The following is a 72,089-nucleotide window of genomic DNA, read 5'->3' as shown; positions in this document are numbered from 1 at the left end:
GAATATCTTGCAGGGTTGAGAGCTGTTGCATTGGTGACAGGGACCAATCGAGAGATCTCGTTGCGTCATACAAGTTATCATCCACTTCATCGTCGTGTTTCTCCGCTGCCATCATCCCGTGATCATCATCACCACCGTGCTTACTGAGAAGATCGGGCCACCCCATATCATCTTGGTATCAGATTTCCAGTTTTCCTCGGTAAGCCATCCACAATCCACCCCATAGTTGAGTTGTGAGTGTTTCCTATCCAGAAAAAACCATAAAAAAAATTAGGGTTAGGGTTTGCCATAGCCTTAGATTGCACTAATTTCGAGTTTTAGTTGCTTTTCGTAGTTGTTTTTGCGTATCTTTTTCTTTCCATCTAGTATTGTTAGGGTTTGTGTTTTCTCTATCATCTAGTTTATCATATTGTGTCAGTTTTTGTTACTCCGAGTCCACATAGCGTACAGTGTGCTTGTTCCCAACCATAGACACAGCCTTTCGATATAAAATGACTAGGAACTTCCCGTAAGAGACTAGTTTTACCGCTCGACATGCTGCTCGTTAGGTTATCGGTGCTTTGCATATTTCTGTTGGCCGTGTTATCAAGGAGTTGAGTCAAAAAATAAAAACAAAAAAAGAGAAAATTGAAAAGAAGCAAAAAGAGCTACATAGCTGCGTGTGTTATACAAAAAGAAAAATCCAAAAAGAAAGGTACCGTGCTAGTTGAATCAAGTGAAGGCCTAAGTTTACTTTACTGCACCCGTAGTTGAGCAATCTTGTGCCTGTCTCGTTGAGCTTTGCTAGCGTCTCTCTTGTGCATTGCAACCTTTCCCACATATAGTTGCATTGCCCCATTATATCGCCTTGTGTGAGTATCATTGGTTGTCTACGGTCAGCGCTAGAGCTTGTTATTGGTGCACATAGGTAGCCTACCTACAGCCCCACATATACCCTGCTTTGTCGTGTAATCTGTTCTTATACCCTTGATATTCGCTTCGCTACATTGTGCACTAGTTGTTCCTACAAGTGGTAAGCAACACTAATTTACTTTGGAACGGTAAGATCTCCTTTTCTTATCAGTTTTGAGTGAGTTGTGAGAGTACCACCATATTTTTTTGATTTAAGTGCACTAATCTACTAACGATGTCTGCTAGTGATCATAAAATTGTTAACCAGGAAAACAAGAGTGCTGCAGATATCATCATATGGAGGGAGTATGAGGCTCTTCGTAATGAGATGCGACGTGAATTCCGCGCTCAGGACGAGGTGCTTAATGGGAAGATTGATGAGATTTCCCAAAAGCTGGATGCTACTCATGTGACCGTCACTACAATGCAAGATCAAATGACGGATGTACAACGCAGTCTTGCTGATTTGCGTTTGGCGATTGAGAATTTGACCGCGCAACAAAAACAAGAAGATGACGAAGATCCTGAGCTTCAAGATGACGCACACAATGCTCGTGATGCGCCACGTGGTCATCGTCCTCGTGGTTGGGTTCCACTTGGCCGCAATGGTCGTGGACAAGATGAGGAAGACGGTTTGGGAAAGCCCAAGTTTTCTATCCCCAAGTTTGAAGGAGCAGCTGATGTTGAAGAATACCTCACTTGGGAGCTCAAGATTGAGAAGTTGTGGAGCTTACATCCACATTATACTGAAGACCGGAAGATCAAGCTTGCTTCTTCCGAGTTTGATGGCTACGCTTTGCGTTGGTGGGATGCTTTTGTTCGTAATCGAGACGAGGATGGTGAGCAGCCTATACGTACATGGCGTGCCATGAAGGAGGCAATGAATTCTCGCTTTGTGCCTACAAATTACTTGCGGAATATATATGATAAGCTGACTCTGTTGAGACAAGGTGTGAAGACTGTGGATGAATACTACATGGAGATGGAGATGCTTATGCAGCGTGGCCGTGTCCGTGAGTCTCTTGAGATGACAATGCAGCGTTTCCTCAACGGTTTGAAGTATGATATCAAAGGCATTGTTCGTCACTACAGCTACACCAATATGAATCAATTGTTACATCATGCAAGAGAAGTTGAATCACAGTTGGCTGACGAAGCAAAGATTAAAGGTCGAGCTACAGAAGGTGGGCGTTTCACACCCCGCGCGGCACCATCTTCGGCGCCGGCGCCTTCGACGCGCTCCGCACCTTACTCTACTCCGCCTAGTAAGCCGGTCTCCTATGTGTCTAACACAAAGAAGTCCGAATCTGCTGCAAGTACGAGTGGCTCTAATGTGTCTACCGCGCGTAACCGTGATATGGTTTGTCATACATGTGGTGGCAAGGGTCACTTCAAGAGAGATTGTCCTAACCGCAAAGTCATGATTATCAATGAGGACAATGAATACGAGACTGGAGATGATGTTGATCCCAATGCTCCAGAAGATGATGACTATGACACTGATGGTGAAGATGCATATCCATCTGAGGCTCGCACCATTGTTGTGTCGCAGCGTGCTCTTAATGTGTTGCCTAGTGCATCTACTCAGCGCTGCAATTTGTTCCAAACAAAGGCTTTAGTTGGTCCTGACAAGGCTTGCAAGGTCATTATTGATGGCGGGAGTTGCCGCAATTTAGCAAGCAAGGAGTTGTGTACCAAGCTGAAGTTGAAGTATATACCGCACCCGCATCCATACTATATTCAGTGGTTGAGCGACAATGGTGAGATGAAAGTAAACCACATGGTGCGTGTTGAATTTGCTATTGGACCGTATAAGGATTGCATTGATTTTGATGTTGTTCCTATGACGGTGTGTCACCTACTGCTGGGACGGCCTTGGCTCTATGATCGTTCTGTGCAACACAATGGCCGTGCTAATACATATCACTTGGAGTTCAAGGGCAAGAAAATCAATTTACAGCCTATGACACCACAGCAAATTGTCAATGAGTCTCGTCAGAAAGTTGAAGTTAACTTGGAGGATGCTTCATTAGATAGGCGAGAGAATTGTAATGTTGTGAGTGATATAACGAAAAGTGAGAGAGTGACTTCCTTAGTCTCATTAGCCACCAAAGAAGATATGAGAGAATTTAGTGAGGATCCTACAGCCATGCCTCTTGTGCTCTTGTACAGGGGTACGGTTTTGGTTTCTAACGACATGACCCCTCTTCCTATTGGTGTTTCTAATGTTTTGCAGGAATTTGGCGACGTGTTTCCGGACGAGGTACCCACAGGACTTCCACCATTGCGAGGTATTGAGCATCAAATCGACTTGATTCCCGGAGCTTCGCTACCCAATCGGGCGCCATATAGAACGAACCCCGAAGAGACGAAGGAGATACAGAAGCAAGTACAAGCGCTACTCGACAAAGGTTATATCCGCATAAGTCTTAGTCCTTGTGCTGTTCCTGTTATTCTTGTTCCTAAGAAAGATGGTACATGGCGTATGTGCGTACACTGTAGAGCGATAAACAACATTACTATTCGATATCGTCATCCTATTCCCCGCTTAGAGGATATGCTAGATGAATTGAGTGGTGCTGCTGTTTTCACTAAAATTGATTTGTGTAGTGGTTATCATCAAATTAGGATGAAAGAAGGGGATGAGTGGAAAACCGCCTTTAAAACAAAATTTGGTTTATATGAGTGGTTAGTAATGCCTTTTGGTTTAACTAATGCACCTAGCACATTCATGAGACTGATGAACCATGTTTTGCGTGATTTTATTGGCAAGTTTGTGGTTGTGTATTTTGATGACATATTAATCTACAGCCGCAATGAATCTGATCATATTATACATATTCGACATGTTTTGCAAGTGTTGCGTGATAGTAAACTCTATGGTAATCTTGAGAAGTGCACATTTTGCAAAGATAAGGTCATATTTTTGGGTTATGTTGTCTCTAAGCATGGAGTAGAAGTAGATGTGTCTAAAATTGAAGCTATTCAAAATTGGCCTACTCCCATGAATGTGAGTCAAGTAAGAAGTTTTCATGGTCTAGCTGGGTTTTATCGCCGTTTTGTGCCCAATTTTTCTACTATTGCTGCACCTTTGAATGAATTGACTAAAAAGGGTGTTGCATTTGAGTGGCGCATTGCCCAAGATTGTCAACACCCGGATTTTTAGGTCCAGATGCCTATTATGGCATTCATCGCAATCCCAGGATAATGTTGTTGCGAGGCATAATAGTCGAATATCACAGTCATTATTTATTACAAGCCATAATGTCTTACAATCTTGAATCACATGATTCATATTACACAAATAGTTGATCTCACAATCAACAACATACATAAGTTCAGACATAGCGGAAGCGTAATAGTAACGGGACTCTCTAGTCCACAGGCCAACATTTGACGTCGAAACCCCTAGTTGTCGTAGGCGTCCCGCTCGGTCATCCTCGTAATAGTTCCGTTCCTCCTCGTACTCTGGCCATTTGAATAGCCAGGGACAAAGCCGTAAGTACTTCAAGTACTTGCAAACTAATACTATTGTAAAATGCCCATTAAAGAAGCTAAGCTCTAATTTAACTTGCATAAGCCATATTTTAGTTCACAAGCTTGGATCATGTACTAACTAACTTAAGTGGGAGCATTAGTGTCATTCCCACCTCATTGGTTCAATACCCAAAGAGTCACCAAGTCACCATTCATTTTTACTAAAGCTTTCAAAAATCTGACACCGGAAACTGTATGGCCCTTCCAACCGTCCGTAACCGTGGACACGGCTATTCGAATAGATTTACACTCTGCAGAGGTTGCACACTTGTGCCACAACATTTGATTTCATCCGTCGGAATAACTCCGAGTCACCGTAACACAAGCACGCGGATCATCAACCATAACCTTTCACTTACACATCCTAGTATGAGCACCTCTCCCCATGAGCTTGGCCTCCCAAGTGAAAACCAACCGTTAACCCGGGAACCGCACAGGCTTGGCCGTACAATTTCACCTCAATTCACATCCTTTCTCAACAACGGAGGCAGCCTCGGCATAACCCCTATGATGTGTGTTCGGAGGGAACTCATACTAAAATCTATAAACTTCCAAGTTAAGCCCTACCCATAATCGTGTATTGTGGGGGTACTCAAAAATTGGAAAGGTATCGCATTCAAACCAATATCAGGTTTTTATCAAAAATCACCATCTTCTCTTGTTCACATTCAACTTCAAACTCTTCAATGGAATGCTTCATCATTCCAAGGTTTCAAAATCAACCATTCACATGCTCCCAGCTAATGTAGTCAAATTTTAGTACTTTAGCACTAGCACTAATCATGAGGGGTGCTACTTTGCTTTGCTATCTCTACTCATCTAGTAATCTTGTTCTCTATCCCAATTTTAATTCCTCTTTGGAAAACACAACAAGTAGAACTTGTATGGTGTACACATAAGATAGGCTTGTATAAAGAAAAGTAAGTATCATGGTGCCTTGCTCAAGGTGAGCTTTGCACTTTGCAAGAGTATTATCTTGCCTTGGTAGTTCTCTAGGTTTTCTCCTTCTTCTTCAGGGTAGAATTCTCCTTCCTCTTGATAATCTCCGGTGCTAGCGTCTAAATTTGAATACGAAGTATAATCACCAAACAAGCTCAAAGGCTATTCTACACACATTATTACTTCACACAAACTATACTAAGCACACACATAAAATAAGTAAGTGTATTGGTGGGTGACTTGAGGAAAATGATTTCCTCTTATTCATATGTGATAAGTAATGTTCATATAGTGTTTGAGGAATAATTTCCTCTCATTGAACTCTTCTTAAGATTTAATTTCTCAATAGCAATACATGAATCCTATGTTGACCCAAGTCAACCATTCATCATCATTATTGAAGAAAATGATTTAAATGAGGTGGATCACCTCATACTATTTAAATAACACTACCTTTGATTTAAATCTCAAGTAATTCATATAAGAGAGTTTGAGACCAGGGGTCCAAACATCCCATGAATTCATGTGAGACAAGTTTAAATGAAGTGTACAACTTCACAAGATTTACTTAAATAGTTTTGGACAATATCAACTAGTTAAACTAGTCAAATGATCCATTAATTATACTATGGTATGATCATACAAAATGACCACCCCATTTTATTGCATAAACAATTAGTGTAAGTCAAATGTGAGCTACTAGAGTTGGAATTAATTTAATATCTATTTTGGTTGATTTTTAATAATTACTTGAATATGTAAAAGTCCCTGTCTTGTTATTTTTATCACATTTATTCTAACAAGAATCTGACCAAGGGACCAGTGGCATTAGTTAGATCTTTTTCTTAGCTTTCCAACAACATAAAGTTCATCAAATTTGGTTTAGCCAACTTCAATCTATTGAATTTCAAAGTTGGAACCAGTATTGAAATTAAATGGATTTGGATAAATCGAATTTGAATTACTGGGCTACGCGGGAAAGCTAACTGGGCCGAAACGTTTGAAAACGGCCCAAGGCCAGCCCACCACGCATCTGTGCACGCGCGGGCCGCCTGACAGTGGGCTCCACCCGTCAGCGACTCATAATAGCCGAAACGGTATGTTTTAAAGTGGATCGTTGGATTAGAATGAGATCGGACGGCACTGGGCCATCGTCGTCTCCGGCGAGATGGGTTCACTGGCACGGCGGCGGTAGGGGGTCGGAGGCTCACCGTGGCTCCAGCTAGGGTTGGGCAGTGTGCTTGGGGACGTTGTCGACGACGGCGAAGCAGCCGGTAGCAGCGGCGTCGTCAGGGGCGGCCTCCTTCTCCGGCGATTGCTGCAGGGCTTCCGCGGCAGTGAGGCGTCGATTGGGCGGCGGCGGTGGCTAATCGATCATGGCGAGGTGCTGGGGAGGTCGAGGAAGAAGAGGGGAAGGTGGTGGTGTGCTTGGATCATCAAGGGGAGGTCTCCTTTTATAGGGCGTGAGGGGTGCCGTGGGTGCTGCGGCAAGTCGACAAGGGCGCGGCGTCTCCGGTGAGCTAGAGGGCTAAGCAACGACGGGGTCGTGTTCACCACGTCAAGGCGGTACCGCGAGCGGCCAACGGCGCGGCAAATGGGGGCGTACGACGGTCGGGCGCGTCCGTGTACTCGCCGCGGCCGTGGCGGAAGGAAGCTTCCTCTCCGGCGGCGGTAGACGCTAGGGGGTGACGCGAGCGTGTCCGGCGAGCTCCGCGTGGCGAGAGAAGTACTACGGCGCGCGGATATGGTCGGGTACGGCGAGATCTGGCGAGCGCCGCGTGGACGTGTCCGTGCACTGGGTGACGGCGCCATGCCGTTGGCGGCGTACCCGGGGCGTCCTGGGCGCGCGTCGTCCGGGGCTTGTCGGCGTCTCCTCGACCAACGGCGGGTACAGGCGATCTCCTGGGATCATGGGCGACGCGTTGGACATGGTGGCCGTGGCGATGGTGAAGAGAAATAGATGGAGGCGTGTCGTGGGCGACGTGGCCGGCATGGCCATGGCTAGGCCATGTTTGGTCGTGTCCAGGGGGTGCCAAGGCATGGGTTTGGTGTAGGAGGGTCTTGTGGTCAATGCTAGGTCAAGTGGTGAGCAAGTGGTGGCCTGGTTTGATCACATTTCAAAAATGGAGATTGTTACATATGTTTCAAAGTCTCATCTTGGCATGCTTCTATCTCTTGATCCATGATGAATTTGATATGGTGATCTTTACAGAAGTTGTTCACCTTGTTGAGTACTTGGATGACATGCCAAGAGTTGGATTTGTTTGGTTTGGAAAAATTGAAATAGAGAGGCTCAAAGTAGGTACCAGACTATAAAAGTCAGAAATGACCATGATCATATGTGATCATGTTTTAAATTTTGAAAATGGTTTGAAAAGTAAATCCTTGATCCTCAAAGTTGTATTCACTCTTTAATATCATAACACAATTATTGGTGAAGATCAAATGGGTCTAAGATCAAATTTACCAAAAATGACATAGACCTCATATTAGGGTTTTTAGGGTTTTTGTGATATTTGATTTCTTTCTCTTTTTGAGATATTTAATTTATGATGATCACTTGATCACTCTAGGGTTTTAGAGTTCATCACAAACACAAGTAACAAACATCATGGCATAGCACTCAAAATGCACAGGTCCTATACAGGGTACTATATGCAAGTAGAAGTTTTTGTTGGTTCTAAATTTTGGATAATTGAAATTGTTCTTCTTCCTTTATTTGAAAATTTGGGATGTTACAAACCCTTCCCCCTTACAAAAGATCTCGTCCCGAGATCTTAAAGAAATTAGGTACTAAAGAGATCTGGGTACTCCTTCTTCATATCTTCCTCTCGCTCCCAAGTGGCTTCATCTTCGGTATGGTTGCTCCACCGTATCTTCGAAACTTGATGCTTCGGGTGCGGGTGGTTCGGTATGCTTCTTCCAAGATGCGAATCGGCACTTCGCGGTATGTCGGGTCTTGGTTGATATCCACCGAACGGTGATCGATGTTCTTGAACACTTCCGTCTTCTCGGGACTTCCGAGCACTTCCGAAGGAGTGAGATGTGAAACACATCGTGCACGTACCGACATTTCTTCGGGTAACTCCAATTGATAGGACACTTCGCCTCGGCGACTCAGAACTTTGAAAGGTCCGACATATCGGGGTGCAAGCTTTCCTTTCAGCTGAAATCTCTACATTCCTTTCAGGGGGGATACCTTGAGATAGACAAAATCTCCGATTTCGAAGGTCATCTCTCGGCGTCTCTTGTCAGCATAACTCTTCTGTCTTGACTGCGCCGTCTTGAGGTACTCTCGTATCTTATGCACCTTCTCTTCGGCTTCACGAAGAACATCAGGTCCAAAGACTTGGCTTTCTCCGACTTCCGACCAGTTCAGGGGGGTTCGGCACTTCCTTCCATACAAAGCTTCAAAGGGGGCCATCTGCAGGCTGGCTTGGTAACTGTTGTTGTACGAGAATTCTGCGTAAGGCAGACAATCTTCCCACTTGGATCCGTACTCCAGTACGCATGCTCTCAACATGTCCTCCAAAATCTGATTGACTCTCTCGGTCTGTCCATCGGTCTGCGGGTGATAGGCGGTGCTAAAATTCAGAAGGGTCCCTAATCCTTCGTGCACCTTCTGCCAGAATCGTGAGGTGAACTGTGATCCTCTATCTGACACTATCGACTTCGGGGTTCCGTGCAGGGCGACTATTCTAGAGATGTACAGCTCAGCTAACTTTGGTCCTTGGTAGGTGGTCTTGACGGCGATGAAATGGGCTACTTTGGTCAATCTATCCACCACTACCCATATAGAATCGTTGCCTTTGCCGGATTTGGGCAAACCCGTGATAAAGTCCATTCCTACCGAGTCCCACTTCCATTCCGGAATCCGTAAGGGTTGCAGCAGTCCCGCGGGTCGCCGATGTTCCGCCTTGACTCGCCGACGGATATCACACTTGGCGATGTAGCTTCCGATCTCCCTCTTCATTCCATGCCACCAAAATTGTTCCTTCAAATCTTGGTACATCTTGGTACCTCCGGGGTGAATAGAGTATAGGGTGTCATGGGCTTCCTTCAGAATGACTTGCTTCAAGTCTGAGTCCGATGGTACGCAGACGTCCTTTGTACCAAAGAACTCCGGCTTCATCTACAGTGAATCCAGGGGCTTTTCCTGCGACTATCTGGGTCTTGATTCCGTCAATGCTGGCATTTCCCTTCTGAGCTTCCTTGATCTGACCAATCAAGGTGGGTTGTAGCTCTATGCTGGCTAGGAATCCTTCACTGACTAACTCCATTCTAAACTGTTCAAACTCCTGATACAAACTGGGTTGTTCTTCTGCTATCATTGAGTTTAACTGACACGGCAGTCTACTCAACGCATCCGCTACCACATTGGCCTTGCCGGGGTGGTAGTGGATCTCCATATCATAATCCTTAATCAGTTCTAACCATCTTCTTTGCCTCATGTTCAGTTCCTTCTGGGTAAAGATATACTTCAGGCTTTTGTGATCCGAATAGATCTCACAGCGATTACCCATGAGGTAATGACGCCACACCTTCAGTGCTAAAACTACGGCTGCGAGTTCGAGGTCATGGGTGGGGTAGTTCTCGCTCATGTCGCTTCGATTGTCGGGACAAATAAGAGATCACTTTGCCTTCTTGCATAAGCACACATCCGAGACCAATCTTGGATGCATCGCAGTAAACATCAAAGGGTTTGGTGATGTCCGGCATGATCAGAATTGGGGCTGAGGTCAGTCTAAGCTTGAGTTGTTGGAAACTGTCCTCACATTTATCCGTCCATTCGAACTTCTTATCCTTCTTCAGCAATTGGGTCATTGGTCGAGCAATACTCGAAAAGCCTTCTACAAATCTGCGGTAATATCCGGCTAATCCAAGAAAAGCGCGGACCTCGGTCTGGGTGGTTGGGGCTTTCCACTCGGCAACAGTCTTGATTTTGGCGGGATCTACAGCAATTCCTCCTGCAGACAGGATATGTCCCAGGAATCCAACTTCCTTTAACCAAAACTCACATTTGCTGAATTTAGCATACAGCTTATGCTCTCTCAGGGTCTCTAGGACAGCTTCTAGGTGTTGTTCATGCTCTTCCTCAGACTTGGAATAGATTAGAATGTCGTCGATGAAAACAACAACAAACTTATCCAAAAAGTTCATGAAGATTTTATTCATGAGATTCATGAAATAAGCGGGGGCATTGGTCAATCCAAACGACATGACATTGTACTCATACAATCCATATCTGGTGGTAAAGGCAGTTTTGGGAATGTCCGATGCTCGAATCTTCAGCTGGTGGTATCCAGTCCTGAGGTCAATCTTTGAGAACACTATGGCTCCGGTCAGCTGATCAAACAGATCTTCTATCTTGGGCAACGGATATTTGTTCTTGATGGTGACATCGTTAAGCTTACGATAGTCCGTACATAAACGATCGGCACCATCCTTCTTATCCACAAACAAAACAGGTGATCTCCAAGGTGACGCACTTGGTCTAATCGGACCTTTGGCTAACAGTTCATCCAAGCTTGTTTCTTCGAGTCCACAAGCTCTGCTGGGTTCATACTCGTAGGCTCTCCGGGCTATAGGTCCGGTTCCGGGAATTAACTCGATGATAAACTCGATATCCCGGTCCGGGGGCATACCGGGTAAACCATCCGGGAACACATCGGGATATCGACAAACGACCTCGATTTGATCCGGAGTTGGCTTGGCTACGCTCCGGTTGCGGGTAAACTTTCTAGGTAGCAGTTCGGAGACATGTTCCACTAAGATACCGGTGCTACTCGGTCATGGTGATGGCTTTCTTGGCACAGTCAATCATTCCATGGTGTTTTGCCATCCAATCCATTCCCAGTACTACTTCCAAACCTTTGGTTCCCAAAATTATCAAATTGGCATAGAACTCTATTTCATGTATTCTGATGGATACATTTTTACAAAAATTTCCGGCTTTAGTGGTTGATCCGGGGATTTGAACTATCATGACATGTTTCAAACTGAGAGGTTGAATTTTACTTGTTGATGCAAAGTCTTCAGTGACAAAAGAATGAGATGCTCCGGAATCAAACAACACTCGGCAGTACCGAGTTGACAGAAACATACCCAGTACAACATCCGGTGCTTCCCGGGCTTCTTCGGCGTTCATGTCGAAGAGACGGCCGTTGCGGTTATTGGGGTTGTTGGGGGCGAACTTCTTTCCGGTGGAAACGCGGCGTTGCTCGCTGAGCGAGTGCAGCGGTGTTGCCGGCGAGCTTGGCGAGTCTCTTGGGACACTCGTTGGAGTAGTGCCCCACCACTCCGCACTCATAGCAAGTGATAGTGGACTTGTCCTTGGTGGCGACCGGAATGGCGTTGCTTCCAGTCCTTGGAGCGGTGTTGGTGTTGTTGTTGTTGTTATTGGGAGCTCTGGGCGGAGCGCGGTTGAAGTTGTTGTTGTTGTTGTTGTTGTAGTTGTTGGTGTGGCCTCCTGGCCTGGAATTTCCTCCACTCCGGTTCTGATAACCGGGGCGCGAGTTCTGCATAGGGGGCTTGTTGTTGTTCCTCGGAGTGAAACCTCCGCTTGAGCTGGGGCGATACTTCGGGGCATTGCTAGGCCCACTCTGGTGCATCATGCGACGCTTACGGTTCTCGTTGGCCTGATTCAGCTTGCCCTCCATCTGGATGGCGGAGTCAACAAGGGCTTCGAGGTCGGTGAAGGGGATGTTGACGAGAACAGTCTGCATCTCATCATGCAGTCCGTTCAGGAATCTCTCCTGCCTCTTCTCGGTGGTGTCGGTCTCATCGGGGGCGTACCTTGACAGGGTAAGGAACCTGTCGCGGTATTCTACCACCGTCATGCGACCTTGCTTCAGTTCACGGAACTCATCCCTCATCTTCTTGATAAGACCCGGGGTACATGGTACTTGCTGAACTTGAGCTTGAAGTCCGCCCAAGTCATGAACCGACCTCCATTCATGGCACGTGTGCTAATCCACCGAGCTCGGGCCGGTCCTGCGAGGTAATGAGTGGCAAACAGGACCATCTCGTTGGGTTCCACTCCCGCTACCTCCAGATTGTTTTCCATGGTTTGAAGCCAGTCATCGGCATCGAGGGGTTCCTCCGTCTTGCTGAACACCGGAGGGTTGGTATTCTGAAAGTTCTTGAGCTTGGATCCGGGATGATCATGATTCCCATGGCCTTGGTTTGCGAGGTTTTGCAGTGCGGTGATGTTGGCTTGACGTTCAGCCCTTTCAGTCTCCCTGTCTGCCAGCAGGGTTTGCAGCAGTTGCATCATAGCATCGTTGTTGTTGCGATTGGGAGGGGCCATCTGAATATTCATAAGATTTATAAGGTAAGAGGGAAATTCTATGGTTTATTTTGAATAAGTTCAAAAACTTGTAAAAACTTGAATGCTTTGGATGACACACACAAACATTCATTCATTCATACCACATAACACATTACAAACTAACATTTCAACACTCCAATGGTTTTAAGAACCATTTCACATGCTACGATACAAAGGTCGGGATACAACTCATGCCTACATCAGTGCTCAAGTGCAGCTACCCTCGTCCTCCACATCGATAGGAACGACGTCCTCAGGACCCGGCTCCAGAAAAGCGTAGTCCTCCTCCTCGGTGAACTCGTCCTCCTCGAAGTCATCATCGTCACTTAGGAAGGCTCCTCCTCCCTGAATATCGATACCCGCTTCGTCCTCCTCCATCTCCTGGATCTGCTCCTCCTGAGCCTTCACCGTGGCCTCAAGTGACGCTATCTGAGCGCGAAGGCGTGTGATGGTGGTATCCTTCTTCGCGCACCTTAGGCGAAGCTTGTTGCGGTCTCTGGATAGCATCTTGATAGCATCTCCATGGGTGGCCAGGGCGATGTGCGTCTGATTCGCGTACACCCGAGCGTTGTCTAGATCCTGTTGTGTATGATACAGCATAAAGTCTAGGTGCTCGGCGTGGTGTCGCAGCTCTGGGTGGGACTGCAGAGTCATGGGTGCTTCTGAGGCATCACGCCTCACTAGGTGAGCGAAGCGGGACGCAAGCAGGCGTACCACATTCTGTCCGCAGAGGCGTGCCAATGCCTCCTGAAGAGCTCTTGCTAGTCCGTCGAGCCAGTTGCTCTCACGGAATGAGAACAGAATCCTCTCCTGGTTAGGAGACTCCATCGTGCCTCGCACGTCTGCAGTGATAATCCACTGGAGTTCTCCACCGGGCTGATCGTTCACCTGAATTCTGTGGAACTCAGGAGGAAGTCGACCAAGGAAAGCAGCGACAGCGGTGAGGTCATGCTCAAACACGAGGCTCCCACCGTTCCCGAGCTGATAGAACTTCGCGTTGATGGGTTCATTGGGCTCCATCTGAAAGCGAAAAGGTTGAGTAAGTTAGAGAGTGAACAAGTGTGGCAAAATTTTAAGTAGATTCAATTTAGAAGAGCACATTATTCATCAAATTTCGAAATAGTCTCAAAGGCAAGAATGCGAGTAAATTTTCATAAATATTTACTTCATTTGATTTCAAAGTTAAGTTTTCATGAACGTCCATTCTAACTAGGGTCTTCTAAGGTCAAATAATGGCTCTGATACCAACTTGTCAACACCCGGATTTTTAGGTCCAGATGCCTATTATGGCATTCATCGCAATCCCAGGATAATGTTGTTGCGAGGCATAATAGTCGAATATCACAGTCATTATTTATTACAAGCCATAATGTCTTACAATCTTGAATCACATGATTCATATTACACAAATAGTTGATCTCACAATCAACAACATACATAAGTTCACACATAGCGGAAGCGTAATAGTAACGGGACTCTCTAGTCCACAGGCCAACATTTGACGTCAGAAACCCCTAGTTGTCGTAGGCGTCCTGCTGGTCATCCTCGTAATAGTTCTGTTCCTCCTCGTACTCTGGCCATTTGAATAGCCAGGGACAAAGCCGTAAGTACTTCAAGTACTTGCAAACTAATACTATTGTAAAATGCCCATTAAAGAAGCTAAGCTCTAATTTAACTTGCATAAGCCATATTTTAGTTCACAAGCTTGGATCATGTACTAACTAACTTAAGTGGGAGCATTAGTGTCATTCCCACCTCATTGGTTCAATACCCAAAGAGTCACCAAGTCACCATTCATTTTTACTAAAGCTTTCAAAAATCCGACACCGGAAACCGTATGGCCCTTCCAACCGTCCGTAACCGTGGACACGGCTATTCGAATAGATTTACACTCTGCGGAGGTTGCACACTTGTGCCACAACATTTGATTTCATCCGTCGGAATAACTCCGAGTCACCGTAACACGAGTACGCGGATCATCAACCATAACCTTTCACTTACACATCCTAGTATGAGCACCTCTCCCCATGAGCTTGGCCTCCCGAGTGAAAACCAACTGTTAACCCGGGAACCGCACGAGGGCTTGGCCGTACAATTTCACCTCAATTCACATCCTTTCTCAACAACGGAGGCAGCCTCGGCATAACCCCTATGATGTGTGTTCGAGAGGGAACTCATACTAAAATCTATAAACTTCCAGTTAAGCCCTACCCATAATCAGGTATTGTGGGGGTACTCAAAAATTGGAAAGGTATCGCATTCAAACCAATATCAGATTTTTATCAAAAATCACCATCTTCTCTTGTTCACATTCAACTTCAAACTCTTCAATGGAATGCTTCATCATTCCAAGGTTTCAAAATCAACCATTCACATGCTCCCAGCTAATGTAGTCAAATTTTAGTACTTTAGCACTAGCACTAATCATGAGGGGTGCTACTTTGCTTTGCTATCTCTACTCATCTAGTAATCTTGTTCTCTATCCCAATTTTAATTCCTCTTTGGAAAACACAACAAGTAGAACTTGTATGGTGTACACATAAGATAGGCTTGTATAAAGAAAAGTAAGTATCATGGTGCCTTGCTCAAGGTGAGCTTTGCACTTTGCAAGAGTATTATCTTGCCTTGGTAGTTCTCTAGGTTTTCTCCTTCTTCTTCGGGTAGAATTCTCCTTCCTCTTGATAATCTCCGGTGCTAGCGTCTAAATTTGAATACGAAGTATAATCACCAAACAAGCTCAAAGGCTATTCTACACACATTATTACTTCACACAAACTATACTAAGCACACACATAAAATAAGTAAGTGTATTGGTGGGTGACTTGAGGAAAATGATTTCCTCTTATTCATATGTGATAAGTAATGTTCATATAGTGTTTGAGGAATAATTTCCTCTCATTGAACTCTTCTTAAGATTTAATTTCTCAATAGCAATACATGAATCCTATGTTGACCCAAGTCAACCATTCATCATCATTATTGAAGAAAATGATTTAAATGAGGTGGATCACCTCATACTATTTAAATAACACTACCTTTGATTTAAATCTCAAGTAATTCATATAAGAGAGTTTGAGACCAGGGGTCCAAACATCCCATGAATTCATGTGAGACAAGTTTAAATGAAGTGTACAACTTCACAAGATTTACTTAAATAGTTTTGGACAATATCAACTAGTTAAACTAGTCAAATGATCCATTAATTATACTATGGTATGATCATACAAAATGACCACCCCATTTTATTGCATAAACAATTAGTGTAAGTCAAATGTGAGCTACTAGAGTTGGAATTAACTTAATATCTATTTTGGTTGATTTTTAATAATTAATTGAATATGTAAAAGTCCTTGTCTTGTTATTTTTATCACATTTATTCTAACAAGAATCTGACCATGGGACCAGTGGCATTAGTTAGATCTTTTTCCTAGCTTTCCAACAACATAAAGTTCATCAAATTTGGTTTAGCCAATTTCAATCTATTGAATTTCAAAGTTGGAACCAAGTATTGAAATTAAATGGATTTGGATAAATCGAATTTGAATTACTCGAGCTACGCGGGCAAGCTAACTCGGGCCGAAACGTTTGAAAACGGCCCAAGGCCAGCCCACCACGCATCCGTGCACGCGCGGGCCGCCGACAGTGGGCTCCACCCGTCAGCGACTCATAATAGCCGAAACGGTATGTTTTAAAGTGGATCGTTGGATTAGAATGAGATCGGACGGCACTGGGCCATCGTCGTCTCCGGCGAGATGGGTTCACTGGCACGGCGGCGGTAGGGGTCGGAGGCTCACCGTGGCTCCGGCTAGGGTTGGGCAGTGTGCTTGGGGACGTTGTCGACGACGGCGAAGCAGCCGGTAGCAGCGGCGTCGTCAGGGGCGGCCTCCTTCTCCGGCGATTGCTGCAGGGCTTCCGCGGCGGTGAGGCGTCGATTGGGCGGCGGCGGTGGCTAATCGATCATGGCGAGGTGCTGGGGAGGTCGAGGAAGAAGAGGGGAAGGTGGTGGTGTGCTTGGATCATCAAGGGGAGGTCTCCTTTTATAGGGCGTGAGGGGTGCCGTGGGTGCTGCGGCAAGTCGACAAGGGCGCGGCGTCTCCGGTGAGCTAGATGGCTAAGCAACGACGGGGTCGTGTTCACCACGTCAAGGCGGTACTGCGAGCGTCAACGGCGCGGCAAATGGGGGCGTACGACGGTCGGGCGCGTCCGTGTACTGCCGCGGCCGTGGCGGAAGGAAGCTTCCTCTCCGGCGGCGGTAGACGCTAGGGGGTGACGCGAGCGTGTCCGGCGAGCTCCGCGTGGCGAGAGAACTACTACGGCGCGTGGATATGGTCGGGTACGGCGAGATCTGGCGAGCGCCGCGTGGACGTGTCCGTGCACTGGGTGACGTCGCCATGCCGTTGGCGGCGTACCTGGGGCGTCCTGGGCGCGCGTCGTCCGGGGCTTGTCGGCGTCTCCTCGACCAACGGCGGGTACGAGGCGATCTCCCGGGATCATGGGCGACGCGTTGGACATGGTGGCCGTGGCGATGGTGAAGAGAAATAGATGGAGGCGTGTCGTGGGCGACGTGGCCGGCATGGCCATGGCTAGGCCATGTTTGGTCGTGTCCAGGGGGTGCCAAGGCATGGGTTTGGTGTAGGAGGGTCTTGTGGTCAATGCTAGGTCAAGTGGTGAGCAAGTGGTGGCCTGGTTTGATCACATTTCAAAAATGGAGATTGTTACATATGTTTCAAAGTCTCATCTTGGCATGCTTCTATCTCTTGATCCATGATGAATTTGATATGGTGATCTTTACAGAAGTTGTTCACCTTGTTGAGTACTTGGATGACATGCCAAGAGTTGGATTTGTTTGGTTTGGAAAAATTGAAATAGAGAGGCTCAAAGTAGGTACCGGACTATAAAAGTCGTAAATGACCATGATCATATGTGATCATGTTTTAAATTTTGAAAATGGTTTGAAAAGTAAATCCTTGATCCTCAAAGTTGTATTCACTCTTTAATATCATAACACAATTATTGGTGAAGATCAAATGGGTCTAAGATCAAATTTACCAAAAATGACATAGACCTCATATTAGGGTTTTTAGGGTTTTTGTGATATTTGATTTCTTTCTCTTTTGAGATATTTAATTTATGATGATCACTTGATCACTCTAGGGTTTTAGAGTTCATCACAAACACAAGTAACAAACATCATGGCATAGCACTCAAAATGCACAGGTCCTATACAGGGTACTATATGCAAGTAGAAGTTTTTGTTGGTTCTAAATTTTGGATAATTGAAATTGTTCTTCTTCCTTTATTTGAAAATTTGGGATGTTACAAAGATCATGCTTTTGATGAACTGAAACGATTGTTAACTTCTGCACCGTTGCTTGCACTTCCTGATTTCAATAAGCAATTTGAGATTGAATGTGATGCTAGTGGTATTGGAATTGGTGGTGTGTTGATGCAAGAGGGTCGCCCAATTGCATATTTTTCGAGAAACTTTCTGGTGCTAAGTTGAACTATCCTATCTATGATAAAGAATTGTATGCTTTAATTAGAGTTCTTGAGGTTTGGCAACATTATTTGTGGCCAAAAGAATTTATCATACATTCTGATCATGAAGGTTTAAAATATCTGAAAGCCCAATCTACTTTGCATAGGCGTCTTGCTAAGTGGGTTGAGTTCATTGAGTCTTTTCCATACATTATTAAGCATAAGAAGGGAAAAGATAATATTGTTGCTGATGCTTTATCTAGGAAGACTATGCTATTAACCCATCTTGATGTTAAAATTCCTGGATTAGAGGTGTTATGTGATTTATATGCGATCGATCATGATTTTGCTGAACCGTACCGCTTGTGTGTTATGGGTAAAGCATGGGAAAAGTATCACATACACGATGGGTTCTTGTTTCGAGCTAACAAACTATGTGTTTCAGAATCGTCTGTGCGTTTGCTCTTATTGCAGGAATCACATGCTGGAGGTTTGATGGGTCACTTTGGGCGTGAGAAGACGCTACTCATGCTCGCTGATCATTTTTATTGGCCAAAGATGAGGCGGGATGTGGACAGGTATGTGAAGAGGTGCATTACTTGCAACAAGTCCAAGTCCAAGCTGAAGCCTCACGGTTTGTATACTCCGTTACCGGCACCTACTACACCTTGGGAAGATATTAGTATGGATTTTGTGTTGGGTTTGCCGCGTACTAAACGAGGCCATGATTCTATATTTGTGGTAGTGGACAGATTTTCTAAAATGTCACACTTTATTGCCTGCCACAAAAGCGACGATGCGTCGCATATTGCTAACCTGTTTTTCAGGGAGATTGTTCGACTACATGGAGTCCCGAAGACTATTGTTTCTGATCGTGATGTGAAGTTCATGAGCTACTTCTGGAAGACACTTTGGGGAAAGCTAGGGACGAAGCTACTGTTCAGTACTACTTGTCATCCCCAAACTGATGGTCAAACTGAGGTGGTGAATCGAACCTTGTCACAACTGTTGAGATCCATGATCAAGAAGAACCTGAAGGAGTGGGAAGAGTGTTTGCCACATGTAGAGTTTGCTAACAACAGGGCGGTACATTCTACTACGGAGCTGTGTCCTTTTGAGGTGGTGTATGGTTTCAAACCCATTACTCCACTTGACTTGTTGCCTTTGCCCATACATGAGAGAGTTAATATGGAGGCATCCAAGAGGGCAGATTTTGTGCGAAAAATCCATGAGAAGACTAAAGAGTTGATAGAGAAGAAAGGCAAGAGCAATGCTGCAAGGATGAACAAGAAGCGCAAAGAGATGTTGTTCAAGCCTGGTGATATGGTCTAGGTACATTTTCGCAAGGATAGGTTCCCGAAGCTACGGAAGTCTAAGTTGAAGCCTCGTGGCGCTGGTCCTTACAAAGTGCTTGCCAAGATCAATGATAATGCATACCCAATAGATCTTCCAGTTGATGAGTTTGGTGTCAGTAATTCTTTCAATGTTGCTGATTTGACACCCTATGACGGAGAAGACCTTGGAGCGTCGAGGTCGACGCCTTTTGAAGGGGGGGAGATGATGAGGACATCCCTACTACACCACTACCTCCGTCATTGATAAGTAAAGATGAACCTGCTGTGAAGCTCAATTCCGATGAAGTTCGGATTGGACCAATTACAAGGGCTCGTGCGAAGCTATTTAAACAACAGGTGAACTAGTTTCTAAACGGTACTTTGATTGATGAGAACTTTATACTGCCTAAATCCTATTACTTATGTATCATCAGGTATCAAGAGGAAACGAGCGTCCCACGAGGAGTAGAGGAGCAGCTGGACATGAAGACGGACGTCAAGATGGACGTGAAGCTGGACATGGAGCTAGACATGAAGATATCTCATGGTCGCGCGAGGGAGGAGCGGGAGGCATGCGCGAGGGGAGAAGACGACGTCCAGGCCGGTCCAGAACCCGGTCCGACCGGGCCCCAGACCGGCCAGCCCGGTCCCCAGCCCGGTTGACCGGTCGCCAACCGGCCGCCAACCGGAAATGATGCATCGTACCGGGCAACAACCGGAAAGTTGCGAAGTTTCCGGTTGCCGCCCGGTAGACCGGACCACAGACCGGCCCGCCCGGTCCACAGCCCGGTTGACCGGATTCCAGACCGGACCAGTCCGAGTCTGTCTCGACCGGATCTATTCCGGGTCGGTTATTCTTGTATCTTTTCGACCGGAACTCGTCCCGGACACCTATATAATTGCCCGGGACGCCCCCTAGCTGCTTTAGACCATGTTTAAGATAAACCCTAGTTCTTAGTTGTTTGCTCTAGCAAAACTATTGAATCCCTACACCATATTGCTTGATATTGTGTAGATCCTGAAAAAGTCTTGTGTGATCTCGTTGTTCCATTGGGAATTAGACGGTTGCAACTTACCGCTTCGTGGTCGGTGGCTACGAGCGCAAGTGTGTGGAGTTGCGAATATCTTGCGGGGTTGAGAGCTGTTGCATTGGCGACGAGGACCAATCGAGAGATCTCGTTGCGTCATACAAGTTATCATCCACTTCATCGTCGTGTTTCTCCGCTGCCATCATCCCGTGATCATCATCACCACCGTGCTTACTGAGAAGATCGGGCCACCCCATATCACATGAATTTTCCCGTCTTCTTCTCGTTCTACCACGAGAACTGAGCTGACCACCTGAGGTGTGGCTGCAATGTATAGCAGGAGTGGTTCTTTTTCTTTCGGAGCCATCAAAACTAGTGGTGTCGAAATTGTGCGCTTCAAATGCTCGATAGCTTTGTCTGCTTCTTTGTTCCACTCAAACTTTTCTCCTTGCTTGATGAGCGCGTAGAAAGGCAGCGCTTTTTCTCCTAGCCTGGCGACAAACCTGCTCAAAGCTGGGACATGACCCGTGAGCTGCTGTATTTCCTTGAGCTTGGTTGGCTTCCTCATCGTTACGATGGCCTGCATTTTTTCGGGATTTGTAATATCCCAGTATTTGGGGTTACAAAATTAGAGGAAATAGATGTGTGCATTGCATTCATGCATAGAAAATCCGGGGAATTTTCACGCTTTAAAGTAAAACAGTCACAGTAACTGAAGTTTCACTTGACCTTGGTGGAATTGAAGTAGCTCATCAAGTCAAGCGTTATAAACCTCAATGTGACCTTTGCTAAAACCTTGTTTTGGGTAGAGATGATTTGATCTAAGGGGTTAGATCAAATGGAATTAAAACTAACACAATAACACTCTAATCAATGATCAATTGATTGATCTCATAAAAGATCATAATATGGTAATCCTTGCCATAACATATGAACATCTACTCAATTGCAAATCAAGTAACAATAAAATGGAGAAACTATTCTAGACTTATCGTTTCCATGTCTTAAACTAATCCATGGTCCTACCATGAATCTCATGGTATTCACTCTATTTCAATCTTGGAAACATGAAAAGGAGATCAACTCTAGAAATATATATTCTTTTCTATTCCAAATTATAATACATCAAACCTAGAGAGGTGAGAGTTCTATGTTATTTATTTGAGAAGTAATGACAAACTTTGAGCTAAACCTTGGATATGCATCCATGTATTGAAATCAACAACTTTGAGGGGAACCTAGGATATTATTCAAGACATTCCCTAGAGAGAGAAACCATTTATGTTAAACATAGAAATTGATGGTCACATCATTCTCTATGGATCCCAACCTTAGGTTAGCATTGAAGTCCTTCCCAAATGAGAGAGACCATTCATACCAATATTAGCTTTACCTATTTAAGAATCAAGGACAATTTTGGAATTAAAGTATTAGGACCTAAACCATTTCACCTTGAAATGGTGAGATGAACTAGGATCAAATTGAATAAGACCATAGCCATGAATTAAAGAAGTAAAGTGGAGACTAATCCAACCAAGATAGCCAAATGGAGTCTTAGCCTAGATAACTAAGGAGATATTAGGAGTACAACCTAGCTAAACCCTAGAATAATTATTCCTATATGAGAGAACTCAAGTTATGGTGTTACACTCAAGATAGTTGAGGCAACACTTGGATTTGAGGGAGAGAACTATTCATATTATTCAGATGATTATATCATCATACCTTGGAAAGAACTCTAAGTAATTATCTCAGGCATTTTCCTGGAATATAAACTATTGAGGTAACCATAGCCATGTCCATCCAAGAAAGTATAGTAAAAGTACTATACTCTAGATGATCAAGACAATACTTGATCCTATAAGAGAGAAACCTAGTTCTTGAGAGATACTTTAGGAAGCCAAACCTTTGATCATTACAAATTGGGTAATGATCATATACTCTAAGAATTGAGAGTAGAAGCCACTGAGAATAAGTTGATCATGATAATGCCATGACCATGCTATGGCGAAATAGAAGAATAAGCCATAAGTTAAACCCCATATGATAAGTAGATATCATTCATCACATGAAATTATAAGGAGATCAATAGTAAGCAATCCTAAGCTTATATCTCAATCCTAAACTTGTCAATCATTTGGTGATCATAAGTGGAATCCTACCACATCTATATTTCATTTATTCTTTAATTAAATAACATAAGAAAACCTTAGAGTTAAACTCTATACTTTATATGGTGAGAAACCATTCATCCTTAGAACCAAAGTTAACTATAAAAAAGAACCAATTCTTAGAATCCTAGAATTGCTCCCAAATTAAATCTTATGTTTCAAACATTGAACATAAGAAGCACCTAGTGCTAAATCCTATAATTAAAACCATGGGTGGTGATCAACCACTTACCCTTATAACCAAGACCAAACCATGATGAGAGTAATATCTACTCTAGATATTTCTAGGTGTTGTTAAAAATATAATACTTGTGCTAACTCTAAAATAGGGTTGTGATAAAAATCTACATGACCTTAACAAATAGGTGCTCACATGAATGTAAGTAACCAACTTCTCAAATAAGAGGTCAAGTCCTAATGATAACTTCTAACATACTTGCAGTAGGAATTATCAACTCTAATCAGTAAAAAGGGAGTTGCATTCCAAATGAAAAAGGAACTTAAAGAAAACCTATACTTATGCTTAATCGATATTTTGAATAAGCCCAAAAGTATGTAATATACCCAAAAATAAAATACTTGTTCTAAATAGAAAGAATGGTGTGGTCATTGTTCTACAACTTAATGAAATTAACACAATCAGAAACCTGCAAATAAAATTTGAATTCAAATCAGATTCAAATTAGAGAGATATACAAAACAGAAAACAAAATAAAAGAAAAGAGAAAGGGACCTTACCTGGCCATGTAGCCCACCAAGAAGTCCAACAGCAGCCTGCCGAGCAGCCCAAGCCGCAGCCCAGGACCAGCCCAGCAAACCGTTTCACTAGGCCATCGTCTTCTTTCTCCTCCTCGCATGAACGCCACCGAGACAACGTGCAGGACTTCGCCGGCCACCTCACCGTCGTCGATAAGTACGAACACAGATGCCAGCGACCAAGCCAGAGCTGCCCATAACCTCTCTCGCGTCCACCTTATCCTGTATCGCCAAGATTCGTGCCCGAATCATGCACCGACATCGTCGTGCATCCCGGCCAGTCGTCGCCGTCGAGCCGACGCTCTAAGACTCGCCATGAGCTATAAAGACTTTCTGAAACTCCCCGGCGAACCCTAGTGCCTCTCCGCTCACTCAATCATCCTCTAAACCTCTCCTTCTCTCGCCATTCCCACTTACTGGTCGCCGGAGTCCAGGAAGAACCCGACGGTTGGAGCCACCCCAGCCCTCGTGCGGAGGTCCAGGAGACGCGCCTTGCAGAGTAAAGCATCCAGGAGGAAGATAGCATCCGGGGGAGCAATGAGTGATGCCAATTTGGCGATTCCCTTTCGCAGTTCATCTCCGACCTCGGAGAAATTGAGCTCATCTCCGTCCATGATTGCCATCGCCGATCACCTCATCAGACTTAGGGTATGAATACGCAACCGTCGCCCTTTTAATTGCATCAAAGAACCAACCGTAGCTCCGTTTAGATACTTGGCCGAAGTTGCGCCGCCGCAGACACGATCTCCGGCGATGCTCCGGTGGGTGATTTGAGAAACCAACACCACCACGGTGTTCCACGTGTCGGGATGAGTCGTTAGAGCCAAGCCGCGCATCGGGGGAGGCCGTAAATCGGCGGCGCCGTCCCCAGTTGACCGCCGGCGTTTAACCGTCGGCGAGGTCAAATGCTCGGTCAAACTTGACCAGTCACCACCTGCGTGGCAGCCTACGTGGCACAGGCCCCACAAATCAGTGGCAGTATCTAGCGTATGCCACGGTACAAACTGTGTTTTTCATTTAGTTTAAATTCCAGGAAAATTACTGAACTTTACAAATATTTAGGAAATTCGTTATAACTCAGAAAAATACAGATGAGATATTAAAATGCTCCTAAAAATAAACTCTATCCAATAAAAATATAATATGAAATTTTTATTTTTAATAAAAAATTAATTGTTTAATCATTATTAATTAAGCCTTTTCTTTTATTCTTGATTGAATTAAAATTCAATAATTAGGAAAAACTTCTAAATTTAATAAAAACCATTAAGTAAATAAAGAAAACACTAAAACTAATTTTCTTAATTTATTATCTTATCAATAAGGATTTAAAACCCTGATTAATAATTATCTTAATTATTAATTGTTCAAAAATAACAAAATGGCAAATTCAATATTGTTTTTATTTCAAAGTTATTAATAAATTTAACCTTATAGTGAAGTTATTAATTCAAGAACTTTAGGGTAATTAAAAAACCCTAGTTCCATAAGGAAGAAAACTAGAAACCCATCATTTCATGAGAAACCCTAAAACCCTAACTCCATTAGGATCCCTAGCTTCATTATTCTATGTGAATCTTAATTTGCTTCTAACCTAAACCCTAGGTTAGAACATATGATCATGATATTTTCTTTTCAAACCTAGAACAATAATAGCAACTAAATATTTGCCATGTCCACATAAAATGTAAGAACCCTATCACGAGTAAATTGCTATGCTATGTTCTCATCCAAATAAAACCAGATGATCAAATGGGGACAACCAAGTGTAAACCCTAGTTACTATCCTCTAAGGCATCAACATTAGTTATCCATACTAAGCATCACACCATTGTGATGAATCCTAATATAAACCATGCCAACATTGTGCATCATTTTCCATACACACTGAACCCTACTAGTGTTAGATACTTATGAAATATCCTATCTAGGAACTAAATATTCCTTACTTAGTGGATCCAATAGGAAACCCTAGACAACCTCAACCTTAATTGTAATACTTCTTATTCCTTAAGAAGTATATTCTTCAAAAGTTATTCTTTTGAAGTAAATAGGGAGTATACATCAACCCTACCTAACAGGACCTATAAACCCTAGCTACCTAGCACCAACAAGATATACCAATCTTGATAGCAACTGTTTATAATAAATTGCTTAAGACACTTAGGCTTAACTCAATCCTACAAGTTCTAACTATGGATGAATCCAACATTGTTGGGATCCATCTACTACTTACTCAAGAAGCTAATTTGGAAACCATAGTAAACCATAGAACTCCACAACCCTAATCATCATACTTGTTCTTTATTAAAGAACATGTTCTTCAAAAGTTATTCTTTTGAAGTATATAAGTAATCATCAATCATACACTATAGAACTTAAAATTGACAACTGTCTTTACTTATTATACAACTACTATCCCTGGGTATGTATGATTGTTACTATACATTCTACCACTTGCTTATGATTCTAAGACAACAAAACCCTAATAAGAACCTTGTTTGTGAATCACTCTAAAAGTGTAACACATCTTAAACTAATCATTACAACTCACTAATCCTAAATCATCGGGGTTAGGTCACGCTTAGAACGATTGCATCTCATACTTATGCATTATTGCATCCTTGCCAATCTTTTAAACATCGTCCTTACTGGACGATGATGCTATTTCAGAATTTGGAGTTATTGCGTATCGAAGACCTTGTCTGCATAATCTTGCAGTCAAGAAAGGGAAGTTCATCGCTTGCTCATGTCATTTGAGTATTTTTACCAAATTACTTGCAAAGTATTATACTTACCACTCTTGCATAAAAAGCAAAATCACTATTTTCATAACTATGAATATGACTAAGTGGTTGGCAATGGAACCATGGAATGTGTTGATATGGTGGAGGTTCCATTGCAATGGGTTTGTATCCATCTAGGATTAAACAACAAATGTCGTCCAGTGATTCTTGTGCCGTAAAACTTGTGTTAACCATAAGATCTGGAGTGGGACGGAGTAGTCAATTGTATTTCCACCTCTCGTACATCAACGGATGCGCTTACCGTAGACACTTGATCCAATTAAGGACAAGCGGTGTGGTTGGGGAACCCTAAGTCCCCACGGTAATGCGGTCTATGATGGGTTGCATCTACCGGCGAAGGAGTTTCACTACAAGAAAAGTTCTGATAGACAACGTCCCAAAATCGTCCGCTCAGGGCCATTTTTCGTCGCCTATGGGCCTAACCCGATGATATGGGTTCTGTTGTCGAAACTGCGTCAGGCAAAGTCCTACGACGATTTTTTCGGTCCGTCGCGCTTGGGCGCCCTTCCGCCACGGAAAATCGGACCGTTGCAGAAGTGTTTCCGGGAGCCCGTTGACTGTTGACGTCATGCAAACTGACACGTGGCAGACGGCGTTAACTGGCAGTTAACGGCGTTAACCGGCTGAAACCCCATCGTAGATGGTAGGCCCACACGAGGCCTACCACGTCTTAAGTGGACCGACCCATTAAGTTTGCGGGCCGGGCCAGCTGACTTAGTTTGACCGGTCAACTATATAGCTGGGCTGATCCATTAGTTACGTGGGTCGTGCCTAACCTCTAAGGTTGACTGGTCAAAACTTTAATGGGCCGGCCCACTAAGCATGTGCGCCGGGCCGAATGCACTCGTTTGACCGGTCAACAGGCAAAAGGGCCGGCCCACAAGACATGTGGGACCCACTTTCCTGTTATCGGGCTGGCCCATTTACCAAGTGGGGTCCACCTTAAAGCAAGTGGGCCAGCCCAAGAAGTTATTGGGCCGGCCCAATTAGCATGTGGGTCCCACTACCCTGCTATCGGGCCGGCCAGTTTAGTACGTGGGGTCCACAATAGATCAAATGGGCTGGCCCAACAAGCCAGTGGGCCGGGCCAAAAACACAGGTGGGTCCCACTTTCCTGTTAAAGGGCCGGCCCATTTAGGGGGTGTTTGTTTGGGCTTTTTTCAGCTTTCCAGTAAAAAAAGGCAGCGAAGCGAAACAAACGGGTAGCTTTGGATGTTGGCTTTCCAAAAGCCAAAGCACCTATAGGCAAAGATTGAAAAGCACGTTTTGAGGTGCTTTTAGGAGCTTCCCGCAGCTTTCATTTTAACAGCCGAATCGTTTTTTGACTTGCCCGTGTTGTTCCGGACTATTTACATTGTGTGCCACCGCCGAGCTATTTTCTGGCACATTTCACCCGCGCAGTAGCCCACCGCCGCCACTTCCACCGGCCGCTGGCGCGCTCCGCCGCGTCCGTCCTCGGCCGTCTCCACCCGCGCAGTAGCTCGCCTCCGCCTCCACCCGTGCAGTAGCCCGTCGCCGCCTCATCTCCCGCCGGCCGTCGGCGACCTCCACCGCGTCCGTCCTCAGCCATCTCCACCCGCGCAGTAGCCCGTCCCCGCCGCATCTCCTGCCGGCCGCCGGCGACCCTCCCGCCCGCCCATCCTCGGCCGTCTCCCGCAGAGCACGCAACGGACGAGCATGGCAATTGGGCGTCGGGGAGCAGCCTCGGGCGAGCGAGGCACTGGGGGGCAGCTCGTGCAGGAGAGGAGGAGGAGAGTTCGGGGAGGAGAAGGAGAGCAGCGGCCGGCGGCGCAGCTCGGTGGGGGAGGTGCGGCAGCGACGGCTGCTGCCGGGAAGGAGAAACAGAGAGAACGGGAGAACGGTGAGGAACAAGAGAGGATAAAGGAGAGAGAGAGGACAGTGGGACCCAGCTGTTTTTTTCCCTTTTTTCTTTCACTGAAAATACAATTAGAGAGGAAGAATGCATGCTAAATAAATTGTATCTAAATGTTTTGTAAATAAATGAATGCATGCTTTGTTTGATTTAGTATTGGTTTTGTATGTAAGGACAATTAATGTGTACACTCGCGTGAATAACCCTGTGTATAACTCCATGGTATTTTATAGTAATCAATATTTTCAATTAGAACAGATACATGTTATCGAAATTTGGGGCATTTTAGTCAATTTATCTGTTCACAGCCAAACAACTAGCTAGGTTGCCAAACAGCAGAATTTGAAACAACAGCTTTCCCTGCACAGCAGCTTTCCCTAGGCAGCAGCTTTTTCTGCACAGCCAGCCAGCCACAGCCCAAACAAACAGGCCCAACAAGATAGTGGGCCGGCCCAAAAACACAGGTGGGTCCACATATAGCAAGTGGGCCGTCCCAACAAGATAGTGGGCCGGGCCAAAAACACAGGTGTGTCCCACTTTCCTGTTAAAGGGCCGGCCCATTTAGTATGCGGGGTCCACCATATAGCAAGTGGGCTGGCCCAACAAGAAAGTGGGCCAGGCCAAAAACACAGGTGGGTCCCACATTCCTATTAAAGGGCCAACCCATTTAGTATGTGGGGTCCACCATTTAGCAAGTGGGCCAGCCCACCAAGATAGTGGGCCGGGCCAAAAACACAGGTGGGTCCCACATTCCTGTTAGAGGGCCGGCCCATTTAGTATGTGGGGTCCACCAGAAAAGCAATTGGACTGGCCCAACAGGTTAGTGGGCCGGCCCAATAAGCTTGTGGGGCCACTATCGTGCTAACGGGCCGGCCCAATTAGTATGTGGGGTCCACGGTAAATCAGGTGGGCTGGCCCGACGAGTTAGCGGGCCGGCCCAATAAGCTTGTGGGCCCAATTTTCTGTTACAGGGCCGGCCCAGTAGTGGGTGGGGTCCACCTTAAAGCAAGTGGGCTGGCCCAATAAGTAAGTGAGCCAGCCCGTTTAGTTGGTTTTTATATGCCGGCATAATAGGCGCTTTAGGATTTTGCGGGCCGGCACATATGTGATTTCGCTTAATTGGGCCGTTTAAGGGATGGAAATTTGTGATTTAGATACTGAGAATATTTACGCAGGACATGATTTTTGTCGGATAGCCTCACTTACCACAAGCACCAAAGAAAAAATGCGCGAAAGAACTATAAAAACTAACTAAATATTACATCAGCTGCAAGGCTTTGAAAAAATATTACAGAACCCAGAGAAATTGAATGGTAATTAAACCTAGCAATACAATGAAGCGATCCGGCAATATTTTAAGTTGTCCATGCAGCACCTATATCTGAAACAAAGACATTACAAGTTAAGACAACAACAATGAAAAGGCAAAGACACTACAATATTGTTTGCCAAAGAATTTGGAACTCATCATTTCGTCGTTATAACAAGATCATTGTAAGAGTAAAGACGCTACGTCAAGTTTTAGTCTTTTTCAATTTTTAGTGCAACGGGAGGTAAAGGTGATAGCTTTAGCGATGGCAGTGTTCCTACAATGATCCTAGACAAGTACAACAAGCAAAGGAATCAAACAAGATAGTAAGAGTAAGGAGCGGGACAACCGGAGGGCGCGGAGACGAGGCGAGGTTTGTTTCCCGCAGTTCCTCCCACAAAAGGGAGTACGTCTGCGTTGAGGAGGTGCTAGCCTCACACAAGAGGCTAGACGGCCACACCACGAAGGAAGGCCTCACCTTCTTCCTCGAGAGAGCTCCACAAAGGTGCTCCCCTTCTCCACTAAGGCACCTGGTCGAGGCGGTGATTCCTTCACAAGGTTGGGGCGAGCTCCACACCACAAGGAGGCTCCCAACAACCTATGGGGCTAGCACAACACCAAGCTAGCCTCCATAGGTGCACTTCTTCCAAGATTCCACCATAGGAACTCTACCACCAAGATCCACTAAGGACTACCACGAATTGGTGAAATTTCTCTCGGTAGAACGATAGATCGGGGTCTCCTCCACCACTCCTCAAAGTATGAGCAAGATTGATTGGGTAGGGAGGGAGATCCACTCAGTTTGAGCTCAGCAACAATGGAGGAGAGAGAGAGAAGAGCTAAAAACGAGCTGGGGAAGAAGAGGCCTTTATATAGGTCTCCTCAAATCCAACCGTTATGTGCAGTTTTGGCCTAAGCGGTACTACCACTTTGTGCAAGCGGTACTACCGCTCTGAGTTCGAAATCCCACAGATCTAGTCCACGTGGACACAGAGCGGTACTACCGCTCGCGGTACCGCTCGAGGTACCGCAATAGGGTCCAAACCTTACTGGACTCTAAGCGGTACCGGAGCGGTACCGAAGCGGTACTGCCGTAACTAGTTACGGTACTTGAGCGGTACCGTGGGCGGTACTACCGCTTGCAAGCGGTACTACCGCTCATGGTACCGCAGAGGTACCGTAACTAGTACTGTGGGACAATATCGTGTGTAAGCCTCAGAGCGGTACCTCAGAGCGGTACCAGTAGGGATAGCGGTACTACCGCTCCTGGTACCGGTAGTACCGCTATGGCTAAAACTGCTTTTCCTCTTTTCCTCTCCTACCATGTTACCTCACGACACACACACAAAACCAGAAAACCTAAGATCTACGCTTCAGTCTTCCGATCATAGTGTGTTCAGCGAGGGCACCGTACACCTATAAATCCATCAAAGAAAATCTTTGTGCACTGTTAGAATTATTCAAGTGTTGTCATCAAACACACAAAACACGGGATATAGATCTTGCTCTTTCATAGTTGTTCTAGCTGGTTCCGTGTCTGCCTACGTGGATGTTGATGTAGTATGTTACATTTGGCTGGATTATGTACGAGGATCGTCGTCTCAGTCTGCTGTTATGAGTAGAGGTATTCCCTCATGCCGTATATGCTAGAGTCATCGCTCCAAGCAATCTTTTTAATTTAGCTCTTTTTGTATTGTGCAAACTATTGAGTTTATAATGGGGATACCTATCAGCTTCTTTCTCTGAAAGAACAAGCATGTGGATGTCCCTTGATTTCACTGGTTCCTGGTTTGTGGTTCCAACACTAGTGTATCTTTTTTATTTTATTTTTCTGTCCATCACTCACACCAGCACGCACACATCCTACATAATTAATACACATCTTATGTTTGTGCTCGTTATCTTAAATGCAGCTACAAGAAATCCTCAAATGAGACCAAATGATCAGGTTTTACTTGAAATGGTACGTAATCGTACCCAACTGAAGACTTCTCGTCTCGAAATATTGCTTGCTTCCCAACATTACCAGAGAAATAGTGGTAAGGAAGTAGACAAAGCATCTAAGCACATCAAGACAATATCGGCATCCAAGGCACACCAAGGCGATACATATCTGGAACCCTTATTTCCTCAAAAGAATCTGCAGACCTCACCTGCTATCTTAAAAGCTAAGGTGCTAATTCGTCCTTTCAGCTCCGCTGTATCATATATGTTGTTTGATTGAATATGCCAATTAATTGTTGCCATGCTTGTTTTGATCAATCCGTATTGTGTTTCTTACAAGGAGACAGAGAAATGTAATGCCATCAACAACGAGAGGGCCGCTAAGCAGATGCCTCCAGATGGAACCATGATCTAGTCTCCTGGCCTGCCAGCTTCCAGTTGCAGCAGCTCGTCTCTGCTGCACGAAGGATATATGTATCTTGAACCCTTAGCTCACGAGAAGCATCAGACCTTCACCGCTATCGTACAAACTAAGGTGCGAGTTCGTCCATTCTGTCCTACCTATCATATATATGTTGCTTGAATGCAAATGCAAATTAATTTTGTAATACTTGCTTGACCAGTCCCTATTCTGTTTCTTACAAGGGGACGAAGAATCCTACTGCGAGCAACAATGAGAGGGATAAACGGATGCCTTCAGATGAAACCATGATCCAGCCAAGAATGGACAGATCATCTCATGTCCAGCCAGCTGCCAGTTGTACCATCCCTTCGCTGTCGCACGAAGAATACACTTATCTTGAACCCTTATCTCACGAGAAGCATCAGAACTTCACCGCTATCTTAAAAACTAAGGTGCTAGTTCATCCATCCTGACCTACCTATCATATATGTTGGTTGATTGCAAATGCAAATTAATTTTTATAATGCTTGCTTGACCAATCCCTATTGTGTTTCTTACAAGTGGATGGAGAATCCTACTGCCAGGAATAATGAGAGGAATAAACGGATGCCTTCAGATGGAACCATGATCCAGCCAAGAATGAACAGATCTTCTGGTCTGCTGGCTTTCAGTTGTATCAACTGTCTCCGCCCCACGAAGGAGATATATATTTTGAACACTTATTTCACGAGAAGCTTAAGACCTTACCCGCTACCTTGAAAGCTAAGGTTCTCGTTCGTCCATTATGTCTTGCCTTATCATGTATGTTGTTATACTTGGTTGATCAATCCACATCGTGCTTCTTACAAGGGGATGGAGAAACCTACTGCCAGGAAGAATCAGAGGGCTGACCAAACACCTTCAGATGGAACAGCAATCCAGCCAGGAACAAAAGATTATCTCCTGGCTTGCCCTCTTCCACTTGTCCCAGCACGAGTCCCAGCAGAGAATTATCAATGGGAACACATGTTTAATGTGAAACAAGTAGTTCCGAAAGTTCCTCGCCAGAATATAAATGACGAAAAACGGATCTTAGCTCAACGCTATGCAGATCCTTGCGTCCAGAACACTCTTTTGCTCTAGGTAAGTTCTAATACGAATTGCTTACTTGCATTTTGGTTAGTTGCACGATGGCCTTTTTGCTAACTTCTTCTTTCTAGGATGTAGCACAGTTAATGATCCTACTACACATATCCTTATGAATATTGTAGTCTCTGGTAGTTCAACTCAGGTTGAAAATGTGGCTGAAGGCATGTTTCATGTATTTCTTTGTCTGTTTCCTCCAGGAGTAAGACCTTTATATTGTGATATACTAAATAGTGGTATTTTATATGTTGATCCAGGCGTCGAAGGAGACGATGTTCTGCAAATTGTAGAGAGAGTGGGAAAAGGACCCAGCAGGTTGTCGGAATCTCCAGATGCCACACTTCTTGTCGTCATTCCAAAAAGGAAGACCAGGCCCATGTCACCTCAAATTGCTGCAAACATTGCGACTGAATGCACCAAGGCAGTCAGGAAATTCGTGCATGTTCGTTTGCATTGAAGTAAGTACAAGGGGGATGCTGGGCTTCTCTGTAATTATTATAGTAAAGCTACGGTAAGTATGGCCTTTGCACCACCTCTAATCTTTATTTGAAGCTGCTAATTTTGGGAGTATATCATTCGCTTATCCATGCTCTTTCATGTCACTAGGAAAGTGGTAAGATAGACATAAAATTCTCACCAGTGAAAAAGCATTGTACAAACCTTCTTCAGAAAGGCCTTCGGCAATGTCGGTCCGTCCGTAAAAAGAAGTACTTTGACATAGATCCAAATGACGTGCCAAAAGAAAGTCTAGCTCCATCGATGAATAACGATGAGTGGAACGCGCTAGTAGACCACTGGAGGCATCCCAAAATGGTGGTCAGTTCCTTTCTGAACTTAAAGTTTTTGTCTTTTACATTGTAATGTACACGGTTACTAATTCTACAATTCCTACAGAAGATATGTGTTGCAATTAAAAAAATCGTTCTAAGGTTCAATACCATCAATCAACTGGGTCACGAAGCTACGAAGTGCACTTGCAAAATTTGGTAAGAAGTGATGGATGTTCATAGTTTTGGTGGCCATTTTGATTTTTATTTCGCTCAGTGCATGTGCTCATTTATATGATTGTTCTGTGTTATTGTATCGAGTTCTTGGTTTAATATTGTGATGTACATGTTTTCATTAAACTCTCCGGTTTTAATCGGTACCTATTTGTATGAACTTTCGTTCGCATCATTGCTTCCCAGCAAATATGTATGTTATGTCTACAGGCTTGATGCTTTGCAGTGTACCACTCTTGATAGTTATCCACATGAGAAACATGAATTGTATGAAACTTTGTGACCAGATCCCCATAGAACCTGTAAGCTAGCTTCATCTATGTGTTTGATTTCAGGGAGACAAGTACAAAGGTAAATAACCCACTCCTCTAGATATATTCCAGGAATTCCACTTCAGCCGGAAAAATAGCTTCTCCTCCGCTCTAAAAGATGCAATCGTAAGTCAACTTTCATAGGGTAACATTTTTTAAGTTTCCGTATCTTGGTGTATGTGGTGACATGTTTGCTTCATTGCAAATGAAGGTTGAGATGGAAAAGAAGCTAACTATACCTACGGCAGATGGAGGATGCAAGACTGAGATCCAGATTTTATCTGAGGTCCTCTCAAAAAATATAGCAAAACCTTGCTTTCTTCGGAATGTGGGACTTATTATTCCTTCTGGATCAAAAATAAGGAATCTGGCTGCAGAACTGGAGAGAGAGAAGAGGGGTAGTGCAAATCTACAAGATGTTGTTAAGAACCAGCATGATCAAATGGTTGAGCTGACCAGCCAGGTACAAGAAGCAGAAAAAAGCGGGCAGACATGGAAGAAACAGTTGATACGTTGACAAAAATTATACAGCAGCAAAGCTAGAGATTCGAACTCGGAAACGTGTTGATCTGGTGGTGCCATGGGCATGAATTTAACTGTTATATTTTCGCTGGTGCCAGATAACTGTTATTTCGATTTGCGGACTGGCGCTGCCATGGTTCACCACAATAGGTAGTTTTAGACGGTGCCAATGGTGCTTTATGATTAAATTCTTTGCCCGTAATTATACCTATAATTATGTCATGTATTATGTCGTTTGTAATTTTTCGTTTTGATGACTAGGCCGTAACGTTGTCAAGTAAAGCCCACTGGGCCGTTGTCGGATGCATTGAAGCAAATTTAGCCCAGTACTTTTTATCTGGGCCTTAACAGGCCTATATGTCAAGCTTGTACAAGCCCAGAATTGGGCCCGTAAACCATCAAATCCTTGCTTGGGCCTCATTGTAAGTGGACGCGTGATGTTATAATGGGCCCAACAAGAAGAATAAAGATAGACCTTTCTTGGTGGCCTGTAGACAGCCCAATAATGACCGACAACATCATGGGCTTCCCGTTATGGGCTGGCCTAACCTATGGCAGTAAGTCCGTAACATGGGCCTTGGAAATCATAGCCAAGAATAACGATAGACCTTCCTTGGCGGCCTGTATACAGCCCAACAAAAACCGACAACATCATGGGCCGCCTTTTATGGGCTGGCTTAACCTGTAGCAGTTAAGGCCGTAACATGGGCCTTGGAAATCATATCCAAGTTGGATCGATGGGCCGTAGATGACCCATTTGTGGTGTGCCACGTGACACCTCCACATTCGACACGTGTCGTGTTGCGATACCTCCACGTAGGTGCACATGTCAACAACCGGATGGACATCTCGTACGGTGCAGGTTGCAGCTATGAAATTTTTTATTGGTCCATGTGGCAGCTCTTTCATTGGGCCACGTGTCTGCATTTTCCACGCGCAGGAAGCTGGGTCATGGTCTCCTCGCGAGACGACAAAAACGACAATCGCCCGACCGGACTGACATGTTAATCATTGACTTGACAACCTAACACAACGGTCGCTAGCAGAGGGGACCAGTGCTATGATGGATATGGCCGTCACGACGGACCGGGCCGGGTGGGCTTTGGGCTTGGGCAATGCCATCATGGATCTGTGACGCGCCTCCCTAACCGTCATCCAGTCCATCTATGACGCGAGGTCCGCCACAATCCTGCAAACCGTCAGGATGAGGTCTCTGTGACGGATTTTGCATATTCGCTGACGAACTAAAATCGTTATAGACTAGCGAAATGTTACTAGTGTTGCTCCCTGCAGAAGGCTTATGCATGAAAATGTGTTTCCTTGATGTGTACCAGTTTAGAAGAGCACTGCAAACCCTGCATATTGCACAACTTAGAAACCTCAGGTACCACATGAACTGCAAAGACAGAGTGATGGCAGTGTGCTCTACAGAAGGTTGCCCCTTTTACATGATTGGGCCAGTCATTAAAAATTAAAAAACCCTCTATCTAAGAAAGTGTCACCTTGAACACACTTGTGGCACATCAGGTGAGCACTGCAAAGTTACAGGAAAGTGGGTTGCAAAGGTTTGTGAGGCTGGCATCAGAATTGATCCTAGGATTGGGGTTGAGGCTGTGATGGAGACAACAAAAGAAAAATATGGTGTAGATGTCAAAAAGATGATGGCATACAGAGCAAAGAAGAAAGCTTTGCAAGTTGTTCTTGGAGATCAGATTGAGCAGTACAGGAGGCTTAGAGATTATTTGCAGACAGTTATAGATATAAATCTTGGCTCTAGATGCATTGTGACAACAAAAATGCTTCTGGAGCATCCTAGTAAGAACCCTATATTTCATGGGTTGTTCTACTGTCTTGGTGCATCTATTGAAGGGTTTCTTAAAGGGTGCAGACCATTCTTTGGTGAGTTGCATGGTAGCTTTATACAAATATGCTGTAAATTTTATAAATGGGAGATTTTCTTACATTTTTCTATTATTCTGCAGGGTTAGGTGGTTACTTTGTAAATCTTAGCACTGGACAACAAATTCTTTGTGTGCTACTGGAAGGGATGGGAACAACAACCTATTCCCTATTGCTTTTGGTTTGGTCGACAAGGAGGAGACAACATCATGGTCTTGGTTCCTAACACAGCTGAATTATGCACTTGGTGGTGAGGCTGGGAAATTTGGATACTACACCATCGTATCAGATAAGCAGAAGGTATGTTCCCTTTTTTGTACCTAGCTAATTTAAATTTGACATATGTTCCCAGCAGGACCAAGTGCTGCACCAGCAAGTGCTGCACCACCAGTGCTGCTCCAGCTGTAGCAAGTGCCGCTCCAGCTGCTACTCAATCTTCTTCAGCACCTGCTCCACCTGCTACCCACGCTTCTTCAGCAATTGCTCATGCAGCACCATGCAAGAAGAAGACAGCTCAAGCTTCTGCAGCACCATGGAAAAAGAAGACAGGTCCAGCTTCTGCAGCACCATGGAGGAAATCAAGTGCTTCTGCATCAGCAACTGCTCCAACTGCACCTAAGAGGAAATCAAGTTCTTCTACAGCAACACCACCTCCTAAGAAGTAAGCATCAACAACTGCTCCTGCTGCAGCTCCTAGAGCATCTGCTGCTGCTACAACTGCTAGAGCATCTGGTGCTATAGCTGCTAGAGCATCTACTGCTACTACAGCTGCTAGAGAAACTGCTCCTGATCCATTCAGAGCCCCCATGCCAGCAAGAGAGAAGAAAGAGAGCACTAGGATGAAGGGATACCTGACAGCAAGCAACATTGACAACCTTACCATGGGAGATATCAAGAAAGGTGTTCTGTTATCTGCTAGTATGTGTAATGAACAAGCCACTCTATTTTGTGGATCCTGTCAGTTTGTGTACCAGCAACTTATCTAATGTCTGCACTAGCAACTTATGTTTGTAGTGTCTGAACCAACTTTTGTTTGTAGTGTCTAAACCTACTTATGTATTGTCTAAACCATGTTCTGATGGTTAGCTTGTCTTTGCCCTAGTACTATGTTATCTTCTCTATCAGTTATTGTTACTGTCTGAACCATGTGCTACTGTCTGAACCTTGTGCTGATGGATCTCTATAGGAGTGGTGGTTTCCTGTCATTCACATCCCCAAAAGTGGTTGCTTTCTGTGAAAAAGCTGGAAGATAACTTCCAGCTCCAGTTTGACATACTACCATTACCATACAAATAAGATAACACATGGGTACATAATAAATGGATAGGTTCACATGGACAGGTTCACAAATAAGACAAGCTTGACATACTACGAGTACCATACAAATCACATGTCCAACAAATCTGTACCCTAACACATGGGTAAAGAACACATACAAATCAACCATTAGAAACCTACAACACCTGGGTTCACTTACATAGCTTTTTAGTAGGACAATTAACCATTACAAACTACCAGTACCACAATTAGCCATTACAAACTAGCAGTAGGACATCAAATGATCAACTCCTCCTCACACACTTCCCTAATCCTTTTGAGCTTGTCCTTGTTTCCATTGCTAAGCTTCAACAGGTCATAGAGCATGTACTCCAGCTTTCTCTTCTCATCATTCAATGTATCCTTCTCTTTCTTCAAGGCATTGGTTTCTGTCTTCCAAGCCTCTCTTTCTGCCTCCAGTTCCTCCTTCTTTGCCCTAATGACCTCCGCATGTGTTCTCTGCAACTGCTTCAGCTCAGCAACCTCCTTCTTTAGCTTATTAATTTCATCATTAGCTCCTGAAGTTATCATCTTGTAATTTCTCTTCACCACACTTTTCTCAGTCTCTTCTACAAATTTCTTCACATCAACTAGCAGGCTTGCATACTTCTTCTCAATCTTGTTTCTCTGCAGCAAGCTCCTCAACAAATCTGGCATGCTCTAACTTGCCATTAATTCTACCTGAATTGCTAGAGTAGTACATTCCCCATATTTTCTTCAGAGCATTTTGTAGTGGCTCAGGCCACTCACTATCTACCCATGCATGGAAACCACAGTTCAGTACATGCTGCATAAAAATGAGCACAATTAGGGAAATTTTGTAAATTATGCTGCAGTAAATAAATATCAGTCCATGAATTTATATCAACTGGAAAGAAAATGGTTCAGGCATAAATAATTACAAATATGCTGCAAAGAATGGTTGACATGCTATAGTTCAATTACAGAGTATGTCTACTGCAGTTATTTTGGTATGGAATTACTCAATCTATAGACAATTGCTATGGTTCAGTTACATAGTATTACTCAATCTACAATTACACATTATAATTTTCTATGATTGAGGCATACAAATATTTATTGATCAACAGCAAAAAATAACACTCACATTTTCAATGGAGCATAGCCACAATCTAGGGGATCTAGCCATTGAAATTCCCAAATCGTAAACCATAGAAATTGAAATACAGGGAGCCTCTCTGAGCTCGTCGACCCGTCGTGCTAGCTCGGCATCGCCTCCCTCGCCAGCGGCTCGCGGGAACGGCGACAAGTCTCCAGGCGGCGGCGATGCCTACGAGCAAAGCTCAGTGGCTAGGGGAGAGTGAGCTGGTGAACTCCACGCGATCTGTCCATAAAAGATGACCAAGTGGTGGGCCCCACTGCGCTGTTAACGGTCGTCAAAGGTGCTCCGACCGTACTGTCTATGTTTTGCCACGTAAGCCTGACAGTGGGCCTGATTCGGTAGTTTCGTGATTAAAAACGCTTCGAACGTGAATCAGTGCACCTTGCAACGTCTTAACCGTAGAGTGGTGGTTTTTTGAAAAAAAAAATCGAATAGTGATTGCTTTTTGAAACAATTGCTGGTATGTGGTGATTTTTTATAATTTTCTCGTAAATAAGTGACTGCTTGATTTACTTCTCAAATTCCTTTTGTACTTCTCACATGTAACCGCCATGATCTTACATTTTTACAGTACGTATAAGAACTAAGCTCTCAAACAATGATTTTATTTCTCCAATACAGTCGATACAACAATCAGATGTTCTGATAAAATGATCAAGCTCATCCCAAAATGGGTCATTTAGATATCGGACGGAAGAAATGGGTAGTCAGTGTATCCAACAACTGGATCAGAGATGTAGAAAGTATCTCTATTGTACTTGTTCAGAGGAGCATCGATCTCAAACCTCTGAGGCAGGTCAGGATTAGACAAGAACAAGCGCCCGTACGCAACTAGATCGGCATAGCCACTGGAGACTGCTGTGTTCCCATCCTCCCTGCCATAGCCACCGGCTACTATAAACGTTCCCTTGAAAGCATCCCTCATGGGACGAAGGCTGTAGGGAGTTTTAGCCTTGTCCCCGAACGTTACCATCCGTGGCTCCACAACGTGGCAGTACAGGATCCCAGATTTGTTCAGCGCGTGTGCCATGTACAGGCCCAGAGCTTCTGGGTTAGAGTCTGATGATTCTGAGTAGTTTGCGAAGGGCGAGAGCCTCATCCCAACCTTATCAGCGCCGATTTCATCGGCCACGGCTTGGACTACTTCTAGTGCAAACCGGCAACGATTCTCTAAGCTGCCGCCGTATTTGTCAGTCCGGTCGTTGACTTGGTCCTTGAAGAACTGATCAATCAAATAACCATGAGCCCCATGGATCTCAACACCATCAAATCCTATACATCATATACAGAACACTGAGGTTGATTGCGCCATGCATAAGAACCTTAAAATGTTCGAAATATTTGGAGCATGAATTGTGAGAGGGAAGAGATAGTTACCAGCTTCAATTGCATTTCTAGCAGCTACCCTGAAATCATTGATGACCAAAGGGATCTCATCAGTCTCTATTGACCTAGGAGTTGAGAAAGTAGCCACTGTATGCTCGCCTATCACCATAGGCTTTAGAGATTTATTGGTGCTTGAGATTGGAGCTTGTCCATTAGGTTGATAGGCTGCATAGACACATCAAACATGTGCTGGTATGATACAAGATATGAAAACGGACTATACAAACGAGTATAGGTTTGCCAAAGCATTTCCATTTATAACAGAGACAATTCTTCTAAAGAACATATGACCCGAGTGTTGAGCCTGAAAAATTATAATCTGATATACAATCTAAGTCTTTCTGTCTGAGAAATAACTGAATAATAATTAAATTTAGCTTGAGAACAAGATTATGTTGGAGCTAGTAAACTTACTATTATTGGAGACTCTTCCAACATGCCAAATCTGACAGAAAAATATCCCTCCCTTCGCATGAACTCCATCTACGATTGGCTTCCACGCTTCCACCTGCTCCTTTGTCCAAATGCCAGGAGTATCTTTGTACCTTGCATACATACATGAAACATTTCCATCTTTAGGAAGCATACAATTATTAAGAAGAACAAATTAAACATGACAACTGAGATCTCAAGAAGCCACAATCTAGGGGATCTAGCATGCACACCCCTGAGCAGTGTCCGAGACTCCAGTGGCCTCAGCAATCAAAAGGCCTCCTTTTGTTGTTCTCTGTTGATAATACAGTATGGCATGAGGCCGGGGAACATTAGCGAAGGATCGCGTCCTTGTCAGTGGTGCAAGTATTACCCTGAACAGGAAAGGAAAGCTCTCAGGAACAAATAGATTGTCATGTAAAAGAAGTGGTGGATTATTCTGCTACTTGTAGGCTGTCTTCATTGGCACGGGCTTAGAGTATCTCCAGCCGCGTCCCCCAAACCGTTCCCCAAAGCGCGCCAGATTGAGCGTTTGGGGGACGTATTTCGTTGGTGCCGTGTTTGGGGGACGTCGCTCCCCAGTCGCGTCCCCCAAACGCCGCCCCCAAACATTAAAAATAATTTAAATAGATAGAATAAAACTCTTTACTAATATTCAAATCGTTCAACATAAACAAAATCATATAAAACTTCGAAAAAACATAATTAAATTACATATAAATTATTTTAAACTACTACTTCTTCTTCTTCGATGATGGCCCCGCCTCGTCGTCGTCATCACGGTGGCGCTTCCTGCTCGTCACCTCTTCCGAAGAGGCGGTATCGGCCGACGCGTCGGAGTCCTCCTCGTTGTCGCCGGTGCTCGCCAGCTGCGCCTTGGCCTTGGCCTTGGCCTTGGCGGTATTGGCCTTCGCGTCCGCCTCCGCCTTCGCACGGGCCACCGCCGCCTCCTCTGACCCTTCTTCCTCCGCGTCCTCCTCCACGCCCATCCATTCCTCCGCGCTGTCAAGTGGTGGGAGGGAATCGTCGTCGCTGTTGGGCGTCGGAGCTTTCTCCCACCAATGGCGCCATCCAGCAGGCTTTCACTCGCTGGAGGTGTCGGACGGGAGCTCGGAGATGTATCTCATCGTCGCCGGAGGTGTCGGATGCGGCCGGTGAAGATCCAAAAGCGCCGACGTACGGGTCTTATTGAGCGCGGATCAACGGCGGCGCAGAAGTCGAAAAGAGCAGCGGTTGCTCTTCCGAGGAGTCCCGACTCCATTCCGGCGGTTGCCGCGTCGTCGACGCGGTTGCCAATGCGATGGTTCCGCTTCCCGGCAACTGCACCATAGCTACGTAGGCGGCGGCTGAGCATCCGAGCCGCTGACGCGTCGGGCCCGCGTCGGTTCGCCTCGCTTTTCGGTGTGTCCGACGTCCCCGGAGCGTCCCCTGTGGGATGGGGACGGGCTCGGGGCGCCGGACACCGTATCGGGCCGCGCCGGACAAAAATGGGCTTTGGTGGACGCGGCTGGAACGGTTTTTTTGTCCGGCGCGCCCCAAATTCCTTTGGAGGACGGTTTGGGGGACGCGGTTGGAGATGCTCTTACAGGACATATTTGAGAGATGTTCCCATATTAAAAAGAAAATCATTAGACTCGATCATCATATGGGTTTAAATTCCAGACATTCCATCGTGTGCCTTCTGCATTGAGGAATAGACTGGATCACATCCGCCATGAGTGCATGTAACTAGGTTTTTTTTCTTTTTGAACACAGGAGGACCCCCAAGGGTCCAGAAACTGTATTATGGAGAAGCGGTAGGTTTACATATTACATCAAGGACCATAGCAGAAAACAAATCTGCATCATGACCCTGGGCTTTTACAAGAAGGACCCTGCCACTAATGTTGGAAACGCTGTTAGGCCCTCCTCCACCGAGAAAATGAGCTTGCCGTCGCGGCCACCTACGTCGTCGCCGGGGACGACACCACCTAGAGACGACGAAGGATGAACACCGCAACAGAACTCGCGAACATCCTCCCAGATGGCCCCCCGGTCTGGAGGAAGCAGAAAAGATGACACCAGAGAGCTAGCGCCACTGCTCGGAGTGGCCGCCCTTCGTCCATAGTATTCAGCAGCTGGACAACGAACAGATGCCGCCGATGAAGAGCTGCTGATGGTGAACTCTAGAATATCTTCTTAGATGCAGCTTCGAGACATCCCAGCCACCACCGCAAATCAGGCGCGATTGCGCCTCCTCTTCTCCCCCTGCCACCACGGCCGGCTAGAGAAAGAGGAGACAGCAGATGCAGCTTCTGAAGAGCAGCACGACAAAGAGCCACAGCCTTATTGACAGAGCGGACCTCCATCTTGCTCACCATCACCAGCTCCGACCGAAAAAGCTGCATGACGAAAGCAAGATGGAACCAACTACAGATCTGGCCAGCGAGATCTGTAGCCATCCTCCCGGCATATAGCACAAACCTAGCCCTACCACTACTCCTAAAACCTAGATCTACTTCGGCGCCCCTCCTTTGCCACCTCCAGGATCATTGGACAACACTCTCTACTCCAAGCCAATAACAAAGCACGAGGCACCATTATGAGAACAGTAGTTCATAATATCCAGAAAAAGCACAAAGTAAGGTCTTCCAAGTTCGTTGTTTGAACATGCCGCCGCTCAAACTTGCCATGAATCTCTTTTATGATTAGAGTAGATCGATTCACAGTTCTAGTGTAAATTTCCCTTTACACACCTCAGTTCAAACATTTTTGGCACCGCAACGTTAAATGTAAATGGTTCGGGTACCAATTGTTAGTTTGTTAGAGCATCTCCAGTCGCATCCTCCAAAGCGCCCCGAAATGGCGCTGGATGGAACGCTTGGGGAAGCCTCCACTTCGTGCCGCAGTTGGGGCGTGTCTCTCCCCAGCCGCACCACCCAAACACGTCCCCCAAACCTTTTTTTACATTGAAATTACTCTTTTTGTTTCTGTTTCATTTTCATAAATAGAGGAGAAACATTACACAAACTAATACATAGTTTGAAATATGGTTAAAACATTGTAAAATAAGGAAACCTAACTAGGGTTGGCCTCGCATGTTTCATGTGTTCACTGCAAAGAAAGAAGACTCTCAGGCACTCTCAGCCACCCAAACTGAAAAATACAGTTGGCTCTGAAAATGCCCGGTTGTTATTTTTCGATGCGCGGGAAGAACATACAGAAACCTACACTAGTGGCTTCAATTGGCCGGTGACCATCTTCGCTGCAAACAAATAACACTCGCCGTGTTCAATTATCATCCTCTTCGTCATCGGCGTAATAGTGCCGGCGGCAGCACGTGTCATCGAACACCTTCACGCTCATCTCGTCGTCGCCTTCGTAGCAGAAGGTGAGCATGCAACCCGCTTGGAGGTCGTGGGAGCGCGCGAACTTTTCCCAACCGGTGTGGAGGTACATCTTGTTGCGCCCATCGAAGAGCACAACCACTGGCCACCGGCAGAAGCCACAGCGAGCCTCCTGCAGCTGTAGCGCGGCCGGCTTGTTGTCGGTGACGAACTCGCCGAACTTGTCCAGCAGCCTTTGGATGCCGAGTGAGTCGTCATTGAGGATGATGATGAACTCAAACTTCCACTCCTCGGAAGATGACGACGGTGCAGGCGACGGCGACCGTGCATACGTTGTTGCTCTAGCACAGCTGCCGTGGCCTCGGCGGCCACGCCCGCGACCTTGACTCGCCCTCTATCGGCCATGGAATGGCTCTCGACTCCTGAGATGGTGGTGGCTAGGGTTGGGGATTGCGGCACTAGGGTTTGTGTGAGAGGCGATGCGCGGCACCCCTTTTGGCGAGGGAGCGGTGGCGTGCATTAACGCTAACACAGAGAGCTAGGTGCGACGAGACGTGTCGCTGCGTTTATGGGGAAACTACATCATCGCTGGGCGCCATTAACTTCCGTCGCAAGGTAGGCGACGGTTGCGCGTCGTTCGTGTCTCAATGATGCGTCGGGCTCGCCACTCCCCGCTGCTATTCGCTCTGTCCGGTGCGCTGAAGCGTCCCATGTAGAGCGGGGACAGCCTCGGCGTGCCAGACACTGTACTGGGCCGTGTCGGGCGAAAAGACCCTTTAGGGTGCGCAACTAGGGGCGGTAAATAGCCATCATGCCCCAAAAAGCTTTGGGGGCTGCTTTGGGAGACGCGAGTGGAGATGCTCTTAGCTCGCAAAACACTTCACCATGTACATCTCTCGCTCTTTCCAGTTTGTTCCGCTAGGCGGTCTTAAAGAATCTCCAGTCGCGGGCCCCAAAGGGATTTGGGGCGCGCCGGACAAAATTTCGTTCCCAGATGCGCGCCCCAAAGGCCCTTTCATCCGGCGCGGCCAAATACGGTGTACAGCGCCCTGAGCCCGTCCCCGCTCCACAGGGGATGCTCAGGGCACGCCGGACACAACGAAATGCGAGGCGAGGAGAAGCGGGCCCGACGCGTCAATGACACGGAAGTCTAAAACCCCGTCGCCTACCTCTGGTCAAGCGAAGTTAATGGTGCCCAACTTTCCAAGGCGAAGCAGTGACGCCTCTCATCGTGCATGGCCGTGTGGCCATCCGCGCCGGCGTTTATTGCGGCCAACGCCCCGCTACCGCTTCGCATGCCGCTGATGTACAATAAGAGCGCCTCTCCTTCCTTCATCATTCCAATCTCGCCGCATCCAATCTCTCGCCGCACCAATCTCGCTGCAATGTCGTCCTCTTGCAAGAGCTTCGCGGCGAACGGCTTCGGCCACGGCAACCTAACCATGGCGGAGGCGTGGGCGCTGTACCGTGCGGGGTATCCTGTCCTGCCGGACATGCGCCTGCCAAGTAGCGGCGGGTGGAGGATGGCCGTCAACGGGGTCGGTGTCCGGCCGCCGCCGCAGGGCACGGAGCACTGGTGGGACGCGATCAAGACCCGATGGGCTCGCCTCATCGCCGAGGAGCGAGCCGATCCGACCTGGGCGCCCACCGGTAACGACGACTGGTGGGCGATCTACTTCTAGGCGCAGCACGACACCGAGATGAACAACACTGCCGGCCTCATCGGCCGGAGGAACACCTGGAACAGGGAGGGGCGCCTCCGCTTCTGGGGCGTTCCTGGACGCACCCTGGAGCACTTCGTCGACGACATCCTGAACGGCGCGCCCAGGCTGGAGATGTCGTCGTCGCCGCCACCATCTCCTACGCCCGTAGCATGCTGGCAGCCGAGGAGGACGTATTCTTCATCCTCGAACTCTTCTTCGTCAGGGCCGGCGCGATCGGCGCCTTCGTCGCACCGTGTCGCGCCCTACATTGTGCCTAAGCGCGAGGTAAAGGACGAGCCGGAGTTCACGACGCCGCCCATCGATCCGAGGCGCGGTGGCAACAACGTCAACTGGCAACAGGCGCGCCGGCGGCGCCCTCCTCATCCCGAAGCCGGAGGTGAAGGAGGAGCAGGACGACGAGGAAGCCGTGAAGGCGGCCCAGCTGGTGGAGTACGAGCGCCATCAACGCCTCATCGCCAGCAGCGATGACCTCGACGACTGTCCAGGGTTGCACGCGGCGTTCGCAGCGTCGCTGAATGACAAGGACACCTGGAGGGCCGACCTCGACTTGGCGATCGCAATGTCCATTCGCGACACCGGGAAGCCACTCGTCGACCTCATCGACGACGGCGAGGCTGGACCAAGCGGCGCGGTGAAGGGCAAGCCCGTCGACGAGCCTGACAAGCGCGGCAAGCAGGACGTCATCGTCGACGATATGTACAACTTCCACCAGTACTACGACCCGTCTAGCCGCCGCAAGTACTATTAGGGTTTAGGTTTAAATTTTATCGAATTTCGTTCGAATCTATGTAATACTACCTCCATCCCAAGGCTTAAGGCTTTTTTTTTGGAAAAATCAAAGCAAGTAAAGTGTGACCAAATTTTTAGAATAATCTATCTATAAATATGATATTTTGTAGATAGCACATAAAAATATATTTCATTATCTATTAATAATATTAATTTTGTATTTCACATGTTAATGATTTTTTATAAAAACTTAGTCAAACTTAATATAGTTTGACTTCCTGAAAAAAATAGGCCTTTAAGTGGAGGCAGTATAGAGCAAGTTTGAATGAATTCAACTATTTTCGATTAAATTAAAAAATCTTAAATTCTATTTGGTGGACACGGATGAGAAGCGACGTCCCCAAATGCGGCATAAATAAAGTGAGCGACTAGGTAGCAGGTGACTGAGATTTTATTTCGTCTCAGTCGACGCTCCAGCATCATCACACCATTTGACAAATGACGGGCATGCGCAGACAGCGCAGGTACAGTAGCACGTGCACGCATGTTGTGCACTTGTGCTAGCTAACATGTGCACAGCAGTTTAGATTTCACTTAGCCTAATACTATTGCTGCTTCTTAAGAGTTTAAAGACACTTCATCGAAAAAAAGTGAATGCGCTTCGGACCTTTTCACAAATTTAATTGAAGACTTTGAGTCATTTAAAACCGAAGAACAAGCAAAAAAAAAAAGACAAAAATATCAAACCAAAAGTTGCACATTTCTTGAGAAAAGTGTAACTTAAATTAAAATTTGGTTCCTAGTTGCATACTTTTTAAAGAAAAGTGCAACTCATATAGAAAAGCTTCTAGTTGCACATTTATTTAGAAAAGTGTAACTCGTATCAATAACCGGTTTCTATTTGCACATTTCTTGAGAAAAAATGCAACTCATATTAAAACAAGTTGGAGTTCCACATTTCTTGAGAAAAGATCCAAACCATATTAAAATAAGATGGAGTTGCACATTTCTTGAGAAAAGTGTAACTTGAATTAAAATTTGGTTCCTAGTTGCATACTTTTTAAAGAAAAGTGCAACTCATATAGAAAAGCTTCTAGTTGCACATTTATTTAGAAAAGTGCAACTCGTATCAATAACCGGTTTCTATTTGCACATTTCTTGAGAAAAAATGCAACTCATATTAAAACAAGTTGGAGTTCCACATTTCTTGAGAAAAGATGCAAACCATATTAAAATAAGATGGAGTTGCATATTTCTTTGAAAAAGTGCAACTCACATTCAATATAGGTTGTCAAGTTGCATATTTCTTCTCATATTAAAAGTAGGTTTCAAGTTGTACATTTCTTAAGGAAAAAGCGACTCATCTAAAAAGGAATTTAGTTGCACATTTATTACAAAATTGTAATTCGTACCAATAGTCTCGGTTGTTAGTTGCACGTTTCATAAATAAATTTGAAACTTGTACGGAAAACATTGTTGGTTGCACATTTCTTGAGAGAAAGCGTAACTCATATTGAACATCAAATAAAAGGTGTACAAATAATATAAATAATGATAAAGAAGGCATATGAAAACATTATAACCACAAATGTTGTCCACTTTGCTATTTGGACAAAATGAAACAAAATAAGTTATGTAGATATAGATATACACAGTAGCAAAACTGTGTCGTAATGAACTGTTGTCGTGGTGGTTGTGACCTCACATGGTGACCGTGAAGGTCTGGAGTTCGACTTCTCAGATCGCGCGCCGAGAATATATTTTTGTTTCCGTACATGGATTGCACGAATCTTCGCGGCTGGAGACGCGTTTAGGTGGGAATCGTCCCGTCCAACCTATTGTGGCCTCGTGGGCGTTGATGGGAGACCTCCCATCCAACCTGTTGGCGTCGATGGAAGACGTCCCTTTGTCGCAATTGGGGATGGATCGAATGTGCGCGGATTTGCTGATTCTCAATTGATTTAGCTCAGCAAACTTGTGAACAGTCTGATTTTCGATCTGCCCTTTAAGATTAGTGTTTGTCTAGGTTTTGTTGTTTTGGCCTGGTCATCGTTTGTCACCGGATTTGTTGCTCACCATCATCGTGGGCCGAGCCATTTGGGAGAAACGAAGCGTGGTGAGTGGTGACTGCCACTGCGCTGACACTACGTTGTTGTTTATCAACGTGGATCAGACGTTTTTAACCTTGTTTCAGTTCGACGGGTTCTGGTGTTTTTTTTTTTTTGGACGCGGTTAATTCCCGGTTAATCTAGAATTAACTTAATTTTCGGTTACCTGGTTTCACGTGTAATTCATGTGTAACTGAAACAAAAGATATGTAATTACACATACATGTGAAGTTACACATTTATGTGTAATTCTCGTATGCACGAATCACGATGCAGATCTAAAGGTTGTCGAGTTGATCGGGAACTAACTTAATTCCTGATCAACCTGGAATTAGCAAAAGTTTTTTTTTGGTTTACCGGTTGCATTTTTTTGAGCTGGTGTTTCTTTTCTCATTTGTAGGTATGTGTTGCTTCTATATAGGATTTATTTTGGTTTTTTCTCTCATGTTTCCCTTTTATTTATGTTTCTTTCACTATTTTTTTATATTTTTATTCTCTATTATTTTTCTCCTAGATGTAAATTTAATTAATTTATTTAAGCCACTTTTCTTTAACTCGGGGACACATTATTTTTGTTTTACGAGATTTGTTTCCTATATGTAATATTTCTTGTTATGTACGTGGATGTGTCAATAAGGAATACATTTGTACACCCAAGCATGAGTGTGGATGTTTCAGCTACCGTTGATTCGCTTTGAGATCCGGATAAAGAAGATGGGAGAGAACAATTTTCCATCCATTTTCCAGCATGTGCTTTTCCGTGAGACCCGGCGAAAAGTGAGCCAGACGCACACCCGACATGCAGGATTCCCGGGGCAACGACAGTGGGGACATGCCTACGAGTTAGGCGTGCACGATTCTTTACTGAGTCCCACAGCTCTTCTTTCTTCTCCATGGGATCCCATCTTTTCCTCTCCACCATCGTCTCCGGCCACCTGGCTTCTTTTTTCTCTCCAACCGGTGTTGTCCGGTGACTCCGCATGGCCAGAGCCTCGCAGCCTCGAGCTGTGCTCATGCGTGCGGGCTACGAGCCGCTGCCTCGGTGACGGTGCCAGCCTCGATCTCCGGCGGGGGTACGTGGAGCCAGCACCGCTGTCGAAGAGCCTGTGGACCATGCCGTCGGACAGCATCGGCGGCCGCCGCGAGATGGCCCTCTGAACACGCGACGACGGAGCGCTCGCCTACACCGTCGAGGCGGCACTCGTCGTGAATCTGAAGGGCACAGTGTACGTTGGGTTGGACATCGGCAACAGCGGCACGTCCGTGGCGCGGATGAGCGAGCGCGGGGTGACCGCCGTATCCGCGACCACCAATGCACGTCGGCCAAGCGCACTGCCTGCTCGTCCTCAGCGACCAAGCTTCAAAAGCAATGTTGTTTACTCCTCTCATGCATGGTCCCCGCTGGTTCTTCCTTCAGTCTTTTACCTCTCGAATCTATGGCTGTGAGGTCGCGTCAGCAATTTGGTCTAGTCTTTCTTCCCCAAATCATCTTTTGTCTCTCACCATATCCCTACCTAGTATTTCCATCCACCAACAAGGTACCTACGACCTTGCCGGACAGCTAGACAGTGCGCCAGCACCCGACGGAGGACGGCGGCGAGACCTGGGTGGCTGGGTGGCCATGACGGCGTGCCCCGAGACATGCATATCTCGGGCCATGTATCTCCCTTCAAGCAACACGGATCTTCGCAAGAAGCTGGACGAAGCTCACAAATCATTTTTTCCTGCCTGAGTTACAAATCAATTCATCAAAGTCGAGATATTTCTCACGTAATTACACAGCTGGGAACCTTAACTGAGATTATTTTTTATGTGACGGTGTACATGTACACAAATTGTAAGCAAAATGCTGTCTGAGCATGGTGCCAAACCTTATCCTAATTGGCACCTAACCAAAAAAAAAAAAAGAACGAGTAGCTTCATGCAGTTCAGTAGGCGCGGTGAGCTCGAAAGCGACACAACGGTGAGCTTCATGACGGCCAAAGCAGAATCAAACGAGCCGAGTGCAGACTCGTCGCTGCATGATGTTTCGGACACTCGAGATGTCGTTCGACTGTGATGTGATTCAAGCCGTTGATGAGCACCACCAGGCGGAGCTTGGACAAGAGGCGAGAAACAGGTCCCCGTGTCTGCAGAAGCAACAACGTCTGCCGAGGGGAACTTCACGTCGAGCTCGCCCGTCCGGAGCTGTGTTGGTTAGAGCTCTTCGCCTCGACGTCATGTCACGGACGGCCTTGCTGCCGTTTCCTCCGCGCAGATGCAACATCGCTGCAAGAACAGCAAGCCGGGCACGGCCCTCTCACGCATGCGCACGGCGCTGGCCGCAGCGATCTCCGGACGGTGTTGGCGCGCATCTCACCGGCACGCGTTCAGCAGCGCTCTCACCGTGGCTTCGGCCGCCGTGGATGCCGCAAGCATGACGCTCGGCGTCATCCCGCAGCGCGACGCCGTGATGCGCCAGTCCACGCACATCTGCGCATCCATGGAGGCCACGGGGCCCCGCATCGACACCGTCGAGCGCGAGCTCTGCAGCCTCCGCTGCCACCACCTCCACTCCAAAGAGGCGGTGGCCACCGCACACACGGGCTCAGCCATGATCGACCGCGTCTCCGCCAAGTCGGCCATATTCTGGATTACCTGCGCTTCCGCGGTGCGGTGGAGACGGCTCTAGGCCAGGCCTCCAGGCGGCGGGCGTGGAGCTGACCGGTGGAGCCGCGCGCGCCTGGGGAAGATGTCCGGAGGGGGAAATAGCATGAAGAACTCCGCCGCCGGCAAGAACACGACGATGAATAGAAAGAGAGGGGGAATGGAGGACTGATGCGGCACTACTTTTCTTGGACAACGGCAGCATCCTAGGCTATGTTGTTCCCGACATGAACAGATCGTCAGCCGCTGCAGCGGGTCACATGGTGAAAAGCCGGGGAAAAAGGAGGATTGATGCGACTGAAAAATTGTCCACGGCCAGGAAAATGTTCAACCTACTTCCACTTTGCACGGATCTCGAGCTTCAAAGGGACGGCAGAGAAAACATCCACACTCATGCTTGGGTGTACAAAATCCACACTCTGTGTCAATATCTTGTTCCCTCGAGTAGACGAGATGTGTTTCTCATACACAATATTTTTGCACTCAAATAAACAAGGTTACTTCTTCGGACGTAATATTCTTGTTCCCCAAGTATACGACACACTAGAAGGGAAAACCCTACCGGCGGCGGACCAAATTTGGCTACCGTCGGGTGCGCGTGCTAGCGCTACCACGCCGGGGGTAACGGGACCCCTTGCATACCATTTTTTTGTGCACCGACGGTATCCATTCTACTATAGGCTTTTTTCTAGTAGTAAGTGGGATCACAATTGACCTTTGTTCAAGTGGAGTTGTAAATGAGAGAGAAATACCCTCGAATCAGTGCTAACCTCAAATTTCTACTTTTCTTTTACTTGTAAGTGGGATCGCAACTGACCTTTGTTGCCTACTGGCAAGTGGAGTTGAAACTAAGAGAGAAATGCTTTGAAATTTTTGTTAACCTCAAATTTCTTTGTCCCAGTTGCAAGTGAGGTTGCAACAAGCCTTTATTGGCCAGTTGCAACTGAGAGAGAAATTCTTCGAAATTCGTGCTGATCTCGAATTTCTTTATCCCAGTTGCAAGTGAGGTTGCAACCGATCTTCATTTGGCTAATTGCAAGTGGAGTTGCAACCGAGAGAAAAATGCTCTAAAATCCATGCTAATCTCAAATTTTTATTTTTTTCCTTGTTGCAAGTGGGGTCGCAACTAACTTTTGTTTCCCAGTTGCAAGTGGAGTTCCAACTAAGTGAGAAATGCTCTGAAATCCATGCTAACCACAAATTTCTAATTTAGTGTCAGTTGCAAGTGTTGTCGCAACTGGCATTTGTTGGTCAGTTGCAACTGGAGTTGCAACTAAGAGAAAAATGCTCTAAAATCTGTGCTAACCCCGAATTTTCTATTTTTTTGTCCCAGTTGCAAGTGAGATCGCAATTGAGCTTTGAGAGTGGATTTGGTACTCACAAAGGTAGCTACGCACGGGTATGTTGTCGTTAGATCTGCACCAAGATTCATACTGCTCGTGGTTTGACCGTGTCCCGCGCCGGTTACATGAAAACGTACAGCTAATCTTGTGTCTCCTAATCACTGGAGACAGAAACGTACAAATCTTCTCTTTTTTTCCTCGTACTCTCCCTCATGACTCATGAATGGAGCGCTCCTCGAATTCGTGCAGTTGAATGGAGCGCTGCCACTGATTCCAAATCGAATCAGCTAGCCCGGCCTCCACTGCCGCCGCACCCTGCGTGACCAGCCAGACCCCGCCGCCAACCCGGCCTCCATCACCGCTGCCGGACCTCATCAGCTCCGTCCCTGATCTGGTGAAGATCGAACTCGCCCCTCCCCCGGCCGCCAGCCACCAGCGGGGCTCCACCTTCCTTTCCACCAACGGCGCCATGCCCTCCCAGCGCCCACCGTCTCCTTTGCCGGTGGGTAGTCGGCTAGCTCCAGTAATACCCGGAGATGTCAGCCACAGTAACTAAACAACGCGGACATGGCGGCCACTGTAGCTGAACGACACGGACATGGCGGCCATCACCAACTCCAGTCAACGGGAGCTTGATGGGAGGCGGTGGCTTTCCAGTTCCAGTCAACGAGAGCTCGATTTGGAGACCATGGCTGTCCAATTCCAGTCAGGGCGAGCTCGAGGGTTCGCCATGGCAGCCCAAATCGAGTCGACGAGCGCCTCTAGCAGTTCACCAACCATGTCGAATCAGGTCGCGTCGGCGGACCAGATCCCGCGACCTCCGGCCAGCGGACGAAGCGCGGTTGCAGAGGGGGAGAGGGAGAGCTTGGGAGAGTTGTGATCTTGATCGGCTTCACTTCCTTGTGAACTGTTAGAGGATCAATTTGGGAATCAGCCGGGCAGCTCCTCGCTTCATCCGCTTTTGATTTGTCGATGGAGGGGAGGGCTAATCGTTTTTTTTTTTTTTTTTTTTTTTTTTTTGCGAAACACAGTACAATCAAAGACGCTCATACATACGCGCACACACTCACCCCTATGAACGCACACACGCATACCCTACCCCTATGAGCACCTCCAAGAGACTGCGTTGAAGAAGCCGATCGGCGGGTCTTGAGATTGACGAAGTCACCACGTAGCGCTCATTGTCGACGGGAACGTCGCTCTCCACATCGAAGAATATTCCGCCTTTATGAGACACCAAAGTGTCAAATCTGGGATTTGAACTCTGGTGGGCTGGGGATGCCACTGTCCTCCTAACCATCCAACCACAGGTTGGTTCTCGGGCTAATCGTTTTTAACTGCTGAGTATGGCTACAGTAATAGGTGGAAGGGGATAATGAGGTTTGACCGAAGAGACACATGTTGGCTCGAGAAGGGGTGCCTAGGTACCCATGTGAGTACCTGGTTTCATCCAATTGACCTTTTGTTGGCTAGTTGCAAGTGGAGTTGCAACTTAGAGAGAAAATGCTCCAAAATCCATATTTATGCCGAAATTCTATTTTTTTGTCCTAGTTGCAAGTGGGGTCGTAACTGATCTTTGTTACCCAGTTGGAAGTAGAGTTGCAACTAAGAGAGAATTTCTCCAAAATTTGTGCTAACCTCAAGTTTCTACTTTTGTTCCAGTTGCAAGTACGGTCCTAATTGATATTTGTTGGCCAGTTGCAAGCGGAGTTGCAACTAAGAGAGAAAGGCTTTGAAATTCGTGCAAATTCCGAATTTATTTTTTATTCCTAGTTGCAAGTGGGGTCGCAATTGATATTTGTTGCCCAGTTAGAAGTGAAGTTGCATGCAACTAAGAGAGAATGCGCGTGAATCCGTGCTAACCCGAGTTTCTCTTTGTGCAACTTGCAAGTGGGGTCGCAACTGTTCTATGTTGGCCAGTTGCAAGTGGAGTCAACTGAGCGATAAGTTCTTGGAATCCGTGCTAATCATGAATTTCTTTTTTATTTATTTCAGTTCCAAGTGAGATCGCAACTGACATATTATTGAAATGCTTCGGAATCTATGCTAAACACTTTTTTTTTGTTTTTTTTGGCTCACTTGCAAGTGTGGTCGCAACTGGGTTCAAGAAATGCTCTATAATCCATGCTAAATCCAAATTTTATTTTTAGTCTTATTGGTAGTGATGTCGCAACTGATATTTATTACCCAATTACATTTGGCGATGACTAGTCACTCTTAGTTGCAAGTGGGACGACTGCAGCTAATGTTCAGAAAAATGCAGGAAGAGATTGTTCTGACAAGGAGATTGTTCTGGCAACAAGTAGTGTCATGGTTGACCACATGTACACGTAACTAGCTAGTGATGTGATTAATTTGGACATGCATGCACCTAGAGCGGTTGCACATGTACGTAGAGTTGCTGATTCTTTCTTATTTTCTAAAAATCATTTGGAAATTTATTCTGTGTTTTTCTTGCAAAATAAAAAAAAGAATAAAAAACAAGTAAGAAAAGTGTCGCTTCTTTTCAACTAGCATGTCTAGCTAGTTAGCTGTTGCGAAGCATGTACGTGAACTAGCACACAAATAGAAAACATGCGTTGATTTTTTTTTTTTTTTTTTTGAGCGGGATGCGTTGATAAATTAGCGAGTTGTTCTAGCTAAGCTAATTACCTGGTTGAATGAGAGGTGGTGAGCAGCGATCCATGATTATATTCCACAAAAAACCGGCCCAGAACTCAACCTAAGCGAACAACAAATCACAACAAAATTCGATCCACCAAAAAGAAGAGAGAAATCGGGCTGAACCTGGCCCAAAGTAAATTGGATGATGTCAGTCTACTGAGCTCTAAGTTGTGCTTAAACTGAGCTCTAGACACACCTAATTTTTTCAGTTTCACATTAGCTTGATCGACTTGTCAACCTCGGCGCACGAGCAATGAACCATTTTAAAGGCTTTGTCTACGAATGGTGTACTTTTCCTTTATTTTGTTGCTTGTCATAGGGTTTGTGGAGATTAGCCAATGTTTGGTTTTGTTTGATGTTGTTGAATAATTAATAATAAAAAGTTGTGTGCATCAAAATTCCGATTGTGACAATGCCACACTCAGCAAGCATATGATATATTTTAGACACGAGCCAGATCCCCACGCCTCTCCCTCCCTGGTCGCTCCCCCTCATGTGCCTCCGGAGGAGATCCATCTACCCCGACCCCGTCCCTTTCCACGCCTGCCCCGGCCAGGCCGCTGCTGTTGTCGGCGCTGGCGGCGCCCGACCCGCCAAACGGTGTAGGGCAGAGGAGGCGGCAAGTCCGGCGGTGCATCTGAGCGGGGAGGTGCGGCGGCGGGTGAGCTTAGCGCGGCGGAGGAGGCAGCAAGGCGACGGGATGCGGGACGTCGGCGTTTGGGCTGCGATCTAGCGGTGGCGCGGGTCCGATCTGGGCCCGATCTGGGCCTAGAGGGCCCGGCCGTTACGCTCGGACCATGCAGCGCTGCCGAGTTCCTGGCCGGGGATCGCAACCTGCTGCCGAGTCTTCTTCTCTGTAGTCGCCATGGGCTTGGCGGCGACGGCTTAGCGAGGCATACCTCCTTCGTCGTCGTCGGGCGGCGGATGGCGGCATGGGGATCTGTTCGTCCGCGTCGAAAAATAAAGGTGACGGTTCTAGGATTCTTCTCGGACCAAGTTTGAAGATCTGTCGGATGCTTGTTCCAACTAGTCTAGGTGGATTGCCGTGTTCCGGAAGGCCCTGCCGGCGAAATTCATTGCGCGAATAATGCCTGAAGATTGTTGGATTGGGTGGTTTCGGTTGTGTGTACCCATGTTTTTTATCTAACCGTTTGGTTTCAGAGGGGGCGCTTCGAAGCTCTGCTGGCTGTTAATATCATGGAGCTCGTTTTCTTTCCATGGTGCTAGCGGAGAAGGTTATCAAGCCGAGATCGGTGGAATAGCTATGGTGGTCAGATCTTGGTGCTGAGGTGGAATTGGCTTGGCGGTCCGTGACTTGTAACATCGACTGGTATGTGGGGACGACTGCACAGGAGAAGTTCAGAGTCTTATATTTCAGGGTGAAAATCCAAGATCTGGCCTTAATTGGTTGTGCCTGACAATGTTCTTATTGAAGGCATTGTTTTGAGAGAGATGACTTTCTTCAGGGTGAAAAGCTAAGATCTATGATCGGACGACGATAGCGTTTGTGCACTGTTTCCTTCTTGAAGGCGTCGTTATGGAGAAGCTGAGCTTCTGGTGTTGTCTTGGTGGTATCAGTGTTGCTGCTTCAAGTTATGGATCTATGTAGCGGGACCTTTCTTTTCTGTAATTATTTTTCTCTTTTTTGGCTGTGTGCATCCTTTATGTCATTAGAGCATGATGTTGTTGTAGAGGCTGAGTGTAATTGGTATCTCGGCGATATTAAAATATGCTCTTAATCGGAAAAAAAAGCAAGCATATGATGCAGAGCATGCATAGCCATTATTTGCGAGATTCAAAATCCCAGAACTTTCCTTCCTCTTCTGCTTTACAAATTACAACCCTCCAAGAGTAAAAGTAAATTGCACCCACAATAATCATTTTTGCAGCAATTTGATCGCAAGTTAAGGTCTGCTTGAGGATGAACTTAGATTTGAGTTCCACCATTCTTTTAATAACATCAAAACTTAGTGATTCTCATTGTTTGCACCTAACACCTTCGTCATAGACTCATACAGTAGGACCTAACTATTCTTAGCCAATTGCGAGATGGTACGAGGCCCTTATGTTTCCATTGCCATGCATGCGGTTTGGGATGAGATCCCCACAAGGAATGGAGAGACCAAATCGTGCAACAATATCCAAATAATAATCATAGAAAACATCCAAACGAAACAAAGCTGGTTTATCTTTCACGATGCAACCATTAGATGTTTTCTCTGTTTCACACGGACGCACACACACCACAGAGAGGCAGAGAGAGAAAGGAAAATGCAGACCTGTCGGAGAGATCGAACGTTCCCATCTTGTAAGGGGCGAGGAGGGGAACCGTGCTGGCATACTTGCTCATCTTTGCTCTGTCCTCTTCTTTGGTGCCCTCCTTTGCCCCTCTCCCTTCCTCGGCCACCACCCTTTATGCTGCGGGAACTAGCAGCAGCTGGAGAGAGTACAGCGCTACAGATCAGCCGTCTGTTAGGTCTAACACGTATGCGTTTTTGGTGAAGTGGAGGGGAGAGAGGAAACAGAGACATACGATCATCGGTAAAGTTACATACGATCTGCAGCCCAGAAAATTCGCCCGCTACCGACTGACTTCGTCCCGTTGTATCATCGAGGGCGTCTGTACCCAGATATTTTCTCCTTCCATCACAGAACCGAACAACAGTTCAAGAGGCAACACGGAACTACGGAAGGCAGTTTCATCGGAGCTTTAATTGTTTACAGACAACTAAAAGGACGGCGTTTTTTTTTTTTTTGAGAATAAAGGACGGCGTATTGTATGAGGTGTCTACACTGCCGTCTACATATGACATGGACAAATATTACGGACTGTTAGGGCATCTCCAACCGAGCGATCCAAACAGAAGCGCGGGTGGTCGTTTCGGGCTGTTTGGGTGGCCGAACGGACACGCGGACAGCGGTCCGCGTCCGCGTGTCCGTTTGGGTCGCACGCTGCGCCCAACACGCGGACGCAGCGCATATGTAATAAAAAAACAAAAATGAAAATAAAAAAGGAAAACAACAAAAAAAAATTAAACTAGTTGTTAATTGAACTTAGCCCTATTTTGGGCAATTTTTACACAAAAGAAAGCCCTATATGGGCTTTAAACTATAAAAAAAACCTAGCCAGGGTTTGCGAGCACGCGGTGGCCGCCGGCGATACTACCCCCGGTAGTACTCGTCGTCATCGGCGTCGATGACGGCGACGCCCCCGGCGGCGAGCGCTGTTCCGGCTCGAAACGCCGGAGGGCGCCGGGGACTCCGGCCAGGGTGACCACTGCGCCCTTTCCCAGGCGGAGTGCGGGTTCGGCGGGCTCGCCGGCCTGCGCAGCCGTGCCCTCCGCGCGGACTCCATGCGGAGCTGCTCCTCCGCTGCGGCCTGCAGCTCCGCCTCTAGCCGGAGCGCGGCCCAGCGCTCCTCCTCCTCCCGGAGCGCTGCCTGGCGCGTGTCCTCCTCCTGCCGGCGCGCCATCTTGAGGAAGGCCCACGCCTCCGCCTGGGCGTTCTCATGGGCCTTCCTGGCCTTCTCCGCCAGCGCGGAGGCGCGCAGCGTCTCGGCGAGGTGCGGCCATTTGGCCAGCTCGTCGAGGTCGCACTGCTCGCGGGACGCCGCGAGCGCCGCTTGCAGCTCCGGGTCATCCTCGTCCTCCTGCTGCTGGGCCTGCGGCAGGGGCTGCGGCTCGTCGATGTACAGGCCGCCGAGGCGGCGGCCAGCCCGCCTTGCAGGTGTGCGCGGCTGCGAGCGAGGCCGCGCCGTTGCCGACGTGAAGCACGTGTGCCGGCGCGCATCGTGCTCCACCTCGAACCACAAGTCCCAGTTGGGACTTGCGTCGCCGTACGCGGGGTCCTCCTGGAGGTCCGCCGGCAGCTGCGCGCGGCGCCTCCAGATCTCCGCGACGCGGGCGCGGCCGGAGGGAGGCCTGAGCGGCACCGGAACCCGATCTGGGCTCAGATGCCAGCCGTGGGGGAGGTGCACGTCCCCCCACGGCATTGGGACGCCGGCGTCCCAGAACATCTGCGCCACCGCAACGGTGACGTAGATCCGGTCGCTTCTGGGGATAGCCGGCGGCCCCATGGCGAACGCCGCCGGCACGACTGGCCGACTGCTGCCGGCCTCGTGGTCATTCGCGGACGGGAGAAACTTGCACTTCGGGGCCATGGCGGCACGGAAGCTCGAGCCCGCGCGTGCGTGTGGCCGGAGTGGAGAGTGGGGACTGGATAGGGACTGTCCCCCTCCCCCAGTCCACATTTAATAGGACTGGGGCACCGACAGCTGGGCCAGCCACGCGGACCAGGCGGACACGCGAGGACGCCGCGTGCCATCCGCGGCCACGCAAACCCGTCCCATATTTGGGCCGGGTTTGCGTCGTTCCGGACGCCATGGCCTTCCGCTTTTGCGGTGCGTCCCCGTGTTGGGCCGCATTTTTGTCCGGCTGGACCCATCCGGATGCGCGGGCGCGGGATGGGTCGCCCCGTTGGAGATGCCCTTACCATTTAAACCATTGCACATGTAGGTGTGGAGTTTGTGGTGCAAAAACTCTGAAGTCTGTCCGAGCTTGGTTGCTCCATTTAGGGCATCTCCAGCGGCACGAAGCGACCGTTTGTGTCCGGCGTGACCGGAAATGCGTCTGGGGCCTGTTCCAGCGGGGTGACGCAAAGTGACCGGGCCGTCCGCGGAGACGCAAATCTAGCCCAAATATGCGCCAGGTTTGCGTCTCCGCGGACGCTCGGTGGTCGCTCCGAGTGTCCGCCGAAAAAGACGTAGGACCCGCGCGTCAGTGGCTGGAGGGCGATATTATTCCCGCCACTGGCCATTCCCCGCGCCAAATTGGAAACTAGACCGGCGCGAGCAGCCCGGAAGCGATGGACGTCCTCGTCGCCGCAGCCTACCGCCATGGATGCGGAGCAAACCCTCGCACCCGCCGCCGCCCCACACTCCCCGTAGCCACGGCCATAGCCAGAATGGACACTGCAGCTCCGGCGGAAGCAAAGCGGGCCGGCGACGGCGGCGGCCGGGAGGCAAAGCCGAAGGCGGCAAAGAAGGTGCTCTCCGCGGACGAGAAAGTCCTGGAGGCCGCGAAGCGTCTCGGACGGCGCAAGAACTACCCCGCCAACCAGCAGGCCTGGCAGATGCAGATCAAAGCCGGCGTCGCGCAAGTAGCCCTCCATCCGACCTTAGCGGCTATGATTGCAGGTATCCCGTGCCTTGCAGAAGTTCAGGGCGACGCACAAGAAGGGCTTCCATATGGTCCATTGTTGGGAGGTGCTCAAAAACAACAACAAGTGGATGATAAGCTTTGCGGCCTACAATGAAGCTGTGAGGAATGGGACAGCGATCAACCTCGACGGTGAAGACGACGATCAAGGTCGTCCAGTCCTTCCACCTCGTCCACGAGGCCACAAGGCTACCAAGGCCGATCTCGTCCGGGAGGCCAGGTCATTGCTTTCACGCAGAGCATGGAGAAGATAATGGCCGACAATCGTGCCGCCATGGCTGCTAGGGACGAGAAGAGGCGTCTGGAAAAAGAGGCCGCAGCTGCCATCTACCAGAACCTCGCCAAGGAGGTCCTCGATGTCCAAAGGCTGGACATCGAGGCCAAAAAGGCAGACGCCGAGGCAAAATTGCGTGCATAAGACACAAGGATCATGCTTGCCGACTTGAGCGGCGTCGACGACGACACCAGGGCATGGTTCATGAAGAGGCGCGCCGAAATCCGCGCGCGAGACGCCTGATCGCCGGCGCCATACGCCCAGCACCTTGGCCTCCTTTTGGACTTTTTTATTGTTGTTCAGGCCTTGTTGTGCCCCTTTTGCTCCACTTTGCGCTGTACGAGCTGTAAAGTGTGATGAACTTGTTTCAGCACTCAATTTGCGGCTGTAATTTCGTGCAAAGTCGACGCTATTTCATCGTTTTTTAAATTCTGGCCTGCGCCCAAAATGCGTCGCCCCGCTGGAGCCAACCCCAGACGCAAACGGACACACGACCATTTCCCCGTCCGCCTGGCAACGCAAACGGTCGCCTGCGGACAATTTCGACATCCAAAATGCGTCGCGCCGCTGGAGATGCCCTATGGATACCCCATCGAGCCATCCGTTTATGTCAGAGCGTGTCGGTTCTCTGCGAGGAGTATTGTCCCGAGTAATCTCACATCCAAATACGACAGATGGCCGGCCCAGCCAACTGCCCCAAGCAGTAACAAGGGGAACCAAAACTGGTACTGTGCCAACAACCTGAACAGTAACTGGTACTGTGGCAACTACCAGCACATACGATTAAATCATGGATGGACCCAGCTGTAACCACCAACCGGGTAGCCAGCCACTCATCCGAGAAATTGACAAATTGATGTAACCACTAACCGGGATGGTCACAGACGTGCCGTCCAGGCGGCGGTCCTAGAGTCTCTTTTGCGTGAAGAGGAAGATCTACCAGAAATCTGAACTCACGATCTGGCTGGTGTGTTGAGTTTCGGAAGGCGCCGCGACAAGTGTAACAGTGCTTTTATTACCGGGAGTTTGCTGGATCGGTGGTATTCGGTCGTGCGCACCCATGATTTTATTCCGACCGATTGGTTTAGAGGGAGCGGCGTGAAGCTCTTTTCTGTGTTGACACCAAGTGACAGCTGATCCATGGTGAAGTCAGAAGAAGAAAATACCATGAAGGCCGGATTGGAGGACTAGCTAATGGAGGTTCAAGTTTTTGTGTTGTTGAGGGGCTTGCTTGGTGTTCCGGACTTAGCAATAGTGGTATGGAAGTGGGGGAGGCAACACATGTGAAGTTCGGAGTCTTACCTTTCAGGGTGAAAACCCAATGTCTGGCCTTAACTGGTTGTGTCTGTGTTGCGGTCAGAAACCCACCGGCGGGCAGCGACTGACAACACCGTAGAGCCGGGAACAACTCAGGGCTGCGGCTGGCCCTGGTCCCTCAGAGCGACGGTCCGCAAAGCCTTCTGGTCACACGTCCGATGATGTCGCAAGGGCGTGCCACCCGACCTATACACGGTCGGGAAGGTGTTGGATGATGCCTCGCTTAGTTTTCTGCATGGCATACACGTAAACATTAAATACGAGCCTCGATCGGCTCTCAGGTTATCCTGTGAATCGGCTCAAAGAGCCGATCCACCCATGATTCGTACGAGGTGTACGAATATATGGTGGTCCTGCTTGATCAAGATAAAGCTAAAGCGATCTACGACGATTTAGGGTTTTCACCGCATAATCGGATCATCCTACTCACGATTGGGCCTCGCGCTCGCGTACGGTGATCGTAAGCCGATCCTAGACAGGGCCTAAAAACCAACACGAGGTTGATCCTCGGAACATCCTGTCTAGGGCTAGCAAACTACACCCTACACGCCGCTGGATCCTCCAACCCTTTGTAAGGCCTAACTATTGCGGATATTAAACTAATCCTTGAAGAACAAGGAGCAACCGTAACGGATCGGATCTACTAAACAATGATCAAGCGGGGTGCCACCCCTACACCTAAGATAGGTGTAAGGGCGGCTAGATGTATAAGGGTTGCACTACGACGAGCATATGATACGAAGAACAATGGTAACCCTAACACATCTAAGATAACTACGTTGCTCGCCATCAAAAAGGCTTCGATACGAGCAACGCATGAACAACATAATAAGCTTATGCTTGCCTAGATCGCAAGATGCGATCTAGGCGACATGGTGCTTTCCGGGAGAAACCCTCGAGACGAAGGAGTTGGCGATGCGCCGAGATTGATTTGTGTTGAACGTTGGTTGTTGTTTATTTCATAAACCCTAGATACATATTTATAGTCCGTAGACTTTCTAACGTGGGAATAATCCCAACCGTGCACGAGGCAAACTCTAACTAACCGATACGTAATCTACTATGTTACATATACAAGGGCAAACTAGCCCAAACTTTGCATATAAGGCCGATTCACGTATTTCTTCCGTATATAATCTTCAAGCCCATCTTGATCGCGGCCCACCTCGACTCGGTCAAATTCTGGTGATAACACATGCCCCCTGGTTTTGGAAATGACATTTCCAAAATCATTATGCCTTTCCTTCGTCGGGTCATGTCGTGGCGAACGAGCATCGCCGCAGAATCTTCCATCATTTCGCCTCGCCTCCTTGGCTTCTCTGCACGAAATGATAATTTCGGCATCACGTCCTCGAGAACCGTCATGGCATTAAATCTCCACTACACCCCCTTTATTTATCTGTGCCGAACGGTTCGCCACTTCATCCCTTTGCTCTGTTCTATCCATCAGCGCGCAAAAAACCCTCTTCCCCGGTAGCAATGTCTTCCTCTTCCTCTTCCCCCTCAGGCCTCCCCCTCCAATCTTCGCCGAAGAACAAGAATGAGGACTACCTCCACTCCGAGGCGAACCCCATCTCCTCCGACAAGGAGAAGAAAGAAGGAGAAGTAGAGAAGACCAAGGCCTCCCCCTCCGCCAGGCTCCCGCCGAAGAAGCGCTCCCGCATGTGGGCGGACAGCGAGGACGAAGATGATGACGAGGTAGGAGAAGAGGAGGAGGAGGAAGATGATTCCTCCTCTTCCGCTGGGTACCCGCCGACGAAGCGCTTCCGCGCTTGGGCGGACAGCGAGGATGATGATGATGACGAGGAAGAAGAGGCTCCGGCCGAAGGCTGGGGCAGCGACGACGAGGAAGCCTCCGGAGGTAGCGCCGGCGGCAACTCCGATGCCGACGATGATGCCGGCGAGGATTAGCAATGTAGGATTAGTAACCCACGAGCAATCGGCTCTCCTTTTGTTCTTCCTTTCTTCTTTGAGCAATCGGCTCTTCATTGTAAGAAATCCCAATATTAATGAAGAATTTCCCTTAACTTGATTTTGCCGATTTCTTTTCGTACTGATTTGGCCGATTGTTAATTTGATCACCGCTCAATAAGCCGATGGCAACGCATTGGTAAGCTGCGAACCTACTCAAATTCAGATCCCCCAAACTTCCAACCGAACAGGTCCAATCCGCAGTCACTGAGCGTAGTGTTGGACTCAACGGCAAAACTCCTGAAATAATGCCTGGTCTCATCATTAACCTCAGGTTTTCAGACATTCTCCTGCCGGATCCTTCTCTTCCAAATCCCCTTTGCTTTCGGGGGCTCTACGGGACCATTGCTAACTCAACCCGGAGGCTGGAGATGATACTACGCAGGATAGGCACCACTTATCCACAGATTTTCTTTCGATAGTCTGCAGCGATATTTGAAATCCTGCTCTGTTTTCTTGCAGCAACCATCCCTCAGAACAGTTGAGATTGCAGAGCCAGCCGATTTCAACAAAATCGGCTCCCTATAGCAAAGGGTCCTTCATGGCAAGCTGCCCCCCGAGCCTTAGTCAAGGCGAGAAAAGTAGTGAGCCAGCCAAAGGTGTCACCATCGGCTTCCAAGTTATAATGCAGAGCTAGCCGATTCCAACAAAATCGGCTCCCCCGAGCAGAGAACCTTCAGGGTGAGCTGCCCCCCGAGCTTCTCCAGTTCAATTCCTGCGTCTTGCTGATCAGCTCGGCTCATCGGTGAGGATGTTTTGAATTTCACGGTGTCCTCCAAAACTGCGGGACGTACCAACCTCGCGAAAGTGACACCGACCAAGCCGCCACCTTGGTTCACCCCCTCCACCCTCCAAGGAGCGGGTGGATCCTGTGTAATTGTGCTAGAGTCGATGGCTATGCATCGGCTTCGTTCCTCATGAGAATTCTTTTTTTTACGGGCCGATTTTTCTATCGGCCCCCAATGTTTCACTGCACATGTATCGCACATGTTCATCTGATTAGGTGCCCCCCGAGCCGATTCTGGCAGGGAACTGCTGAAATCGGCTCTATGGTTAACCAAGGCGCTATGTGTGAACGTCGGCCCGGTTAAGAACAGTGTTAGCATCGCCAAACCCATTGCCTCATTGTCCATTAGGCTGGCGCTGACCCTAAACAGAATGGATGGTGAGGATAATTTTGGGCCGATTGCTGGAATCGGCCTCCACGTTGCTTGCTCGATGAAGGTTTTTGCAATGTCCCTCCATAAATCCTTGGGGCCGATCACCTGGATCGGCATCGCCACGTTCGTCCATCGATGTTTGTATTTGTTACACGGTCAGGCCGGTGGATAAAACCAGGCTAACCCCGTTCTTTGTCACGTCGATGCGCTCGCAGTCGTCCAAATTGATGCCTGGGAGTGGTTCTTGGCCTGATGTCTCCCAAACGTTCATGCCAGCCGTCGAAATCTCGGCTGAATCATCTGCGTGGACGACTTCTACTTCATCTCCATCCTATCGTATTAGGCATTGGTGCATCGTGGATGGAATGCAACGATTGGCGTGGATCCAATCTCTCCCTAGTAGGACGAGCATAGGAGCTCTTCGTCGTCGACAATAAAGAACGTCGTAGGGACGAGTTTTCCTTCCTACGGTCGGATCCACGTTCGAGAACACCTTGTGCGTCGGATGCTTGGCCGTTGAAATCGCTCGGTGTTACATTGGTCTTGATCAGATCCGAGCTGGAGCGTCCCAACCGACGTAGCATGGAGTATGGCATAATGTTAAGCTGCCGCTCCGGTGTCCACCAACATCTTGTTGACGGGCTGCCCATTGATGTAACCTCGCAAGTACGGGGCCTTCGGATGCCTGTAGCTTCTTTCTCGTGGCTTCTCAAAGATGACCGGCCGTGGGCCGCAGATCAAGTTGTGCCACGGAGTGCTTCGTCTAATCACGGAGCACTAAACTCCGTTGGAAGGATGAACACCATGTTTGTGCCGGCCGATGTCTCATCATCGGCTTTCTTTTGCACGGGCGCCACTCTTTCCTTTGTGGCCGACCTTCTTCATCCCGGGTTCGCTGAATTTTGGCGGCCGGATCAGGCCGTGCCTTCCTCAACGTGTGCGGGTATAACCTTTCGGCTTCCTCCAACCCACGCAGTACGCTGAACCCTTCGCTTCGGGAACAGGCCGAGCCCATCGGGGCACCACCTTGGCCGATGATACTTGTTTTCTTCTTCATCATCGTCCTCTAGTTCCTCGAGATCTTCCACCCGAGCGGACTCAGCATGCTTGTTCCGAGGCGGGAGAGGCCCTAGACGTTTGAACACGGACACGTTAGCTGCATCCTTCTTCTTTTGTTTGCATTCTGGGCAGTTGCCGATTGTAGGTAATCGGCTCAGTCCTGAATCCCAGCAGTGTCTGAAGAAGGGGCAGTCCCAGTGCCTATCCACGTCGTCTTGCTCTCTCGACTTTTCCTTGGCGTGGCGCTCATATCGCTCCTCGTCGTGATCATGCCGACGACGTCTCCTGTCGTCCCTAGCCAGACGATCTTTTTCATCATCGTCATTGTATCGCTGGCGTTGGTCGTATTGACCCACATACTTGTTGAGGAGGTGATCGAGAGAGGTCGCCGATATCTTACGTTCCTCACTTCTCCCTCCGTGATGTAGCGCTTGCCGTCGTGGCGGAGCCGATCGCGTGGAGCGGCTTCCTCTGTGTCTTTGCTATGAGAGCAGCTGCCCTCATCTCCGTCCTTACCAGAGTGGTGCCCAGGTCCCACCATGTTGATATTGCACGAGAAATCTGGCTGGCACCCTCCATGGTAAGTACACTCCACCATGTTAACGGCGGGGAAGGGGTGTGTGTCGACCTTCATGGCGTACTGGTTGAAAATTAGCCGCCCTTTTTCTATCGCCATTTGGATCTGCCGACGCCACACCCTGCAGTCGTTAGTGGTGTGGGTGAACGTGGTATGCCACTTGCAGTATGGCTTTCCGTTCAGCTCCTGCACCGTGGGGATCTTGTGGCCTTCGGGTACCTTTAGCTGCTTCTCCGTGAGTAAGAGGTCGAAAATCTGCTCAGCTTTGGTCACGTCGAAGTCGAACCCTTTTGGAGGGCCTTGTGGCTTAACCCATTTGCAGGACACGAGGCCTGCCGCCCGAGTCCATTCAGCCACTGATACCTCTCGATCTCCCGCAGCACCTTCATCCTCGTCTGTCTCAACCAGGACCACCGCACGCTTGAATTTGTCCTGGTAAACATCTGGGTGGCGCTTGTTCATATGCTGACGGCTTCTGCACCATGTGCGCCAGTGAAGGGTAGTCTGCTTGGGAGGCCACGTCCTTGATCGATGATGAGAGACCCACCACCGCCAACTCGACTGCTTCTTTTTCACTCACGTGAACCGAATAGCATCGGTTCCTAATGGTCTCGAAGCGGCTGGATGTATTCCGACACCTGTTTCCCGCGCTTCGTCGTACTTGTGCTAGATCGGCAATACCAGCCTCGGAAGCCTCTGAGTGATACTGTATGTGGAACTGCTCTTCCAACTGCTTCCAAGTCCGGATTGAGTTCGGTGGCAGCGATGTGTACCACCCGAAAGCCGATCATGTGAGGGACTGTGCGAAGAACCTCACACGCAGCTCGTCTGATGCTGAGATCGTGCCCAGCTGTGCCAAATATCGGCTCACATGCTCGATGGAGCTGGAACCATCCGATCCACTAAACTTTGTGAAGTCGGGGAGCCGATATTTGGGTGGTAGCGGGATCAATTCGTACTCGTTGGGGTACGGCTTGGTATAGCCGAATGTCTTCCTTTTCGGCATCATGCCGAACCGATCTTTCGAATTGTACCAATCTGATCCGCGGTGATGGCTGAAGGTGTCGAACCCCGAAGATTCGCCGGGGTGGCATACTTAGCCAGCCATGCTTGCTTTTCCAGTTCTGAGCCAACTGCCGGAGCTGAGCTCTGGAGGTTGGTCGGAGTGGCGTACTTAGCTAGCCACGTCTGCTTCTCAAGATCTGCTCCTGACGTTCCTCCTGCTGTTCCAGAGGTCCCTGCTGTTGCAGCCTGGCTCGAGAGTGCCCAGTTACTGCAGTCTGGCACGTATGCGTGATGGCGTGTATTTCACACATTCGTTGGGCAACCCCAAGAGGAAGGTATGATGCGCAGAGCAGCAAGTTTTCCCTCAGAAAGAAACCAAGGTTTATCGAACCAGGAGGAGCCAAGAAGCACGTTGAAGGTTGATGGCGGCGGGATGTAGTGCGGCGCAACACCGGGGATTCCGGCGCCAACGTGGAACCTGCACAACACAACCAAAGTACTTTGCCCCAACGAAACAGGTGAGGTTGTCAATCTCACCGGCTTGCTGTAACAAAGGATTAACCGAATTGTGTGGAAGATGATTGTTTGCAGAGAAAACGAGTAAAAACAAGTATTGCAGCAGATTTGTATTTCAGTATTAAAGAATGGACCGGGGTCCACAGTTCACTACAGGTGTCTCTCCCATAAGATAAAAGCATGTTGGGTGAACAAATTACAGTCGGGCAATTGACAAATAGAGAGGGCATAACAATGCACATACATGGCATGATAAGTATAGTGAGATTTAATTGGGCATTACGACAAAGTACATAGACCGCCATCCAACTGCATCTATGCCTAAAAAGTCCACCTTCAGGTTATCGTCCGAACCCCTTCCGGTATTAAGTTGCAAAGCAACGGACAATTGCATTAAGTATGGTGCGTAATGTAATCAATAACTACATCCTCGGACATAGCATCAATGTTTTATCCCTAGTGGCAACAGCACAACACAACCTTAGAACTTTACATCACTTGTCCCAGGTGTCAATGCGGGCATGAACCCACTATCGAGCATAAATACTCCCTCTTGGAGTTACTAGCATCAACTTGGCCAGAGCCTCTACTAATAACGGAGAGCATGCAAGATCATAAACAACACATATGCAATAACTTGATAATTAACATAACATGGTATTCTCTATCCATCGGATCCCGACAAACACAACATAGAGTATTACGGATAGATGATCTTGATCATGTTAGGCAGCTCACAAGATCCAACAATGAAGCACAATGAGGAGAAGACAACCATCTAGCTACTGCTATGGACCCATAGTCCGAGGGGTGAACTACTCACTCATCACTCCGGAGGCGACCATGGCGGTGTAGAGTCCTCCGGGAGATGAATCCCCTCTCCGGCGGGGTGCCGGAGGAGATCTCCGGAATCCCCGAGATGGGATCGGCGGCGGCGGCGTCTCGGTAAGGTTTTCCGTATCGTGGTTTTTCGCATCGGGGGTTTCGCGACGGAGGCTTTAAGTAGGCGGAAGGGCGAGTCGGGGGCCGACGAGGGGCCCACACCACGGGCGGCGCGGGCCCCCTTGGCCGCGCCGCCTTGTGGTTTGGCCACCTCGTGGCCCCACTTCGTATGCTCTTCGGTCTTACGGAAGGTTCGTGGCGAAATAGGCCCCCGGGTCTTGATTTCGTCCAATTCGAGAATATTTCGTTACTAGGATTTACGAAACCAAAAACAGCGAGAAAACGGCAAGCGGCACTTCGGCATCTTGTTAATAGGTTAGTTCCGGAAAATGCACGAATATGACATAAAGTGTGCATAAAACATGTAGGTATCATCAATAATATGGCATAGAACATAAGAAATTATCGATACGTCGGAGACGTATCAAGCATCCCCAAGCTTAGTTCCGCTCGTCCGAGCGAGGTAAAACGATAACAAAGATAATTTACTGAAGTGACATGCCATCATAACCTTGATCATACTATTTGTAAACATATGTAATGAATGCAGCGATCAAAACAATGGTAATGACATGAGTAAACAAGTGAATCATAAAGCAAAGACTTTTCATGAATAGTACTTCAAGACAAGTATCAATAAGTCTTGCATAAGAGTTAACTCATAAAGCAATAAATCAAAGTAAAGGTATTGAAGCAACACAAAAGAAGATTAAGTTTCAGCGGTTGCTTTCAACTTGTAACATGTATATCTCATGGATAATTGTCAACATAGAGTAATATTACAAGTACAATATGCAAGTATGTAGGAATCAATGCACAGTTCACACAAGTGTTTGCTTCTTGAGGTGGAGAGAAATAGGTGAAGCTGACTCAACATAAAAGTAAAAGAATGGTCCTTCAAAGAGGAAAGCATCGATTGCTATATTTGTGCTAGAGCTTTTATTTTGAAAACATGAAACAATTTTGTCAACGGTAGTAATAAAGCATATGAGTTATGTAAAGTTATATCTTACAAGTTGCAAGCCTCATGCATAGTATACTAATAGTGCCCGCACCTTGTCCTAATTAGCTTGGACTACCGGATCTTTGCAATGCACATGTTTTAACCAAGTGTCACAATGGGGTACCTCCATGCGCTCTGTACAAAGGTCTAAGGAGAAAGCTCGCATTATGGATTTCTCGCTTTTGATTATTCTCAACTTAGACATCCATACCGGGACAACATGGACAACGAGATAATGGACTCCTCTTTAATGCATAAGCATGTGGCAACAATTATTATTCTCATATGAGATTGAGGATATATGTCCAAAACTGAAACTTCCACCATGAATCATGGCTTTAGTTAGCGGCCCAATGTTCTTCTCTAACAATATGCATGCTCCAACCATTAAGGTGGTAGATCGCTCTTACTTCAGACAAGACAGACATGCATAGCAACTCACATGATATTCAACAAAGAATAGTTGATGACGTCCCCAATAGCATGGTTATCGCACAACAAGCAACTTAATAAGAGATAAAGTGCATAAGTACATATTCAATACCACAATAGTTTTTAAGCTATTTGTCCCATGAGCTATATATTGCAAAGGTGAATGATGGAATTTTAAAGGTAGCACTCAAGCAATTTACTTTGGAATGGCGGATAAATACCATGTAGTAGGTAGGTATGGTGGACACAAATGGCATAGTGGTTGGCTCAAGTATTTTGGATGCATGAGAAGTATTCCCTCTCGATACAAGGTTTAGGCTAGCAAGGTTATTTGAAACAAACACAAGGATGAACGGTGCAGCAAAACTCACATAAAAGACATATTGTAAACATTATAAGACTCTACACCGTCTTCCTTGTTGTTCAAAACTCAATACTAGATGTTATCTAGACTCTAGAGAAACCAAATATGCAAACCAAATTAGCAAGCTCTAAGTATTTCTTCATTAATGGGTGCAAAGTATATGATGCAAGAGCTTAAACATGAGCACAACAATTGCCAAGTATCAAATTATCCAAGACATTTTAGAGTTACTACATGTAGCATTTTCCAATTCCAACCATATAACAATTTAACGAAGAAGAAACTTCGCCATGAATACTATGAGTAGAGCCTAAGGACATACTTGTCCATATGCTACAGCGGAGCGTGTCTCTCTCCCATAAAGTGAATGCTAGGATCCATTTTATTCAAACAAAACAAAAAACAAAAACAAATCGACGCTCCAAGCAAAGTGCATAAGATGTGACGGAATAAAAATATAGTTTCAGGGGAGGAACCTGATAATGTTGTCGATGAAGAAGGGGATGCCTTGGGCATCCCCAAGCTTAGACAGCTTGAGTCTTCTTAGAATATGCAGGGGTGAACCACCGGGGCATCCCCAAGCTTAGAGCTTTCACTCTCCTTGATCATATTGCATCATACTCCTCTCTTGATCCTTGAAAACTTCCTCCACACCAAACTCGAAACAACTCATTAGAGGGTTAGTGCACAATAAAAATTCACATGTTCAGAGGTGACACAATCATTCTTAACACCTCTGGACATTGCATAAAGCTACTGGACATTAATGGATCAAAGAAATTCATCCAACATAGCAA

General features: G+C 47.1%; 1 protein-coding gene across 1 annotated transcript; it reads right to left on the bottom strand.

Annotated features, from left to right (window-relative positions):
* Nucleotides 1-39,777: 39,777 nt before the first annotated feature.
* Nucleotides 39,778-57,806, bottom strand: LOC124690379 (putative 12-oxophytodienoate reductase 11). The gene is made up of 5 exons (XM_047223769.1): nucleotides 57,736-57,806; nucleotides 41,150-41,290; nucleotides 40,899-41,029; nucleotides 40,476-40,649; nucleotides 39,778-40,370 (listed from the first exon to the last, which is right to left on the bottom strand). The coding sequence occupies exons 1-5, from the start codon at nucleotides 57,804-57,806 to the stop codon at nucleotides 39,778-39,780; spliced, it is 1,110 nt and encodes a 369-aa protein (XP_047079725.1).
* Between the last annotated feature and the right edge of the window lie 14,283 nt (nucleotides 57,807-72,089).

Source organism: Lolium rigidum, chromosome 2, assembly GCF_022539505.1.
Source record: "Lolium rigidum isolate FL_2022 chromosome 2, APGP_CSIRO_Lrig_0.1, whole genome shotgun sequence".
NCBI lineage: Eukaryota > Viridiplantae > Streptophyta > Magnoliopsida > Poales > Poaceae > Lolium > Lolium rigidum.
Note: the sequence above shows the minus strand (reverse complement) of the source record. Positions and strands in the feature narration are given on the sequence as shown.

Coding starts and splice junctions, on each gene's coding strand:
- LOC124690379 (XM_047223769.1), bottom strand. CDS start 57,806: ATGAGCAAGTATGCCAGCACGGTTCCCCTCCTCGCCCCTTACAAGATG. Junction 41,030..41,149: donor GTCTCGGACACTGCTCAGGG/GTGTGCATGCTA, acceptor TATGTATGCAAG/GTACAAAGATACTCCTGGCA. Junction 40,650..40,898: donor TGGAAGAGTCTCCAATAATA/GTAAGTTTACTA, acceptor GTGTCTATGCAG/CCTATCAACCTAATGGACAA.